The sequence below is a fragment of the Balaenoptera borealis genome, assembly GCF_965194805.1.
Source record: "Balaenoptera borealis genome assembly, contig: HAP1_SCAFFOLD_1414, whole genome shotgun sequence".
Classification (NCBI taxonomy): domain Eukaryota; kingdom Metazoa; phylum Chordata; class Mammalia; order Artiodactyla; family Balaenopteridae; genus Balaenoptera; species Balaenoptera borealis.
In genome coordinates this window covers 74,840-143,230 of record NW_028122809.1, presented here as the reverse complement: position 1 = coordinate 143,230, position 68,391 = coordinate 74,840, and the positions used below count along the sequence as shown (strand labels likewise).

General features: G+C 43.3%; 1 protein-coding gene across 2 annotated transcripts; it reads left to right on the top strand.

Moving 5' to 3' along the window:
- Positions 1-31,379: 31,379 nt before the first annotated feature.
- On the top strand, positions 31,380-55,337 carry LOC309622019 (17-beta-hydroxysteroid dehydrogenase type 2-like). 2 transcript variants are annotated; one of them, XR_014240432.1, is made up of 5 exons: positions 31,380-31,962; positions 35,104-35,289; positions 49,882-50,019; positions 50,896-50,981; positions 54,893-55,026. XR_014240432.1 is itself a non-coding variant. In XM_082409236.1 (4 exons), the coding sequence occupies exons 1-4, from the start codon at positions 31,932-31,934 to the stop codon at positions 55,231-55,233; spliced, it is 696 nt and encodes a 231-aa protein (XP_082265362.1). In that variant the 5' UTR covers positions 31,407-31,931; the 3' UTR covers positions 55,234-55,337. The 2 variants fall into 2 exon arrangements, 1 of the variants encoding a protein (XP_082265362.1); XM_082409236.1 differs by lacking the exon at positions 50,896-50,981 and having other exon boundaries at positions 31,407-31,962; positions 54,893-55,337.
- Positions 55,338-68,391: the final 13,054 nt, after the last annotated feature.

Here is a 68,391-nt window from a genome sequence, read left to right as displayed (position 1 = left end):
CCTATGTGAGGGGACAGTTTGCAGCCCCTCAGATGTGTCTATCTCTCTTCTCTAAGGGCTTTCTCAGTACTGGGAACTTGCTGGGTAGCAAGCAGGTGATTCCTGGAAATGTGGGAATTTAACTCCCTGGCGTCACTCTCAACAGATGGGAGAGATAAATGCCCCAGCCGCCCCAGCCTCCTGTGAGACAATTTGGGCCTCATTTGCCCACAGGAGGAACCTGATCATTAACATGAGCTTTATTCATGTATCTCCCTTCTCTGTCTCATTTTTTTCCACATCCTTACTTGTTCTTCTTGCAGTAAATTCCCAAATGTATTACCTGTACCAAAATCCTTGTCTCTGGCTCTGATTTTGGGAGAATCCAAACTAAGACAATGAAATATTATACCCATTTCAAGGAAGATCATGAGCTATCTATGTAGGGACCATGTATTATGTTCTTCATCTACATAAAATCTGTCCTACCTACTGAATGTTTTTATAGTGCAAACAGGCTCATAGGCAATTGATTAAATATGGGAATATCAATACAGCATTAAAATTACTTTGGTTCATATGCAATATTCCCTAGAACACTGGTATTTTGCACCACTAGGAAGTAGCAGCTGAAGGAAAGTATGTAGCTGAATGCAGCAAACACAAGGGGAATACACAATAGTCTATGTGCAGTTCACCCCAAGTTTCTCCTTTCGACTCACTTGGCCAAACCCTCGCTCTTAGAAGTGCCTGTGGAGTAATTTCCTTCATCTTGCTGCATTGTGCCTCTGTTTTTTTAATTCATCAGCCTTGGCCTTTCCTCACAACCCTTGCATCAAGCTGCATTCACTTTTTAAAAGGGAAAGTCCTTTATTCATTGTACTTTTCTTTTAATTATTAAGAATTTATCATGTCTTTTCAAATGTGCCAGCTTAAAAAAATTACAATTAGTATTATTTGCGTTGATCATGTGGTTACAAATTTGCAAAGACCTGGAGTAGTGGTCTGCCCTAACCCCATCTTTTCCAAAAACGCTGTGATTTTATTGCAGAATTCTCCCAAACATCAGGTTTTTCTGGAGCACAAATCTTGTTCAGGGAACCTATTTCAAGGCTGTTCCAAGCATAGGAGCATCCGTGTTAGTTAGGTATAAGTACACACCTCATCGTTGGTACTTACTAAGCAGGTGAAGGCAAGGAGGGCAGCACAACCTTGGTAATGACACAAATTTAGATATGATGGGGTTGGCGGTTACCTCTGGTCCTTGGCCCAGCCAGCTCTCCAGAGGGGGAGGGTTGCATTCTTATCTTCAGCTGGGAGGTGGGAAGGGACATTGGGTTTAGGAGATGGCCACACCATGATCATTTGGTGTACTGTCAGTTACATCCAGCAGAAGATTCACCATTGTTTCTTTTATGATTTTGTAACAATATGGACTAAGTGAAAAAATTTATTTTTTATTAATATTACAGTGTCATTAAACCCTTATTTGATGATTCCTGCTTGGAATCCTATTTACAAAAATATGCCAGGTTTCACAGTATTTATTATTTCTACTGCATGCTAAGAACCATACTAAAGGGGAACATACATTATTTCCATGTGACTCTCATAGCAACCCTATGGGATAAACACTCTTATTTTCATTTCTCAGGTAAGGACATTGAGGCACAGAGAGCTCTTGGGGCCTGGCCAAAGTCTGGTGTTCAGAACCAGCACTCTCTGAACTCAGTTTCCGTATTTCTTCCACCTAGGTGTCTGCTCCTTGATAAATTGTTTGGGGTCAGTCACTTTTATCACTGCATTATGAATATGCTGGGTAAGCTCAAACGTAACAGCAAACTAGGAGTTAGTAGGATTTAGGCACGATTAAATGCCATGCAAACTTTCAAAACATATTTTATTCATCACTGCTTCATATCTCAACAACTTCCATTTGTTAGTTAGTGTTTTCCAAGTTGCATTGTCATGAGCAGAATGTGACATATTTTTGAGGGGGAAAAATGAGAACGGTTCAAAGCTGTGAAATTTGGAGTGATGCTTATAAGTATTTTTCCCCTAACTTATCTGATTTTATATATATATAAATCCTAGCAGGAAAAAAATCAGAATACAATAATTTTCGATAACAAGAAAAATGGCTTCTGTTTACACTGAGTTCTCACAGGTGAGATATGCATTAAGGGCACAAAAGCTAAAAGACAAAGAGAAATGACAATTTGAGCACTTGAAAAGCTCGCTGAATTTTTTACAGGGTGTGTCAAGGGGAGTTGCAAAGTGAAACCACAAATCATTGGCAGGAAGGCTGGCAGCTGGCAATAGAACATGTCATGGACTGGTGTTTCCCTTCTATCCCCCTAGTGACCTGCACCTCAGACTTCACCCATGCCCTCTGTCTTTCCTCCAAGACAAAATGAGGGAATTGAATGCAATGATCACTAAGCTTCTCTTCCGGCTCTAAAGATATTCCGAGTCTCAAGATTTCTAAGAGTTCTGTGCCATTAGAATTGATTACCTTTAAATTGTTATCTACTATTCATAAAAAGAAAATTATTCAAGCTTGTACTTTTTGGCACAAACTTTACCCACGACTTTTCTAAAATATTTTCTCTTAATGAGCACAGTTCTCAAGCACTGCAACTAACTGGAACTACCACAGAGTATTAATAGAAAACATATGTGAGAGGATGTTATTTAGTAAACCCGTAAGTCCGTAATTCTAATGATTCAAATCTACTTTAACTTTCCACTAATTAGAAGTGAAACTCTCAGCTTTGCTTCTTTTATCTGCAGCTCCCCTTGTCTCAGGCTGCTCAGTGATGGCCGTGCTCCTGGCTGGATCACTTCTTCCATGTCTACTGATTAAAGTCCTCTGGCCAAACAGTAGGCAGGCTGAACTTGAGGGAGGGTTTCCCTGGAAAGCCGTGAACAAAGAGTTGGGGACTAAAAGCGAAGACTGGCTATGTTGGAAAAAGAAGGGAGCTCTGGTCTCTTTGGGTCTGTTTGTAAATATCTTTCTAATGAGCAGGCTCTCACTTCTGGGGCTGCCCTGAGTGGCTTGGGTGGGCATTCTCTTCATTATCCACCCATTGTCATGGAGTGATTAAAGCGGCTTAGTGACTTTTTGAGGAAAAATGATTATTTCCAGAGCTCTCTTGGAGGTACAGGAACTGCTCTAAAATTGCAAGAACAAGGCAGGACATTCTTGGTACAACTGTGTAAAAAATAACCAGCAGCACCTTGACATTTGTAGATTTCATTTAAGCAGATGAGTATGGGATTCCAGCTGTACCAGCCTCCTCACTAGTCCTAGAACACACCTCAGGGCCTTTGCATGTGCTAGTCTTGCTGCTTGGAATGTACTCCCCCCCCCCCCACTGTATCCTCATGGCTTGTTACTACTTTTAATTAGTTTTTGCTTGAATGTTACTTTTTCACAGAGGTCATCCCTTCCGTCTTTAGTCACTCTTTGGCCCCTGACCATGCTTTATCTTTACAGAATGTATCCTCTCATGAGGTAGTAAATATTTAAAAGTTGTTTATTTTTCATCTCCTCTGCTAGAGTGCAGGCTGCATGAGTGCAGGCTCTTTGCCTGTTTTGGACCCCATTTCATCTCCAGCCCTAGGAGAGCAATAATGAGCACTCAGTAACTATTTGCCGAATGAATGAAAGTATGAAAATATACACATGGAGATCTGAGTGTCTTTCCAACAATTTAAGTCAAAAGACAATCTTTACCTTAAAAATGCAGTGTCTGTACATGTTTGGCATTTGATAAATATTTATTGAAAAAAATGAACACATGAATGGAATGGATATATAAATTTAATAGATATATTTTTCTATAGATATATAAATGTGCCCCTGAGTTTTAAAAGGAAAATGAGAGTGGCAAGACTATGGTCTTGGGAACCAAGTAGTTGACAGAAAAGTTCAGTTTCTAGATACCCCATGACAATGCAAAAAATGCAATTGCACATAGCCTATTTCTTCATCTTTAAATGAGGGATAACTATTCAAACAACAACAGTAATATAAATAATACATACTTTGCAGCTTCAAGTGAGGATTAGATGAGATAATGCATGAAATGCAATAATCTGGGTCTGGGGTCTGGGTAATAGTAAAGTTTCCATGTATTGCACATATTAAAAAACGAAAAGCAATCAAGTATTTGGAATGAAGGAATGCAACCACCCACCTCTATCTCTGACCTGCTGGAGGAGGTTCTGATTCTGTCCATCCAGGTTTTTCACCTTCCCCACCCTCCATGACAAGACTGGGAGGAAACGTGGAAGGGGAGAGCTCAAATCTACATCTGGAAATGGGACTGTAGAATGTGAGGGTGCTGGGCAAGCAGATGTGAGAGCAGAGAGGGCACTTTGAGATCCAATTTGCCTTCTTTATGGGGTTAAAAACTATAAGCTGCGATTTGCATCCATTTATTTCTCGGATGTATCCGAGGCCATAGCATGGGGCCTAGCACGTAGTAGTTGCTCAATAAATAGGTGTTGGATAGTGAATGAAGAACATGAATCATTTTGGAGTTAACTTTGGTTGTGGATTTGCATCCCTTTATCCTGTGAGGTTGAACTAAACTCACAGTCTCTTCATTCATTCTTAATTCATTCATTTCTTCATGGAATCCCCTCACCTCCACATAGTTTGTGAATGCCTCAGGCAAATTGAATATCATTTTTCCTTTCACTTTTTAAAGAGACTAGTATTTGGGTGTTTTGAGCTGCAGAATTTCAGAATTCTTTCTGCTAAACACCTCTTGAGACCCCAATTACTGAGACTATAAACCCCTCTAGAACCATAAGGGTTTCCTTGCAAAGATACTGCCATTATGCATCTTGTGAAAAGCCCCCCACATCTTTAGCCCAATTCAACAAGTTTCCATTGAGTGCCCAGCACTAAAAGTCTTAATGAAATTGATTCCCTACTCCTTCTATTTTAACTGTCAAAATCATAGACTACATTGTTTCCAACTGAAAACCCACTAACAGCTCCCTGCCGGTCATCCCATTGCTCCTTCCCAGAGCTGGCACTGCCTGGAACCAGTATCAATGGGGAATCTATATTGTGAATGGTATTTATTACAAGAAAATCATGTGGCATAAAAAGATTAATTGGCTTCATAAGCATGTAATTTTTTATACTATGAGCTTCTCAATGGAAAGGCATTCTAAGGGAGGCATAATTGCTAATTCCAGTGTTAAACATGACTCTGAGGAGTATTTTACGGTCCGACTCTCTGAGTGTCATGTCTTCCTATGGACCAGAGAAGAGAGTGGAAAGGAAATAAACTTTCATTGAGGCTTCTACTCAGGGCCAGGCCCTGTGAGTTCCCAGACATGGGTTTCTCCTTGTAATGACTTGAGAAGTACATGGAATTATCCTCATTATAAAAAAGAACCAATTCTCACAGGGCTTAAATAACTTCTCATAAAAATCACCTCCTTATAGTTATGTGAAATCAGGATGCAAGACCAAGCTTCCTAGGGAATACTCAATGACTCTGTATCCTATACCAATGTTTCTTCTGCCAAATTTAAGATATGCAGTGTCCCCAAGAGCCGCCTACCCCCAAGTATTTTTCCTCACCACTTCACTTCACTGTCTGAAAGTCCACCATTAAAATCAATCTTGTGTTACGAGGCTGGAGTCTTCTTAGGCTTCTGCTAAAATGGGGAGTGTCTAGTGCAACCTCTCTTTTGAGTCAAGGAAAATATGTAGAATTTAGGTCAAGATGCCCCGAGAATAATTTACAAAACTCATAAATACAAAGCTGATATATTTAACACCAGGTTCAGACCGTTTTTGAAGAATTGAAACTCCCTCCTTAGCTCTGGAGAGAAACAAGATCCGATCTGAGACTAGGGAAGCACCTCCCTGCCAAGGATAGGTGAAGTGCTGTGACAAAGACTGAAGGTGCTCCGTAGACTCTGGATTGGATAGACCCGAGTTCACATCCTGGCCCTGCCAGTTGCCATCCATGTCCCCAGTATACACTTGCCTAAGCTTAGGTTCGAACCTCAGCTCCACAACCTTCTGCCTCATTAGCTTTGGTTAAGTCAGTTAATCTACAGAAGCTTAGTTTCCTCTTCAGAAAATGGGGTTATTTCTACCTCTCTCTTAGGGTTTTTGTAGGATTGAATGAGATGGTCCTTAAAAGCACTTAGCCTAACGCTGGACACAGAAAGAGTGGTCATAATGTGGCAATAATAGTAGTAGCCATGGTTGTTGCTGTCTTTACTATCTATTATTATCATCTAATATATATTATCCATTATTCAATAAATTCCAGTAAGTCTGGCTAAATCCCCACCACCACAAATTGCTTTCTTTCAGCATTCCTCAGTGAAAAATGTGAGATGTCCTTTGAGGGTAAAATAGAATTTTAACCTTATCTTCAAGGCCCATTTGTGCCCAACATACAATTTAAAAAAAATTTTTTTTTATTATAAAAATCTTCAGAACTACGGAAGAGTTGAATTTTGCAGTGGGCGCATGTGCACTCACCACCTAGATTCTACCTTTAACATTTTACCCCTTGCTTTTCCACTCTCTCTCCCTCTATGCATCCCTCTATCCATCCATTAATCCATCCTATGTTTTTGATTTGCTGCACTTCAAAATAAATTGTAGACATTGATATACTTTCTTCGTAAATACTTTAGCATGCATATTGTTAATAGAGTTCAATATTTGTGTATGCCGTTTTCTCTTTTGATGTAAAATTTACGCGTGGTGAAATGTATAAATTTTAATGTATGTTCTCTGAGTTTAACATACGCATGCATCTTTGTAACCTAAACCCTTGTCAAGATGTTGAATAGTCCCATTATCCCAGAAAGTTCCCTCAAGCCTCTTCCTAACCACTTCTGACACCCACCCTCCAACAACCCCAAAGCAACCGCTGCTCTGGTTATTGGGTACCATGGATTCGTTTTTTCTTTTCTAGAACTTGGTATAAATGGAATTATGCAGCATGTATTCTTATGCAAGGCTTCCTTCAATGACTGTGTTTTTAAGATTAACCCATGTTGCACCAGTGCACCCACTGAAAGAGTACAAACAACATTTTTTTGAATTGCTGCAAGCAAAAGTCTTTCTCGTTTCATCTTGCTCCGTGTCAGACTTGACTTTCTTGTGCCGGTCGCACTTGCGTCCCATAGTCCCCGGCCCTTTGCCTTCCCAGCTCAATGCCTTTGCTCCAAGTCTTCCTCTCTACGAGGCCCTGGCCTCTGCCTGCTCGTTCCCTGCACTCCCTGCAGGGCTCTGCTCCGGTCCCAGCGCCTCCCTGACTCCTCTGAGGACTACCACGGGTTTCTGCCTGAACTCTCTCTCCTTTGGGCAGAATTGCTAGCCCACTGATGGGTAGTGTTGCTGCTGGTGATCAGTTCCTGGTCATGGACTGGGGGAGAATAAGGGATGGAGACTGGCGCTGAGGGTTCCAGGGAGGGGTACTCTTCACTTACAAGAGCCAAAATAAGCGAGACCAGGGTGATAACTGCAAGACCCCAAAGACAAAAGGAGTGAGGAGAGAAGGAGAAGAGCCAAGGGGATCAGCTCGATGTGAGTAATGAGTGTGAGGTGGGTTGCGGCTGACGGCGCAGGAGGGAGATGAGCGAAGCTGTGAGGAGTAACTGCTCTCACGTGTAAGCTGTCTAAGTACGAAATAACTGGATTGATTTTCCTCGTGGCTGGTGGGAATGCTTCTCCTTGCTGCGTAGTCATGCAACATATGTCTTCTTTTCTCAACTAAATTGCAAGGGAGTCTCTTACTATTGACTGGGACAGTTTCATAAGGTGTTTGCTTATTTTGTTCCCTGTGGTAACCTGCACGTGGGAAGGCTGCAGTAGAGACCCACTGATTGCAAGTGACGCCTCTCACCTGGTTATTCATTCTAGCAATTAGTTTTATTGATATTTTGGGGCCTGGACTTAACGTGCATTTGACTGAATTGACCATTTCAGCCACTATAGACTTTGCAGCAGTTTAATCTGTCAACTGTGCCAGGGAAATGGGAACTGGGCAATGGAGACTTCTTCCACTTTATTGCCATTTGACTACCATACCGTGGTAGCATCCAACCATTAATGTTCATGGTATAAGGTGAATTTTTGTCTTAAAAATATGGTATAGTATCAGTCTCTATTCTTGTTGCTCTAAAATTAAAACAGAAAACTTTGTCCCCAAAGTTTTGTCCATCAGACTTCCAGCCTAGTGCTTACATCTGTTTATAGCCCAGCAATATCTCCGATGGAGGAGGAAAATGGTCCAACAGCCGCTGGACATCTGTCTCTTCTTGTTTCTTACTTCCCTAACCCAGCAGACTTCCTCAATTGAGACTGATCCTTATTCAGTCTAACAAAGAAGATCAGAAGCAATTCAGTGTCAGTAGACTCCCTTTTACACCTTTAATATTTTGTATTTTGCCAATATTTCAAGGTAGTCTGAAGGTCTCCTGCTTTCTCATGAGGGCTGGGCATGAACGTTCAAGAGCGATCATTGTAATGACATCTCTCTGATTAAAAAGACAGCTAGTGAAATCAAGATAGAACATCAAATTCAGAAACATCATTAGCAGGATTCTATTTTGGCTAGGTCTAATCTTCTGTGGGGTCACCATGTTGCCTTCAATGAGCCTGACCATTTTATATCATTTAGATTGAAACAGACCCATCATGTCACAGGCAAATGCCTTTATCATATTTAATTAACCCAATACCATGTAATAATCTCCCTGGTAATTATCCCTAGCCAGCACTTGAAAGCATGCAGCAACAAATAAATCATCAAAGTTGCAGGTATACTTAAACTGTTATTTGGTGCCATGGCAGAAGAGTATTGACAAGTTACTGTACAGTACTAATTATACTAAGAAAATGTAAATGGTTTCGTTAAGAAAAGAAAGAACCAGATGGCAGGTTTTTTATACTGTATCCTCATATGTTAGGAAATGGGGTATTAAAAAGGTATCATGCCCTCTGCATCAGGGAAGAAGGAGGAATAAAGATACCTGTGTTTTTATGGATGCCAGACTGAACCTCCACTTGGGGAAGCTGTTTGGTAAGAGGTAACATTCAGAAGGACGTCAGTGGCTGTTGATATTTATGTCTCATGATGCTGCCCAGGATATAGGTGAAGAAATAGTACTTAGGTGAATGCTACCTTTTTCTTATGATAGTAGCTGCTGGCAGTGGTGGGGTGGGGGGGGCGGGGGGTGGGAAATGACCTGTTCCATGGTGTCCTGGCTTTTCCTTCATGCTCGCAAATGATAAATTATTCACGAAAATGGATGTACCCACCATGTGGTAAATCAGTGGGCATCCACTGAGCTGGTTTTTCTGATGCATCAGGGAGAACATACTTACCTGATTGCACTGCAGTTGAAAAACAAAATTCAGTTGGAAACGATGGTTTCCTACAGATTGCAACAGCACGTGGCAGAAAGGAAATTTGATTTCAAAGGTGAGATTTGGCAAGAGATTTGGCAAGCCGTGAATGCACGGTGCATACTACACAAGGCAAGGAAGACTGAATTGGATTTTTAATAAGCATAGAGTTCTGAATTCTCTTGTTCTTGAATTGCACACCATCTCATCCAGCTGCTGTTCCCAGCTAATGTCGCCAGAGCTGAAGTGACAGCCAAAGAGTAACTGTGGCTTGGGAAGTACTCATTTGAGTCTGATTATCTGCTGGTTAGGTTGGGCTGCTACCTGCCATAAAACATGGCTGTGATTTAGCCTTGTTAGAAAACAAATTTGGAAACCATTAAAAGAGAAGGGTGTTTGATTAGTAATGTGCTCCCTTGCTTTCCACTCATTATTTCGTCTGTGTGTATGTGTGTTTGTGTGCACGTTGCGTTGTTGTTACTCAACCAATCAATCAAAATGCTGTTTATTATAAAAGTAATTCTCCTTAATTAGAGAAAATTTGGGACATAAAAAAGGAAGAAAAAGAAAACCACTCAAGGGTTGCCATCCAAATATGATCATTCTTAACAATTTAGTGTAGTTACTTAGAGTCTTTTTCCTTTATGCACATATTTTTAGTTGGTTTACTTTTTATATAGTTGGACTCATCATGAATCATATATTAAATATCCTTCTTAAAAATCATCTTAAGTTTAGTCTATATAGTTAAATTAGCAATAATTATGCTTTGAGCTGTATTACCATTCCATAAATAGATATCATTTTATAATTTTTACACAGTCAGTTCTCAATGGTTGCATAATATTCCTCTGTTTATATATATCATATTTTGGTTAAGCATTTCCTTATTGTAACATTTTTGTTCTCAATATTTCCACGTTTTTTCTTTGTATATTAAAGAAACTAAGTTGTGACTTTAGTATAAATTAAAACTTGTTTTATTTCATAAATCTTTTCACATTGTTTTACAATTTTTTATAAATATAATTTTTAATGGCCACATATTTTTTAAAATCAGAAGGCAGCCTCATAACATTTAGCTATTCCTTTGTGTTTAACTATTGAGATCAAGGTGCTTTCTAATTTTTTACAATAATAAATGATAGGCCGGCTCATTAGCTAATCAAAATGTATTATGCACCAATTATATACAAAGCACCAGGCTAAACTGGTTATATTTGTGCATAAAGCTTTTTCAAGTTTAGGATGCTTTACTTAGAAAGGATGTCTAAAATTGGTGCTGTTGGATCCAATGGGATGTATGTTTTTAAGGGTGTGGGTAGAGGTTGCCTGATGGTTTTGGTGAGGGTCTGTTACTAATCTGTTCTGCCACCAGCACTTCATGAGTGCTCGTTTCACCACTGCTAGGGATCAACTGCTATTTTCTGCCATGAGAAGGTGGAGATAGTGGGGCAAGGAATTTTACTGGATCAGGAACAAAGGGTTGGCCCCATCCCTTCGAGGGATCCTAGTTACTTGTTGCCCTCCATTGAGCCCTGTCTGGCTGCCCTGATTTTTGGGGGAGGGTGGAGCTCAGGAACAAGGCATGCTTGGATTTCAAGATCACAGAGCTGGTCAAGTGGGACCAGAGCTTTTCCAGAAGACCCATTCCCTCTGCAGAGGGAAAGACGGATGGAGGTCTGTTCCAGGAAAGGACGGCCCAGGAGCCTAAACTCTGATTCCAAAGGGCAGTGCGAGCTCAGGTGGACAATCGTGAGCCAGACTCTATGCTCATCCTGTTAGATGATTTATCTTTTTTCATTCTCCCAACAACCCTACTGGTAGGGACTTATTAGACCCATTTTATAGATGAAGAAATACAAACTCAGAGAGGTTAAATAACTTTCCCAAGTCAACAGCTTGTATCAGAATCAGGACTTGAACTCAGAGCTTTAGAATGCATGCTGTTAAAACGGTCACTTTGGTTCCTCAGAAGCAGACTCTGGATGAGAAGTTGTGTGAGTGTGACTTGTAAGAAAGGTTCCCAGACAGCACTGATAGGGAGGTGGGGAAGTAAGACTGGGAAGGGGGGGAGTGAGCAAGGAGTCAAGCAAAGTCCCACAGAGGGAAGTTTGGCCTAATCCCCCAGAGAAACAGGAGAGGTGTGGGTCACACTTCAGTGCTGGCCCATCAGAGGTGAGGGATCTTGAATATTTATACCTCTGAGCCCACCAATCCTTGGTTAGGGGCTTCTGGGATGAGGGACAAACAGGGGCATAAATGCCCAGACACTTCCTGTCCTCCCTGGCAAAACAGATCCTGGCATCCAGGATGCAGCCTTTGTAAAAGAGAAACACAGAGGCCCATGGTGTGCAGGCACTGGCTTGTAACTGTTCGTGAGTGTTGGATGTTAAATTGTTAGGAATTTTGCAAGTTAGTTAACCTCACATTGATAGCTTGAAATCGGCCATGGTGGGAGTAGTTACCCTACGGATGGCTTACATTACAAATCAGGGCTCTCCTATCCCCAGAGGTGGCTGTTAAACATTTACCAGCCTGCCACTGCAGGTGCTGGCTGTTAGGAGCACACTGGGAGCTGGTGTGCAGTAAAATGGTAAAGGGATCTGAGGGGATGTGGAAGGAGCAGTGATAGTATCTGCTGCGGCGCTAATCTATACCAAGCGCTAAATGCAGCAGGAAGCCCACCCCTGCCTGTACACACACACGGGCGAGGCAGGGGGCCCTGAGAGGAAGGGCACTGGTGAGAAGGAGGGGGACCAGCTGGATTTCAGGGCAGAGTCTCTGAACCTGGAGGTGGCCTGGGAAGGAGAAGTGCTAAACAGACAAAACCTAGGACGAACCGAGATAATAGCTAACTAAACTATTGAGCATTTACAGTGCCAGGCACCAAGTTAGATGCCTTACTTTGGTTACTCTTCATAGGAGCCCTAGAAGGTAGATATCACCATCATCTTTACCATCCCTTTTTTACAGATGATGAAACTGAGATTTAGAGAAGTAACTTGTCCAGTGTCATAGGGGAAGAGCTGAGCTTTGAACACATTAAGTCAGATTTCAAAGACAGATCTTTTAATAATGAAGCCAGAATACCTCCCTGGTCGACTTCCTACAGACTCAGCCAACATGATGGGGGCATAAGATGGTAAAGGGGTCATCAGGATGCCCCAGGAATACCCTAATCTTACATGTCTGGTTGTCAGAAAAGGAAATGTAGAGGGAGCACCAAAGCTCAGAATTAGTGGTTGGGTCTTGGTGTGGAAAGGATGGTACCCACGTCCCATCAAGTGATGGAGCTCTAGGTATACTGCCTTCCTCTCTCAGAATCAGCTCAAGGCTGGGGCCCAAGGCAAAGGACGCAGAGGCTGAGAAAGGCAGAGAAAACCTGGGAGATGGGCTGAGCCAGCAGAAACATTTTCAGTCAGGCTTGTCTGAATTCTCTTGTGGCAACAAAGATAAATGTCCCTCCTATTGTTTGTGGTTTTCTTTGCCGTGAGAGCCGCCACTTTGTGAAAGTCCCTCGTTTCCTTTCTCTGGCTTGCCCATTCCTGGATTGATACAGTGGTCAGCAGTGAGGATGTGTGGAAGGGTCTTGAAAGTTGCCACTCTAGCTTCATTACTGCCATGCTTTGCCCTTCAAGGCCCCCAGGAATCCCTTGACATAAACAGTTTTGGAGGGGGAGGTAATAGAGGGACTTGTCTCTATGACATAGTGGAGATATATCTGAAAGTTTCCTTTGAATATTAGCTCATTACAGCTTTCTGTTTGGGGTATTTTATCTTGTGTTTTATCCCATAACAGTCTAGAGCTGCCTTTCAAATCTCACTGGTCTCCAATACATTTTGTGTTTTCTTCCATGTATACCTACTTGTATGTATGTATATTCATTTACAAATATAAAGTAACTTCACTGAAGCAAATTGAAAATAAAACCTTTCTTATGTTGCCAACATTACATTTTTTTCTTTTTCTTAATTCATCCAGGAATATTGTTTTTCCTTTACACCTAATTATTCGATGGAGTTTCCTTTAAAAAAAAGTGGAATTGACATATATACAGTAATATGTATACAATAGATAACTAATGAGAACCTGCTGTATAGCACAGGGAACTCTACTTCACTGTACAGTAGAAACTAACACAACATTGTAAAACAACTATACCGCAATAAAAAATTTAAAAAGAAGGAAAAAAAATCTGCCTGTCTACCACTAGGTCAAGAATGTAGGTCTGGGGCCGTACTGCCTGGGTTTGAGACTCTGATCTTCCATTTTCTGCATATGACTTTGGTTCTGTTCCTTAATTTCTATATGCCTTGGTTTGCCCACCTGAAAATTGTGGATACTTATAGTACTTTTCTCACAGGTTATTGTGAGAGATAAGTGAGTCTGTACACACAGAGCCCTGAGAAATATGTCTGGCCCCGAGTAAGCACTGCATGTTGTCAGCTATCACTATGTATTCTTCAAGTTTTAATCTTGACCTTCAGAGAAAGAACTCTTTTATTCGACAAGCATTTATTCAGCATTTACCATGTGCTTTGCTTTGTGCTATGCCTTTCCTTATCTGTAATATTTTATCTGATATAACTTAATTCTCACCACCACCCTGTGTTAAAGTTATTATTCTTGTTGTCTAGGGTTTGAACCCTGGAAATGCCACGTGCCAGCTGTGTCAGCCAGGATAGGTGAGGCTGTGCTGCAATCACAGACCAGCACGGGTCTCAGAGCCTGTTCACGACACAGGTTTAGTTCTCCCTCTTGAAAACCGAGTCAGGGAGCACTCCTCTGTGAGGGGGCGGAGCAAGCGAGGCTGCCCTGTCTCATTGCCCCTCCATGACTAAATGTGCTCCTACAGTTGTTACCACTGGGAGAAGAGCATCGGGGAAAGTCTCCTTGGAGATGCTTTGACTTGGAAAGGAAATGGGTCACTTCTGCCTACAGCCCATGAGCAAGAACGCCTCAAGGGCTCTGCCCAATGCTCTTAGGAATCGTAATCCTCCCATGTTCCTGGAAGGAGAACAGGGCAGGGTACGGTGGGCATTAGACGTCTCTACCACCCATATGTGGCTTTGAGCACATTGCTTAACCTTTCTAAGCCTCAGTTTCCTCATTTGTGAAATGGGAATGGAAACTACACCTACTACATATAGTTGTGATGCAGAGTGAATGAGATAAGTGCATGTGAAGCTCTCAGGACAGTACCTGGCACACAGGAAATAGCCATTTTGCGGTCATTATTATCATCGCCTACAGGAGACTCAGCAGAGCTTCATAATTCAGTAGTTACAGTAGCCACAGCTTTGGATTCAATCATGAATGAGTTTGAATTCCAGTTCTGTCCCTTACCATCTGTATGAGCCTGGAGAAGTATTTTGCCTTCTCTTACCTTCCCTTTTCTCATCTACAAAACAGAGTGGAATCATACCCATCTCACAGGCTATGTCAAGGGTAAGATCACTAACATTTATTGATTCCTCAGTAAGGTGGGCCGAGTGTTTAAGATCTGTTGCATCAGCTGAGGAAGCTGAGCCACAGAGAGGTTAAGTAAGATGCTTGATATTCTCTAGTAAGTTAGTAAACAGTAGAGCTAGGATTAAAAACCAGGCAGCTTGGCTTCTCAGCCAGTGACCTTAACTCGTACACCTCACAGCCTCCCTGAGACCCACTAAAAAAGCGCTTGGCCCAGGGCCAGATACACACTTGATCCTTTCAACATTAGTGCCTTCGTTCTTTGCTTGGGTGCATGCTGAAGGAAATATGCTTTGGCTTGTTCCTAGACTAGATTCTGTTTGGGACACATATTGATGGCTTTTTTTTCCATGAATGGATGGAGGTGTGAAGAGAGCAATAGGAAAAGGCAGGATTTATTCCACGTGCCTTTGCGAGGATATCAAAACCTGTACGCAAAAATGCCCAGCACAAAGTTGGTGCTCACTTAGCAGGAGCCCTTTATTATTTTTAATAAGCGGCCATGCTTATTGGGAGTCTCTGAATCTGTATACATTAGTAAATGGGGACACACAAAGGGACCAGATGGACATAGTGGCAAATTTAATAATACACAACCTGCAAATATGAACCTTCTTTCACATAAGAATCTATTTGGTTTTAACTGAATGAGGAAGTTAAATCCATGTTCTGTTTTCTATTTTCATTGTACCTACATGGGTTGACTATGGAGTTGGTTTTCTTTCCAGAGTAAACACCTGGTATTTAAAGATATAATCAAACACCAAGGACGAACTGCCTTGGGAAAGCAGAACTGGTGAGGCGACTTCATTCTGCTTTTCCTCTGCCAGGGGAGAGGTGGAACGTTCCATTTCCAGCTGGAATAAAGATAGAGAACTAAGTGTCCTAGCACTTTGCACAGAACTAAAGCCCTGGAAATTTTGATTAAAGCCAGAGACTCAGTTACTGAGCTGAAAGTCAGTTTCTGCTATGTGCCAAATACTGTGCATTTTACAGACATCTGGTTTACCTTTCTCAGAAAACTGATGAAGCCAAGATTCTTACACCTACTCTACAGATGAGGAAACTGAGGATCTACAAAGTGAGACCTGACACAGGTCAGATAGCTAACATGTTACAGACCTGACAATCAAAAAGATGTAACAATGCAAAGATGTAGTGTAAAGATGGTTCCAGGGTTTTAATGTACCATAACTCCACATTATGTTCTTTGTGAATAGTGCCCCTAGAGTTGGGTAATTTGGGGAGCCCTGTGTGGGCATGAGCTGAAACATTAAGTAGATGCAACAGGCCTTGTCTTTCTTTACAGTTTTATACCCTAGTCCATAATATATCTATGTTAGTTGTCTAATGCTACATAACAAATTACTCTAAGACTTCGTGGCTTAAAATTACAACATTTATTATCTCAGAGTTTCTGTAGGTCAGGAATCTGGGTGCAGCTTAGGTTGGTGCTCTAGCTACATAAAGGCTGCAGTCATGTCAAGGTGCTACTGCGCATGGGTTCGCTTCCAAGCTTACTTATGAGGTTGTTGGCAGAATTCTGTCCTTGCAGGCTGTTAGGGCCTTACTTCCTTGCTGGCTGTTGGCTGGGGAGAGCCTTCAGTTCCTTGCCATACAGACTTCTCCATAGGACAGTGCACAACATGGCAGCGTGCTTCTCCAGAGCAAACAAGTGAGAAGAAACAGAGATCCAAAATGCCAACAAGACAGAAGTCACAGTCTTTAGTAACTTAATCATGGAAGAGATAGCCCACCACTTTTGCCATATTCTATTAATTAGAAGCAAGTCACTAAGTCCATCCCACACTCAACAGGAAGAATTACCCAAGGGCATGCATATGGGGAGGCAGGGATCATTGAGAGCTAAGCTCTGCCTACCACAATATCTGTGATTACTTTAATGCAAAACAATGCTTCAAATCACTTACACTGAGTAGAATTGTCTCTCCAGAAAATCTTGCTTGCCTTGAGAAATTATGCAGCCCCTTGTACCTGTCTACATACTCTTCATAGCATAAAGACATCCCAGTCTGCGAAACCCAGGATAGCTGTCAAGCTTTACGTGTCTAGACATAGTAAGTCTCTTCCAATAATTTTGTACCCACCTGCTTTGATCCATGATGCTAAAGCCGGGATTACTGCTAAGTTTTGGGTGATGGGGGCATTTCCATGTTGCTGCCATGTCCCTTCTACAAAATAAGTGTTGGCCATTGAAGTAGTCTCCCTGGAATGGAAGACTTTATGTTCACTCATGATGCAAACTTTGCCTAAGACCTCGTTGCAGCTCCTCTTTGGGAATGGCCTTTGGAATCACACCAGAACAAGACAAAAATCTGCCTCCTTTCTTTAAGATGTGATCACCAGGAAGTATTTATTACATATGGTTGGCAGGGAGGCATCCCCTTCCTTATTTATTATTTATGATTCCATACATTTCCTTCCTAGAACTAGTAGATTTGAATTCAGATCTAACCAGAGCCCTAGTTATTTACAACAGCTTTGTGCTTTGGGCACACAGGCAATAGAAACCCATATTTAATCATTTCCAAACATAAGACACGGCAAAGACTACCACCTCCCTTCCTTTTTTCAATAGTGATTTAAAATGCTTAGATTGGCTGTCTCAGGGACTGAACTATCCTTCTTCTTGAATCCTGGAATAGTTTTAAATACAAGTGTAGGTCTGAGAAAAGAGAATGATCAGGAGTCAGCCCTGGGGATAGCTGGGTACATTAATCAATCTTAGATGGAAATGTTGAGATCCCAGAGAGTGAAGAAAGGTGCTGGGCTTTGTAGCAGAGATGAAAGGGAACCTTGAAGTGTAAAGACTGGGGAGGGGGAAGGGTGAGGCTTGAGTAATCAGCTTATTAGAAGTTATTTTTTAGTGTAATAAATATGTAAAAACACTGTGTGCTAAGTTCCATTCTATGCACTTGAAAAATTTAACCCCTAGGAGGTAGGTATAATTTCATCCATTTTACAGATGAGGAAACTGAGGTACAGAGAAGTTGAGGACTGGCGCAATGTCACGCAGCTGGTAGGAAGCAGTCCAGCTTAAGAACCTATATCTCTACCATTGCATTTTGCTGCTTCCCAGGGCTATCCACCCAGAACAGAGCAGAGGCTGCTCCAGGAATTCCGGTACAGAGTCCAAGGGTCACTGTCAAATCAGGCTGCTGGCACAGCAGGGCTTATTCCCTGGTGTTCAGGAGGAATGATTGTTTACTTGGGGCAAAAGGAATTTAAAGTAGATTGTGCAGAAGAGAGAGTTTGGGAGTGGATGTAGAAGGATGATCAGTAGCTCCAGAGGGTGAGGCTGTAGGAGGGAGGAAAGAAAGCCAGAAAGAATGGGAAATAAGGATTTAAACTAACCTAGAAATTTACCCGTAACCGACCAGCTCTACTTTGGGAGTTTACCCCGGTACTCTCTCCCACCAGAACCAAATTGTTGGAGTTGTTTAGACTGGGGGATGCAGTGCCCCAGTGTGTCTGTGTGTGAGTGTGTGTTTACCTTCATGTTTCTTTTGTGTGGCAGATGGTGGCAGAAGGATATTGGGGGAGGTTAAGTGCAGAAAAGAGGCAGGGGGAGGGTCATGGGTCTCATCCTGTCTTGTCACACAGGTACCTCTGACAGCCCTGGCAAATCGATCAGTCCCCCGAAGAGCCAAACACATCTGTATATGTGTATCATGTTAGCTGCGCCTTTCCCTGACAGGTACACCTTAGGGGCTGCACTCTCTGCCCTTCTGTGCCAAGAGCAAATTCCTTTTGCGCATGATTTCAGGTACATCGGTGATTTACCCAAACAAAAGAAGCACAGCTGAAAGCTTGATTTAAAATCAAGCAACGTTTCTTGCAATATATCTAATTACACAATCTCCTGCTCCCTTTTCATTTGCAGGAACTGGGGGGAGGGGAAGGCCAGTACTATATATTTAAGAGGAAAACCACAGATATAGACTCCAAGTGGTTACAACAGAATTGGTTTATTTGAAAGCTCTGTCTCCACATCCCCTGCAAAAATTCAGGGGAGGACCTGGGGATTCAAGGAGGTGGGGTTCTCTCTCCTTGCCAATCCTTCCCTTGTCGTCTGATAAAGGGTGTAGCAAGCAGGCTAGAAACAACTGCAGGGGAGCAAGGGATATAAATATTCAGTCGTGACAGTCCCCAAAGGATAAATGACAGCAGCCCATGCAACGTGTCTTCTGCTCATTTTAAACTGATTCTTCTCCACACCCGAGGAGACATAGTAGTAAATTGATTCCAGGTGATGCTGACATTTTGTAATTATCACTATCTATAATTTTCATCTTATTCCATTGAATATTTGATCATTTAAAATAGAAGAGCATACCTAATAGTGGTCATTAGTTTGGCTCAAGGGAAAATTCATGGTTTAATAAACTCACATTAGAAATAACTTACTAAAATTACAATTGGCATGATTAGCGTCCTATTTTTTTAATAAAAAAATAAAACAGACTAATTTTATCCAAGCTGACAGCTTTTGTCTTTCAAACTGGTTCATTGTTCTCTTGTTTCCTTGGAGGAAGGAGAGACATCTATAACACAGTAGTAGTAATAAAAAAACGTAATAAACCAACGCACAAAAGCAAGGGTTATGTTTCATCTTACATTTGGCAGTCTCTGAATACTATATATTCTCTCATTTTCTGACTAACCATGGACTGGAGCGAGGAAAGCCGTGTGGCTTTGAAACAAGGTCACGTTTGGGGGAGTAAGAATCAGAACTCTTGTCCTGCTTGTCTGAAGGGACTGCTTTGTGAGGATTGCCTCGGAAGGCAGGCGGTTCTGGGCTTGACTCCCTTTTTTCCCTCGGTGTCAGTTTTTGTTGTATGGGTATCTTCTGCAGTTTGCCTCTAGGTTCATTTTAGGTATCATTTCTGAAGGAAAAAAGGGGCAGTTTTAATATTCAGGAAATTATTTTATAAAAGGTAATGGAACAGATTTGACTATTGCCAGAGCAATGCTGTTGGGTTGCCACAGGGAAACATTTCACCAGTTGGCGAATAGGCAGAAATTAGAGCATTCTCCATATTCCTTCAACTCTGGGGAATACCGGCCACAAGGGGCCTGCTTATTGTTTTACTTGCTGGCAGTTTAGGGTTTGTGAGTTTACTTAAGGGATTAATGGTTGGAGATTATCTTACTGGAAGTAAGCGATGTTGTTGATTGTACATGTTGGCTCCCTAATGGTTGAGGTCATTCTTCATTTATTCATCTAGCCACCCACCCACCCACTCACCCTCACTCGTCAAGCATCCAGTCATCCTGTATTCATCCACCCATCCATTAATCTGTCATCCAGCCGTTTATCCATCCATCCATCCACCCATTTACCCACCTATTTACCTATAAATCCATTTATCCATTCATCCTCTCATGCATCCACCCACTCACCTACCCTCTCATCCATCAGTATATACTCTTATCCATCCATACAACCACCCATCCTTAAAAAGTAATTTAACAAACATTTATCAAACCTTTAGGCATTGGTAGTAAAGAGACACATAAGTCACAGTTCTGTCCTTAAGGAGCTTATAATATCATACAAGAGTCCTAAACCAAAAATTACATAGTAAAAGGCTGAGTACAACTATAGAGAACTATGCTATATTGCTGTGGGAATTCTCAAGAAGGACTGGCCTACTTTGAATGATTCAAAAAAGGACGTGCATATGTGAACTATAATGTTGTACACGGTAAACATGGGAGTGACTACTGGGGTGGGGAAAATGACAACAGGGAATTGAGCAGTGGATGAATGCCCAGGCCCTAAGTTCTCTCTAAGAGTATCAGTTTGCTGTTCAGTAGAACTATTCATATTTATGTGGGGACCCTACCAGGGAGTGGAAATTATGGAGGTTTTATTAAGGCACCAGGCAGGGGAAGGAAACTGAAGTAGGGCCTCAGGGAGTCAATCAAAAGAACTACGATTCGGGATGGGCCTGTGGTTCTGAATGAAAGAAAGAAGAATAAACAAATGGATGCATGAAGTGATAAACAAATGAACTATAAGTGGATAAATACATCTTAGGTTACAGACCAAAATGTAAATTTATATTCAATCAACGTAGATGCTTAACATAACTTTGCCTGATGACATCTTTGACCAAAACCAAACCGATACAACAAAATCAGCTCCATCACAAATCACATGCCGGCAGCTGACCTTCTCTCTGCTTTGCTCCTGCTGCTGATGAGTCTGCAGGAATCCTAACAGGTACAAGCTGCCATCAACTCCAAATGCCTGGCACTCAGCTCTGCAAAGGGGTCTGTGTGAGGCCTTTATGCCTTTCCCAGTGGCCTCCGGTCTCTGTTGAAACATAGCAGCTGTTACCAGGGGTAACTCCACCTCCCAAACAAGAGCATAGACTTTGTGGAGCTTTCCCAGATGCTGCGGGCCTAGCATTGCCAAAAATGCCCGAGATTCACACAGTCTCCTTTCCCCATGAGCTTAAATAGACTGGAGGCAAATGCTTGTTGACAACAGGTGTGGCTCCATGTGAGAAAATGTTCCGTTCCGTTATTGCAGGGTTGGCACCAAGGGACACTTCCTGTGGAAGAAATGGGCTTCCAGGAGCATGGGAGATCCATACCCAGAGGCAAAAAGGGCTCAGTTCCTCCCTTTTAGGGCCAAAGGCCCCACAACTCTATGAGCAGGTGCTCCTAATACGTACAGAGGTTTCCATAGCCAAAGGAAGGCTAGGCAGGGAGGGGTGGGCTTCCTGGCGAGGAAGCTCCAACCAGCTGACTGATTAGGCTTTTTGTGCTGGTGGTTAAGTGGCTGCATTGTCATTAACTCAGCTAGGCTAACTTGCTCAGCAGAGGCTTGCAAAGCTGTGTGAACCTGCCCTTCTCTCAGCTTGAGTCAGAGGTTGGGCTGTGAGGGCACAGAGAGGCAGCCTCCAGGAGGTGGGGGCCCAGCCCTGAGATTACGGGACAGAAACCCCAAGGACATAGAGAACTTCTTATTCGTTTGCGAAATCTGTCTAGTGATTCTTTCTGTCCCTGAACTGTCTTAGGGGCAAAGCTAAATAGAATTGGTTGCTAGATGACGTTCTAATTTCAGTGAGAAAACTGTTTAATTTTTTACTGCTTTGGGAGATCCTCCCCTTCTCACTGTAAGGGTTCCTCCATACCCAGGGCTTTATATGGAATTACTAGGGCAACAAGTAAGGATAAGGAGAAATGTAAGAGGCAGTGGCAGCTCTCTTATAAAGAAACACTAGTAATCAGACTATTCTTAGTTATTAAAGACTGAGGCAGAGGAGGGAAGGAGTTAAATGGAGATAGAAAACATTTTTAAATACTGATTTTTTTCATAATACTATACTTTGTCATAATTCAGTTTGCTTTTTTCTTCTCCCTCCATGGGATCCACATATATGTTTATGGAGGTGTGAGCACGTATGTGTGTATGTAAGGGGGGGGTGTAACAATTTTTCACTCATTTTCAGGGCCTGAAATCCTATGTATTAGTATCCTAATGTATTAATTTGGGGGGCAAAGTTGCAGTATCAGATTGAGCCTGAAAGTTCAGTGCTTTAACAGCACACACTTTATTTCCTGCTCACACCACAGTTCTGGGCCAGCAGTTTAGGTCTGAGAGTTTCTTCCACAAAGTCATTCAGGAACCCAGGCCAATGGGTGGCTCTGCCATTTTCAATATATCAATATCCCAGTCCACCAGAAAGTAGGAATATCACAGAGCTGCTCCCAGGGAGGTTTTTGTGGTCTGCCCTAGAAGTGGCACCTATCCTCCCCACACAGTCACATGACCACCTACCTGCAAGGGAGGTTGGGAAATGTAGTCCAACTATGAGCTCAGGAAGAAAGGGGCCCTGATTTGGCTGGGCAGCTAGTGGTCCCCCGACACACGGCTTTCATCATTGTTGCTTGATCCCCTCACCTATTGGGGGCCCTCTGTGGACACTGCATTGTGCTAGGAACTGAGGATACAGGGAAGGAGAAAAAAATTGTAAAATGGTAATGACAATTTTGATAAGGGCTACATGGGAAAACTACAGGGCAGCATGAGAGCTGGTAACTATCTCTAGGGAGAGGTGAAGGGGCAAGAGGAAGATTTCTGGGAAGAAGTGACCTTTGAGCTACAGACAGGCAGGCAGAAAGACAGCCAGGCTGGGTCATGGCGGAAGGGCATTTTCAGAAGAGGGACCAGCAAGTGAAAAGTCCTGAGGCAGAAAAGAAGCTTAAACATTTTAGACCCCTCCAACACGTCAGTGGGGCTGATGCACATTGAAAAAGCCAGAGAGAAATTTGAAATGAAGCAGGAGAGGTGGGTGGGGATGAGATTGAAGAGGTCTTCATGGGCTGAGTCAGAGACTAAGGGCTTCTTTCTAAGAGCAGTGGGGAGCCACTGATGGGTTTAAGAAAAAATGTGGTATGATCAACTACGGTTTTCAAAGATCTGTTCTACTTAATGGAGGCAGTGTGAGGAGGCTATTGCAGTCTTTCAGGAGAGAGACGGGGTGCTTGGTTTAGGGGGCTGGCAGGTGAAATGGACAGAATTGGGATGGCTTGGAAAAGTGTGTGGGAAGTGAAGAGATGGGACTCTTATCTATACATGAGTCAGGAAGACAGGCCCGGGATCCCAGGTAGGCAGCCTCAGGTTGGCACTTGGCTCATTTGAGAGTGAGACAGCTTAGCTATAACTGGTTTATCCTTTTCCTCTGTAGTTTTATGGGCTTCTTGACTTCAGGCCTATTTAATAAAAGTCAGCTCTTTTAAATGGATATTTGGTGGAGTTCAAACTCACCCTCAGTCTGCACTTCTGTGGACTTTGATTAGCATTCATAATAGAGTGGTACACCTGACATCCACAGCAGGCAATTCCAGCACCAGTGGAGAGAGGTACAAGATAAATCACTCCAAGTAAGTGACTAATTAATCATGCTCTTGATTTTAATAACATATACCGTCTGGCTCAAGATTCAGCTGTCTATAATCTTGCATTCTATTCTAAAATTTTGGTAATCAGTAAAAGCCACACATGGATTCCTAATTGACAATGACTTCTTCTTTTAGAAAAGTTAGGAATCGAGGCATAGTCTCACGACTGTATGAAGGGGGATGAAGGGAGGAGGTGTGTGTGTGTGTGTGTGTGTGTGTGTGTGTGTGTTTCATCCCAAAAACCATCCTAGATATTTCAGGATAATCTGTGGGACAAAACTGATACTCTCTCATTGAAAATGTGTAAACTCATTTCTGGAAATATCTATTCCAGAGGGCTTGCTTGCAATGTATCTGTGCTCCTTCAAATCAGAAAACTGTTATTTTCAAGGGTAGTTGGACAAGTATTGTGGATACTTAGCAGTAAAACATGCCTCACTTGTGCATGGCCACAAACACTTGTAAATCCACAGCGGCAGGCACCATGTGAGGATTCATAATGTCCAGTGAGTCATAGCTCCACTTATTTGGAAGAGATAGCTCCATAAAATAAAATACAATTCACTTGTAAAGAGCTTCTTTATCTCACTGGACAAAACGAACCCACCGTCTTATTACTAAAGACTGTTCCCCACTGAACTGGTCTCAGGCTGGGCAAGGTAAATATCTGTAGATGGAATTCTTCTGGAAACAGAGTCTCCAAAGTTTTTAAATAATGAATCTGACTTCTTCGGCTTACTCATTTGTATAGCTGGATATGGCCAATCTACTGGTATATACACTGTGGAAAACAAAACTAAAAAAGACCGCAGAACATATATCCTGAGGAGTAAACAGAAAATGTGTCCCATTTGACTCATTACATTATTTGGAAGAAATTGCCATTGAAAAGGTGTGATGGGGCGGGGGTTGATACCTGATGATGACAGAAAAATTCTAAGTACATACTGACTATGTGCAAAGACTTTGATCATATAAATCTGTGCTGTGGGCTTTAATCATGTAGACCAACCAAAAATGGCTTAGGTGCTACTTATTGAGCATTTATTACATGTTAAACATATGCATCACCTCACTCAATCCTCAGGATTAACCTAAGAAGTAGGAATTATTATCCTAAATTGATTAGAGAGATCTGTAGCCCAGAGAGGTTAAGGAGTTTCTACAGGATCTCACAGCCAGTTGCGGAAGCAGAGCCAAATCCTAAGTCAGCCTCCAAGAAAATGACTAATTAATCATGCTCTTGATTTTAAGAACATATACTGTCTGGCTTGAGATTTGTCTGTCTCCAGTGTTACATTCTATTCTAGAAATGGGATAACTGATAAAGCCACCAATGGATTCTCAATTGATGACAATTTCTTATCTTTCTTTTAGAAAAGTTAGGAATCAAAGTCTATTCCAGTGACTGTATGGAGGGTACCAGAGGGAGGACATGTGTATGTGTGTGTGTGTGTGTGTGTGTGTGTGTGTGTGTGTTTTAATCTCAAAACTGTCATAGATACTTCAGGATAACCTGTAAAGTTAAATCTGAAAATCCAAAGCCTGACACATAATCCCTGTGCTACAGCTAGGACACAATAAATAGGAGGATGGAGTAATCTTTTCCCCTGAAGCATTCTATTGCTACATACCATTCACAAGATGTAAAATTATCTCCAAGAAGTACCCTGTTTGAATAAAAGTCAGTGCCCTCTGGACACTATGACCAAATATCATTTGGCATATAAAAATGGAAAAATGTGTGTCCAGGAAACTAGGAGAGATGCATCTAGGAACCAAGTGTCTGTTTTAGAAGGGGAAGAGGAGTGAGGCATGTCCTTTGTACACATGTCTTCCAGATTTTGTTCCCAAACCCTGCAGCCTTGGCTTGGCCTGGAACAATCCTCTCCAAGCAGCAGTGTAAGCTTATTACTGCCCATCACATCTGCCCACACTTCCAGCAGGTACGTGAGAGATAGCCAAGCCCTGAGAGTTACGTGAACCTCTGTACGCCACCCCAGTGTGATTCAGAGTGACCCTCATAAGGAGGCTCTGTTTCCCTCACCAGGTACCCCAGCCTTTGCACACACTTGGCCCACTTCAGCATCACCTTAAGGAGACCCTTCCTCCACAAGTTCACAATCACGCTCTTTAACTCCCAGCTTAGGGAATCACACTGAATTAGTTCTTTGTGTTATTAACCAGAGGAGCACTTACATTTTCTGACATCTCTAATCTTGGAGCTCAGCGAATAGCACAGAGAATTTGCATGAAATTATCCCTCATTATATCTATAGGCTTAGCTGCCAGCGTTTGTGAATTTGGCAGAAGCCAGCAGATCTCACAGTTAATGTCTTCCTCTCCTGCCAGGCTCTTCAGAACGGGGTGCATTAGAGTGCCGCGTGACAAAGAGCAGGACGGATCCTGGGATGTGGAGCCCAGGTGATGCTATTTGCATCCAATTAAAGAAGCAAGAATCTGTGACATTATTTACATGCACGGTTCTTAATGCCTTTTGGCTCATTAAGCCTTTGGATCAACTTTTGTGGGAGAGTGTTCGTGAAAACATGGGCAGTCTGGGTTCCAAAGGAGGTTTCTTTTGCTGCTTTCACTATTTCTTGTAACCTCCAAGAGCTAAGGAGCTTAGGTTAGATTCAGGTTGTTAATGCTCATTGTGAGGAGCTCCACATCCAGCCTGCTCCCATTTGTCCTGGGGATTTCACACTCCACCCCACCCGTAGGGTGTCTTGGAGGGGTTGGGAGGCAAGCATTTGTCCTTCAGTTTCTATGTTCAGTTGCTCACAGAAATTCGAGATGTCACAAAATGTAAGTGCTCCTCTGGTTTAATTACACAAAGAGCTAATTCAATCTGATTCCTCAAGGTGGGAGTTAATGACAGCAATTGTGAACTCATGAGGGAGGGTCTTCTTAAAGTAATGCTGGAGGGTGGAGAGGCCATTGTACCCTGGGAGGAGACAGAACTCACCTTTAAGGATCACTCTGCGTTAGAGCAAGGAGGCATCCTGAGAATGCATGGTCTAGACTTGGTGGTGTGGCTTTGACAGGACACTTCACCTCCTGGGTGCTCAGTTTTTTTTCACAATTTATAATGAGGAAGCTAAGCAAGAGAAATAGTTCTGAAGGGCATTCCAGTTTGCACAAAGATGGGGGCAACTGGAAGTTCCAGTGGGCAGGACACCCCTGTTCTACCATAGCCGTCCACTCTTTGTTTTAATAAAGAGGGTGTCAAGTAATATTTTATTTGAAAAATAGAGTTTTGTTGAGCAAAGCCTACAGGTCTAAATGATTTCTTCCCATTCTGAGACTTAGGCCATCACTAGGCCAGTCTTCAGATTCTGAGAGCCACCGTATCTCAGGTCCCAATCACAGGTTCCATTTCTGACCAGTCTGCACAGAGAGTGTCTCCTCTCTGTGGACAGGCATTGGGGGCACAGTCCCGGGGAGAGTCAGGGTGATGAGGCAATAAATAGGTGTTTCCCGGTCTCGGCAACCACTGTCTCAGAACAGCATCCACTTCTGCTTAAGGGGAATATTCCTTCCTTAGCTACTGCTCACTGCGACATGAAGGGTTGCTTCTTCATCGAGACATTCCTGAAGTTCTAGGTGGGTGCTGACTAACTGACCAGTGGAGTTTAGAATTATATTTCTCACACACACACACACCCCTTATAAAATACATTGGGAGAATATAATGTGTCTAATTATACTGAATACTTTAACATTTCTCAAACAGGGCTTCTTGGCATATCAGTAGCCTCACAAAAGGATTCTTTGGTCAAGTAAGTGAGAGCAAAGCACAGACTGTACCTGTGGCAGACAGGGTGGTCCCCGTGATTTCTGGCCCTGATGTTCACACCCAGCATAGTTCCATCCTTTTGAGTGTGGGAGGGATCTGTGACTTGCTTCCAGCCAACAGAATATGGAAAGGAGATGGGATGTCACTTCTGTAATAACATTTTGTTATCTTAGACTCAGCAGGCTGGAGAGACTCTCCATGCTGGCTTTAAAGAAGTAAGCTGCCATGTTGGGAGAGAGACTGTGAAGAGGGAAAGGGCCTGTGGGCAGCCTCTAGGTGTGAAGAACAGCTCCCGGCCAGTGGCCAGCAAGAACACAGAGACTTGGTTCTACCACCTGAGGAGATAAATTCTGCCCACACCCTGAGGGAGTCTGAAAGTGGATCCCTCGCTAGGTGAGCATCTGATAAGCCCACAGCCCCAGTTGACACCTGTATGGCAGCCTGGTGAGACCCCGAAGCAGAGAACCCCTCTAAGCTGTGACCGGACGCCTGAGCCACAGAAACTACACGATAATAAATGTGTGTGGCTTCACCTGAATTGGTAAAGAATGTAACTGGGGACAATGCGAGGACGGTTGCATGTGGGTGGAATTGCCAAGGTGCAGAGAACCCATGTGATAGAGGCTGAATGTACAAGGCTGGGGGGCTGCAGAGAGGACGGTAGCGAAGGAGAGGGAGAGCAGTCAAATGGAGAGTTGAGAGCATTCTTCTCCCTCATCAGATGTCCTAATAATTCCCTATCAGGGAAGTAATCATCTTCTCAAAGGGAAATGGAGAAATTTCACATGAGGAGGCTTTGATTTATACAAGGAAAGAGTCAAGTTAGTTTAATAATAGGCAGTACCTTGCAAGAGCCACATATGAGGAGTGAGAATGGAGAGGAGAAAGAGAAATGAATGTGAACAGATTTTTGGAACACTTAAGTGGCATCAAACCATGGTAGCAAGTGTACACTAATTGCAGCCCTTTAAGGGGATCCAACCCATCCCTAGAATTCAATCAGAGCCCTATTCTGAACAGTAGCTGTGTGCTTTGTGTGAGTTCTCTCATTTATCCCTCTCAATAATCCTTCGAGGAGTTAGTGCTGTAGTTCCAGTTTGCAGCTGGAGAAACTAAGCAAAGAGAAGCTAACAAAAAGTAGAGGCAGGATTTGAACTTAAGGCTGATTCCAGCCCAAGCTCTTAAAATCTCCTTCAGACCCCTGCCTAAGTCTTCATTATCCACCATCCTCCTACACTGCCCTCCTACCTGTGTGGTTTGACCTATTGCTCTTGATCCTTTATCTCTATTTCCTTTGACCACTTGGCACCTGCTCTGGCTTGGAGTACCTATGCAGCCTCTCCTTGCTTTGAGGTCTTATTGTGACCTTCTTCTCAGTTTTATTTTTCTTTATACAAGCCATTCAACTCTGAACGTTCCTCAATGCCTTGACTTCTTATACTCACAACCTTAGATAAGAGATGATTCCACCACCTCTCTGTCCTGCAACCACAGGACCCTTGACAGCCAGGCTGGCCCGTGTGCCCTTTCCAACATGGAAGTCATCACTTACTAATTCAACCACCATTCATTTATTCAACACCCATTCTCACATGCTTGGGGAATACAAAGTAAAAAGATACTAGATCAGTAGATGGTAGTTTTAGAATCTGATAAAATCATGGATCTATTACCCAGAAAAATGTGCACACGTGTGCATATGCTTATTTGTACAGATTCTGTTTATAAACAATTCTAGACGTTTCTGCCCTCCCTGAGGACCATTATAAGGTCTCTCAAGTTCCTGACTCCAGGGTTAAGATCCTTGCTCCCTCCAGTAGACTATAATACCATTGAGACCAACACTGTCCTTATATGCCACTGTACCAAGCACCAAGCATAAGGCACCAAGCATCAAGGCTGTTACCTGTAGACCTTCAATCAGGGTGAGTTGAATTGAATTGGCTGCGTGGCCCCATTCTAAGGAGCCCTTTATTCATTTCTTGTATTCCTCCTATCTTTTCACACTCCAGGAAAGAAATGTATACCTCTCCTAGTCCAATAACCATTAATTTTGAAATCATCACCCAATGCCTGACTACACACAGGCCGTGTGACCTCATTCCAGACTATAAAGTGCCAAGTGTTAATTGATTTGTAAGAAAGTCCACATTTAATGCATGGCACACTCCCAAGGGCTCCCAAGGGCTCCTAAGGGAGGGACGACAGCACTGGACTCTTGTGTCAGGAAATCACTCTTGCTTGCCTGTGTGGGACAGGATGACATTCTGGCCAGGAAGCTGTCTTGACTTTGGATCTGAATCTGCCCCTGATGGAGTTATTCACAGATGGCTAAGTTAAATGCAGCCTTCATAGCACTAAGGCATTTCAGCAGCAGCTAAGCAAGTGGCCCATGAAATGGAGGCACCAGAAGCCTGTGGAAGCATCACCAATGCATCACCCAGTGAAGCCATTGTACCTCTCCTTGGTAATGACCATTTCCAAGGGCAACGTGGGGGATTTCCATCAGCCTGTGAGAAAGCAGGGTGTGTGGGCATTGTGGATCGCGATGGGGAGTAAATACAGGCAATAAAAAGCAGGGGGAAGAAAATGGGGCCAGAAGCCAAGAAGACACACTCTGTGGAAAAGAGAGGGGAAAAAAATAGCCCCACCCCTCCTGTCCAAATGAAAAAGCATTTAATTGAATGTTCTTTATAGAGGTGAAAAAGTACCCTGTGGAGTTCCCAGTGTTTCATTATCCAATTGAATTTGGTACCTCAAGTTTCAAAGACCATTCTCCTGAATGATTATTCTTATTTCCGTGTCAGTCTGCCCTGTGCTCAGTGAACCCCTACTGGGCCACATCATTTAAAAGTCAAAACCCTGAAAGTATTTTTATGCCCATTATAGTAGCAGAGCAAACTCTGGTATCACTCATTTTATTCTCCACAGCCTCCTTCCTCTTGTCTGTTATGTAGATTTCTGTGCTACTGAGGATGCTTGGACTCAACAGGGCTGCTCCCCAAACCGTTCCTTAATTCTGTGAACGGCCTCAGAGGGAAAGAGATTAGAAGGCCTAGAGATGGCAGCATTACAGGGCAACCGTTTAAGCAGAAGATGGGCCTCTCAGCGTGGTTCCTCTTGACGTTAGAAAAAATAAGGGACAGCCTGGGGCAGTGGTGAGTGGCTTTAAGTTAGTCAGTCTATCAGGAGACATCAGGCCTTCACTGGGTTGAAATACTCCAGATAAAACTGTCTGCAAAACTCCTTTAGTGAGGGCAGCCTTTAACTGGGAGAATCTGGGAAGGGAACGCTAGGGCATAGACCCTCCAAGCAACTCACCAGTTCATAGACCCTCCAAGCAACTCACCAGTTCATAATCCTCGTCGTTGTTCTTGAGAACACTGTTGATCAGCTTCAAATCACTTAAACATCAAAGAGGTTATTTTTTTTCTCCTTTGAGATGGAAATCTAGGGGTGGGGTGGAGAATCATTTCAGATATTTCCCTTCAGTGACAAGCTGCTACGGTTGGCGGATACACAACATAAAATAATTGTTTGAAAGTTTCACATCTGACCCGTGTAGCACCCAGCACATTTTCTTAATTTAGAAAATATTTGATGATACTGAATCCAAACCCATTTTCTCAAATGCAGGCTTAATTTCTCTTTGACCGAAATGAATAGTTATGTTGTCATACCTTAGCCGAACACCCTGTAAATATAATACCCCTTCAGTTTTAATATTTCAAAAACTGCTTACATCCTCTTTACAGCTGATCTTCCCAGCAAAAAGAGAGCAATATTATCTGCTTCATTTGGTGGTTGAAGGAGTAGTTATTATATACAGAGCACTTACAAGAGTCCCTGACATGAGGCAAGCAGTCAGTAAGAACTCCTATTTTCCAGTCATTCAACATTAAGCACAGCCCCTGGCATATAGTAAGTGCTCAATATACATCTGAGAAATGAGAGGAGGAGAGAAAAATAGATGGTTGGTAATTAGAAATTAATTTTCAGCAAGTTTAGCAGTGTGTGGTTATTTTCTAGAAAGGTAGTTTTCCTGGCTTTGCCTTTTACTATCCCTCTTATTATTGACTTGATGGTATCTTTAGGAGATATTCAATACAGACCCATCTGGTGAGGCCCAGAGGGACAGTATTGACCATAATGAATGATAGTGGTTCTTTTTTTTCTTTTAGGCCACGCTGTGCAGCATGCAGGATCTTAGTTCCCCAACCAGGGGTTGAACCCGTGCCCCTGGCATGGGGAGTGTGGAGTCTTAACCATTGGACCCCCATGGAAGTCCCAAAGTAGTGGTTCTTGATACGCTAATACTATCCCAGTGTCCTGGGATGAAGGGGTCCAGCGAGTACATTTTCCAAGGTATGAGCCCATGCTATTTTGGGGCCAGCCTTCTGGAGAGCAATCCTCCTCTGAGGCAGAATTACCAATACACCAATACGATACCAATACAGAATTGCCTGCTCCCCTCGAGGTCTCTCTCGACTTCAGCCTCTCAAGTCAAAAAGAAAGTGCAGCAGTAAAATAGGCTCATTAAAAATCACTAAGAAGGATGTTTGCTAAAGAACCCTCTGGGCCACGTGGATAAACCAGAAAACCTCAGCTCCTGCAAGAGGGCCAGCAACTGTGCTGTGTTCCTACACGCATATTTTAAAATTATTATGAACATATTGTTAATTATTAATTAATATTATTTAAAAACTATTATTAAGTCCTACAGGTATAATGGGCTTATTGGCCAGCTTAGAGTTCTATGGCAGGAGTTGGCAAGCTGTGGCCCTGCCTGTTTTTTTTTTTTTTAACGTTTTATTTTGAAATAATAGTAGACGCAAGCCTCCCCCAGTATTAACATCTTGCCTAACTATAGTACAATATCAAAACCAGGAAATTGGCATTGGTATAATCCCCAGAGTTTATTCAGATTTCACCAGCTATATATGCAAGTGCGTATGTGTGTGTGCAATTCTGTAACGTGTAGCTTTGTGCAAAAATCACCTCACTCAAGATACAGAACTGTTCCATCACCACCAGGCTTTCTCATGCTACCTTTTTAGAGCCCTATTCTCATCTTTAACCTGTTCTCTATCTCTTTGTCATTTAAAGACTATTCTATAGATCTGCCACCTGTTTTTGTGTAGCCTGTGAGCTCAGGGTGGTTTTTACATTTCTAAATGGTTAAAAGAAATCAGAAGATTTTTTTGACACATGAAAATTATATGGAATACGAATGTCAATGTCCATAATGTTTTATTGGAACACAGCCACTCCCATTCATTTACAGATTGTCTGTAATGGCAGAGTTGAGTGAGTAGGATGTGCAGTGCTAAAATATTTACTATCCACCCTTTTATAGAAAATGTTTGCTGGCCCCTGTTCTAGGGCATTCTCAAGCTGCCACCTGCATGTGGACTGGTCAAAGGTGTGCATCAGGCTGAGTGAATTAAAACCATCATTTGGAGGTGGGAGTGGAGGCATCCTCTCCTCCTATCACCATCCTCGTAATAGCTGTTGAGCTCTTACTATGTGCCAGGCATCATCTCACTTAACGCTCCCAATCACTATTGCATGTAAATGTCAGACCACCAACTCAGGTGTGCAAGAAATGTAATTTTATTTTCTATAAGTCAATGCAATTTCTATTTTGAGCCGTCTTTCTGCCACGTGGCGAAAACTGTTTCAGTCATTTTGAGCTTTATCCCATTTCCCCAGGGTAGCATCTTAAATTCCTGGGGATGGGACATTTCATCTCCGATGGTCAGTGCCTCATGCTGGACTCTGCTGAGATGTCCAGTGCTCTGTCCAGCCCTCATGCAGGTTGGCAGCTACCTACCTCTTGGAAGCCATCAGAAAGGCACTGTTAGGGCTGGTGCCTCCTGCCATTTCTGTGCTTTTGCTGGCACTGGGGCTCATTCTGCTCCTCTACATCCCACTGGTTCTCACACTGGGGTGTGCATCAGGACCACCTCGAGGGCACGTTATATCACAATGCTGAGCTTCAACAACAATTTCTGATCACCAGTTTCTGATCCAGCAGGTCTGAGGTGGGGCTCCAGAATGTGCATTTCTAACAAGTTCCCAATTGATGCTGATGCTGATGGTTCTGGACCACACCTTGAGAAACAGCTGGCCTAAACCATGCCGAGGCTCAGGGAACTCAGAGAATCTGCTTCAGGTCTATCTAGCTGAACACACCCCGATGTTTCTCCTCTGTAAAGAGGACCCAGGGACTTCCCTGGTGGCGCAGTGGTTAAAAATCCGCCTGCCAATGCAGGGGACGTGAGTTCAAGCCCCAGTCCGGGAAGGTCCCACATGCTGCGGAGCAACTAAGCCCGTGCGCCACAACTACTGAAACCTGCGCACCCAGAGCCCGTGCTGTGCAACAAGAGAAGCCACCGCAATGAGAAGCCCGCGCACTGCAACGAAGAGTAGCCCCCGCTCGCCGCAACTAGAGAAAGCCCGTGCGCAGCAACGAAGACCCAACGCAGCCAAAAATAAATAAATAAAAATTTTTTGAAAAGCCCAGAAATTAGAAAAAAAAGAGGACCCAGGTCACTCACTTCTGCTCCAGATCCCCCTCCCCCAAAACATCTGGAGTTTTTGTATTACCTCTCTGCTACCGTTTAGGGCAATGACTCCAAAGCTTGGTTGTACATTGGAATCACCTAGGTAGGGAATTTTAAAAACTACTAATGCCAAGGTCCCCTTTCTTCACCACCCCACAGTTTCTGATCTAATTGGCTGGGGTGTGGCCTGGGCATTGGGGTTTTAAAAAGCTCCCCAGGTGATTTTAATGTGCAAAGATGAAAAGTCACTAGTTGTGGACAGCGGTTCTCCAAGTGTGGTCCAGGCCTGCAGCATCAGCATCACCTGGGAACTTGTTAGAGATGCAGATTCTCAGGCCCTACCCCAGACACCCCCAATCAGATTCTCTGGAGGTGGGGCCTGGCGACCTGTGTGTGAACAAGCCCTCTTGGTGATCCTGGTCAGTCGAGGGGATCAGGCTGGCTGGGGAAGGGACTAGAGCTCAGGGACTCTGCAATCTTTTTAGCTCTTGGCACTTCTAGTTTTCCTGGACTAAGGAATCTTTTCTAGTCGAAGGAAAAGGGAAGACAGGATCTTATATCATTGCACTGCATGTAAGATATATTGTCTTATATCTGCATGTCCTAAAGATATCATTCTGTCTCCACACACTCCTTTGAGGGAGAAACATGAGGTAGACTTTGATTAAACCTCCTCCTTGCTGTGTCATCCCTCCATAGGTATAACAAATATCTAGCTGCCCGGATGTAGGAAAGGGCTTTGGGGCAAAAGAATATACCTCCAAAAAACCGTTGCTTAATATTTCACAAGTAATCAAGGAGACTAAGGTTTGAGAGTTGAAGTCATCTGCCTAGATCCTAAATCTCAAAGGGGTCCTTTTGACTTCAGAGCTTGAAGGGTTAAAAATCTTCCCACTCTCCCATCTTGCCTGACCTCAGAGTTGTTCCCTTCTGTCCTCAGGACTGTGGGCTGTGGTCAACAATGCTGGGGTCCTTGGCCTCCCAACTGACGGGGAGCTCATTCCCATGACCGAATACAAACGATGCATGGCCGTGAACTTCTTCGGGGCCGTGGAAGTCACGAAGGCATTTTTGCCTCTTCTTAGGAAATCCAAGGGGAGGCTGGTGAACATCAGCAGCATGGCAGGTGAGTTGGCCTTTCCCCACAAGGTCGTGGGTGCCAGTCATGCAAGATGTGACTCGCAGTGCTCCCTGTGGGCTGAACAAGAAAGCAGGGCACTCTCATGCAGGGCTGGGTGAAGAATAGTCAAATCGTGTGTTTACTGTTGATCTGAGTACAATAAAACCTTCCTTTCCTTTCAAATCCTTTCATGTACTGACTCTTACCTACCTTCTAACTCATCTATTCATTACTGGGGATTTAGGGCTCTCACATATCTTCACAGTGTGACCGCTAATGCACAAGCTTCCTAGATTTGGAAAGGAAACCCTGCATACAGTTAACGTCATCGTGACAGGGAACCTGTTCTCAACCCTCCCTGAATTCTGCACACTCTGTTGTTCCCTGTGAGATGAATAGCAAATGTCTTCACTCTGTTGGCACTGTCAGAGCCCTGTGTCTCAGTTGGCTGCCTGCTAGTATTTTCCATAAGACAATTCCCATCGTTCTGCAATCTCAAGGCAGTTGGGGCAGGGTGTGACATTTGATAACTCATCTCTCTCCATTTCAAAGAACAGATAGTCAACAAGTCAAGGGTTTACCAATCTCCCTTCCATAAAAAATGCCCATGTATGTGATGTCTCATTCTTTCTTCTAGAACAGATATTTCCAAACTGGGGTTCCTCAGAGCCTTACTCAGCTTTGAGTGGTGTCCATGGGGTTGTCTTTTGGGCCACTGCACAGGTGAGAGGGAAGCCAAGAGGGTGGGCTCTGGACTCCAGGATCCTGCCTTCACATTGAGGAATACCACTCTTCACTGTTGGATCAGTTGGTTCTGAGTGAGATTTTTTTTTTAAAATAAAGGATCCAACTATTTGGTTGGTTGGTTTTGGTTTCTTTGTTGTTGTTTTTTTAAGGGAGACATTTTTGTGTATTTTCTAGACAATTGTTTTCCCTCATATTTTCTCACCTGGTTCTAACTTAGCAACTTCTAACTTACTAGCTATGTGAGTGTGTCACTAGCGTTGCTTGTTGGCCTGAGGAAGGAAGGAAGGAAAGAAGGAAGGAAGGAAGGAAGGAAGGGAGGAAGGGAGGGAGGGAGGAAGGAAGGAAAGGGAAGGGAAGGGAAGGGAAGAAAAGAGGGAGGGAGGAGGAGAAAGGATGGAGAGAGAGACGTCTAAGGTGGTTAAGAGCAATGAGTACTGTGTTTCAAATTTTATGAGAACCCCAAAATATTTCCAATTTTTTTTCTACCTTGCTAAAGCAAACAAATCCTGAGAAAATACATTTGCAATATTTCACCCTTAACTTTCTTCTGAACTTAGCCTTTACATTTTTGACCTCTGTGGAAACCTCACTTTTCTCAGTTCCCTGGTACAATCTGGTACATCTGGAAAAGTCTCACATGCTCCTTTGCCTCACTCATTCAACAAATATTTACTGAAATGACTTATCATTGCCTTCTCCTTGACACAGTGACAAGGAAGATTTTTCTCTTCCTCTCTTGGTTCTCAACTTTGAGCAGCTCATTCGTTCATAAGATTTTACTTACGTATCACTGATATGCACACTACCTGCTATAGGCCCAGTGTCTGGCATGAAGTAGAAGCTCAATTAATAAATTAAAAAATGCAAGTGTGCAGATGAATGAATGGGCGAGTGACGAATTTATCCTACAGAGGATGCCCATTCATAAACCTTCAACTTGACCTCTAAAACTTTTTCTACGCCAAGACGTTGAATGGACTTGTCACATATTTCCACTGGAGGAAAATGTTTGAGGGTTAAAATAAATCACACACCTCACTCCTATTCTCACCACTGGACATACAAAATCTTTTATACCCAGCCTTACTAGTTCCATTCCAGTATCTTACCATCGTCACCAAGTCAACATGTCTGAAGCTAAACTTTCTATCAGCCATTCAGCGCTTCCTCTCTTGACTTCCTTCTGTTCACTCCTAGTCTTTTAGGTTTCAGAGCTTTGAGCCTTCTTGGATTTGTTTCTCCCTGTGCCTTTCTCTCCTTTTCTCCCACCCAGTCAGTCACCAAGATGTATGGAGTCTTCCTTCATCACATCCAGCTTTGAATCCTTATGTTTCAAGGAAACTCTAGAAATAGGTTCATTTGCAGGACTCAGAAACCACCCAGGGAATTTTATAAAGTTGTTAAAACAATAGCATGAAAGCAGAACAGAAAGGAAACGTATGTACTTGACAGGGCAGGTGTTTGTAAGAGGACAGGAGCCAAAGATCTTAAATCATGCTTATAGTTTCCCGCATTGATGAGGGGCAGAGGAGTTCAGCAGAATCCCTAGCACTTTGCTGATGAGTGTTTTGCGAAACAATGGAAAAGATTTTTGAGCAAGGGGATAAGAAGCTAGACTGTAGCACAAGAATCAGAAAAGTCATGGCATGTGTAAAAGAGACTATATAACCAACCACCAACCCACAAAATTAACATCCAATGTGATGCCAATTTGATGATGTGTCTCTTGGCAAAGCTAATGTAACAGTAATTTTGGAAAACGTACTTATTTGGGAGTTCACCCTGGTCTTTTTCTCATTTTGAAGATGGAGGTATGGAGAGAGAGAGAGACAGCCAGTAAGTGTTCTCCAAAAGGAGTTCATGGTTGCCCTGACCCATCAGGTTGTCTTGAGTCTGGCACCTCGGCCACCCTCTGCATGACAAGAATTTCAATGATGTAGATTTATCATGGAAGTTTGCATCAGCCAGGAGGAGCTGAGCTGGAACTGCTGACTCTATTCAAGTTATCCACTGCTGCGTAGTAAATAACCCCAAAGAAAGTGTCTCAGGATACTGTGAGTAGGCAACCGGTTTGGTAGAATAGTGGTCTCTCAAATACATGCATGTCCTAAAACCTGGAACCTGGAATATGTGACCTTACCTGGCAAAAGGGACTTTGCAGGTATGATTGAGTTAAGGATCTGAAGGCAGAGATGATCCTAGATTATCTAGGTGGGTCTGATGCGGTTACAAGAATCCTTATAAGAGGGAGGCAGGAAGGTCAGACTCAAAGAGAGGTTGGAAGATGGAGGAAGGAGCCGTGAGCCAAAGAATGCAGGTAACTTTCAGAAGCTGGAAAATTCAGTGGGGATAAACTGCCTAGGTTTTGATCCTGTCTTTACCACTGACAATGGAGTGACCTAGGACCAAGTGCTGAACTTCTGAGTTGCAGCTTCTGCGTTTTACGATGGGGATAATAATGATCGTTTCTTCTTAGGCCCATGTTGAGATGAGATGAAATGACACGGTTTTAAGCATCAGCCTTGCACCTGGCACATGGTAGAGTTAGAGACCCAAAAGCCATCTGCCATGAAGAGGCTGGCTCTGTGTGCACCTGTGGCTTTTTATCCTGCCAACCGCTGGCATTGCCACCTGTGACTGTTCCATCCTGTTGCTCCCTGTCACGCACTGGCCCCTGGGCAAATAAGCCCAACAGGTCATTACTTCCACATTTGACCACATCTTCTCTGGGAGGATTTTCCACCCCCATGATGATAATCATGTTTATCATCCCTCCCACAGAAATAGAATAGCTCTTTAACCTAAATCCTGGCAAGGAAGTTTGATAAATATTTAACCAAGGATTGAAGGAAGTGGGAGATGACTCTTTGATTGATTGTACAAAGGGCACTTGAAGAATCTTTATGTTTGAGAGGTCTAAAAGTCTTTTCTGGCCAGTTTTCCTCTTAAGAAATTGCAGAGTAAATACCCATGTTATGTCGTAAGCTGTGCTTGAATGAGAACAGCTGAAAGCAAACCTTATAAAACGACTAAGGCCTCAGGGATTTTGAGCCGGTTGTGCTTTGAATCGTGCTCTTGGATTACTAGCTGGGTGATCTGGGGCAAGTAGCCCCACTTGTCTGTGTCCATTTCATCTTCTGTCGTGATAGGGTGACACAGCTCCTGAGTCTAAGGCAGCATTTCTCAACCTGAACATTATCGATATCTGGGGGAGGCTAATTCTTTCTGTGGGGGGCTGTCCGATGCATTGTAGGATGTTTAGCAACGTCTGTGTTCTTGACCCATTAGATGCAAGTAGCACCCAGTGCTGACCTTCAGATATTACCACGTGTCCACTGGGGTGGGGGTGGGGTGCAAAATCAGCCCCAGTTGAGAACTTCTGGTCTCAACTGTAGATCTAAATGCATTGTGGATTCTGAGTGTTTAGCACAGTTACTGGTACACAGAAAGTACCCTAGTAACAGGGACCTCTCTACTGAGAGACAGTAATGGTTGCCCATCACATCGAGCTATTTAAAATGCATGAAAATTACTTTACACCAAAGTAAGTGGCCTCAGAGAGTCTTACAAGTCTACAGATTTTAGGTATCTGGCAGATTTCACAGTTCCAAACTTGAGCCTGGTCTTACTTAGTCCGGAGAAGTTGACAATGGGATCATTCCTGGATTTTTTTTCTTGCCGAGGTAGCTGCCTTAAGGGAATCATCTGGCAAATCATTCAGCCAGTCTCAGCTGCTCAGTGACGTGAGAGGAAGCCAAAGCTGAGATTCGTTTCCTTAAAACTCTCACACTAGCCAGGGCTTAGCGTAGAGTAAGGGGGAGAGGGGAGAGCAAGATGGAGTGAACGTCTTCATGCTGAGTTGAATTAGATGCTTACACCCCTGAAGTCATTCAGTGCTAACATGTGCAGGATGCAGATACTGATTCCTTTTTAGATCAAGCACACTCTAGCCCAGGATCATCCAGCTGGTAAGCAATGATCAGTGCTGGTAACTGGGTCTATTTAACTCCAAATTCTGTGTTCCTCTCACTTTTCCAGATTACCAAGCAAGAACACACCAGGGAAACGGGGGGCGGGGGGGAGGGCAAGAAAAACACAGACCCTAACGCTAGTACGTTTAAGCAATGATTAGGAAGTGTTAGCGATTTAGGGCTGTCTCCTACCCCAGCGCTTCAAACATTATGTGTATAGTGATCAGCTGGGGGTCTTGTTAAAATGCAGAATTTGACTGAGTTGGTCTGAGGGGGGCCTAAGATTCTGTATTTCTATAACTAGTTCGTAAGTGACTGCTACTGGTCCCTGGACAATTTTTTCAAACTTCAGATGCATTTGATTCACCAGGAGGGCTACTTAATAACGACTGCAGGAAATCAAAACTTCAATGAGATAATATTTCACACCCACTAGGATGGCTATAATCAAAAAACCAGAAAACAGCACTTGATGGCAAGGGTCTGGAGAAACTGGAACTCTCCTGAGTTGCTGGTGGGAACGTAAAATGGTGCAACCTCTGTGGAAAACACTTGGCAGTTCCTCAATAAATTAAACACAGAGTTACAACTCAGCAATTCTACTCCTAAGTGTATGCTCAAGAGAACAGAAAACAGGTGTTCCAACAAACACTTGTACATAGGTATTCATAGCATTATTTATAATAGCCAGAGATGGAAACAACCCAAATGTCCATCAACTGATGAATTAATAAACAAAATGTGGTCTATCCATACAATGGAATATTATTAATCCATAAAAAGGAGTGAGGCACTGATACTCTGAAGGGTGAATCTTGAAAAGATTGTGCTAAGTGACAGAAGCCAGACACAAAAGGCCATATCTTGGGACAATCCTATTTATGTGAAATGTCCAAAACAGGCAAACCCATAGCGACAGAAAGCATATTAGTGGTTGTCAGGGGCTGGGGTATGGGGGTTCCTTTTGGGGCATTGAAAATACAGAACTAGATAGTGCTATTGGTTGTACAACATTGTAAACGTACTAAAAGCCACTGAATTGTACACCTTAAAAGGGTTAAATGGTGAATTTTATGTTTTATGTATTTTACCACAATAAGAAAAAACTTCTGCCCGATCCCCAGAATTTCTGATTCAGTGGGTCTGGAGTGAGACCTGAGGGCTTGCACTTCTAACAGATTCCCAGCTACTGCTGCTTCTCAATCACACTTTGAACAAGGTCTCAGACATTGATTTTGATGCCAAACAGTTGTCGAATCCCCAGAGATTGTCAAATTACAAGGGAACAATCAGATGCTATTAATTTCTGCTAACCATGCCTAAAGTTTTTTTTTTTTTTTTTTTTTTTTTTGGCCGCACCACGCGGCATGTGGAACTTCCCCAACCAGGGATCAAACCCACGCCCCCTGCAGTGGAAGCGCGGAATCTTAACCACCTGACCACCAGGTGGTGGTTACTTTTTTTTCCTTTTTTTTTTTTTTGGCCACGCTGCATGGCTTGTGGGATCTTAGTTCCCCGACCAGGGATTGAACCCGGACCCTCGGCAGGGAAAGCTCAGAGTCCTAACCACTGGACCGCCAGGGAATTCCCTGGACTTGGTTACTTGAGTTGAGCCCAGTTGACCTTGGAGGAGGCAGAAACCAGCTGGGAGCCCTCATTACTTTCTCCTGAGACAAGGTCATGGGTGTTCTGGCTTGGGAAGATATTAGAGAATGAGAAAGCTGCTGTGGGCATGGGACCCTGGTACCCCTATAAAAGTGTCCTGCACCTGGTTCCATATTGGAGAGAGGAGTTTCCCCAACACCAACAAGCAATGCTCAGATACCAGCAGGGTGTCCTACAATTCAACTCAATTCTGAAGTTCTCTACCTGGAGAGAGCATCAGATCCCACAGGTTAGGGCTCAGTCCTACAAGGCTGCCCCCCATCCCCACTTTGGATGCCAGTGGCAAGCCCAGGTTATCACCTGTGCTTCTGACTGATTCGCTATAGATCAGAGGTACCAACTACCCCCTCCTTGGGTTCGATTAATTTGCTAGAGCAGCTCACAGAACTCAGGAAACCTGCTTACTCACTGGATTACCGGTTTATTACAAAGGATATTAAAGGATACAAATCAACAGCCAGATGAAGAGATACACAGGGCAAGGCACAGGGAAAAGGTGTGATGCTACCACGCTCTCTGAACTCGCTACTCTCCCCGAATCTCCCTGCTCACCAACCTGGAAGCTCTCCCAACCCCCTCCTTTGGGGTTTTTATGGAGGCTTCATTATAGCATGTGATTGACTAAATCATTAGCCATTGGTGATTGATCTCAATCTTTCTCCCCTCCCCGGGGTCGGGGTAGGACTGAAAGTTCCAACCCTCTAATCACAAGATTGGATCCACTTGCAGCCAGCCCTCCACCCATTCTTAGGAGAGGTTCTCGTTGCCTCATTAACATAACAAAAGTCCTCATTAACCTTTGCCACTCTCATCACTTAGGAAATTCCCAGGGTTTTAGAAGCCCTGTGCCAGAAACAGCGACCATGACCAAATACGTATTTATTATAAATCAAAAAATCACACCTTACCTATACAGCCTCAGGCTGAAAAGCTGCAATATTTCTGCCCTGTGTTAATAGAGCACTCGCTTGGAAAGCCCTTTCTTTTCCATAATTCCTATATGGTCATATGTTAGCTTTAGGTCAGGAACAAGAGGATCTCCTGGTAGGTGTTGATCATTATGGCTAGGATGAGTGTTGTGAGGCCCTGTGTTACCTCAGGGGACATCAAAAACATCTGAATGCTAGAACCTTGGGAAATGTTACTAACTTGTTGCTTATGCCACACCAAAGGAGTCAGGCAAAGACTAGGACCGAGCCCCCCGAGGGGGGTGTGGGGAAAGGGCCTCACAATTCTGTAAGCTCCAGGATAGTAACTTCAAGTTTCCCTCCGTGTTAGCCACGGCCAACAGTATGCCATAAGGTCAAAACAAGGACCACCAGAAAGACAAGGACCACCAGAGTGATCAGAAACATGAGTGCTGAGTTTATTCTTGCCAGGGGGCAGATTCACTGAGTAGTTCCCCGAGGCAGAAAAGCTGGGTGGGGGGGACTGGTATGTTCTAGAAGAGGGGGAGGATGCTGCCTTCATGGTAGCTGCACCGAGTAGGGCTAGATGACTTGCAGTTGTGAAGGATGGAAAGAGTCCACAGGTCTGTACGTGGTTGGTTAAAACACGTCCCATTGTTGACTGGGTGTTCCATTAAGTCGCTGAATAACAAGGTCACCCCATATTCTGAGCCAGTTACCATCACTGGCTACTTAGAGTCGATTGGAGGGAACCCCAGCATTCAGTTTTGGTACCTCCTAAGTGAGTACTGCTCTAAGGGCAAAGTTTTGCCTTTGCATTAGCCACGTCCATCAGTGATGGGGGTGAGCGTGGAATGGAGTGAGGAAGAAGTATATTGTCACTTTAAATTCAGTTGCAGCCTTGGCAGAAAATGTTTCAAAAGCTCTAGCTTGCTTAGGGGGCGCTTCTCTTATGTTTTAATATTTCAAATTAGCCAGGCCTTGATTTTTGGGCCTCCCATGCCAAACTTCAATAAACTTAATTTTTTAGTTTTATTTACCAAAATGTTAGGAGACCTTATGACCTTGGTATGGCCAAAGACCTACATGGGAGCTAGGCAGTTCTCCTGACCTAAGCGTGTTTCTGTTTAAATTTAAATTTTAATTTTTTAAAAAATTTTTGGCTGCGTTGGGTCTTTGTTGCTGTGCACGGGCTTTCTCTAGTTGCGTCGAGCGGGGGCAACTCTTCGTGGCAGTGCGTAGGCTTCTCATTGCGGTGGCTTCTCTTGTTGCAGAGCACGGGCTCTAGGTGCGTGGGCTCAGTAGTTGTGGCTCACGGGCTCAGTAGTTGTGGCTCACAGGCTCTACAGTGCAGGCTCAGTTGTTGTGGCGCGTGGGCTTAGTTGCTCCGCGGCACGTGGGATCTTCCCGGACCAGGGCTCGAACCCATGTCCCCTGCGTTGGCAGGCGGATTCTTAACCACTGCACCACCAGGGAAGCCACCTAAGCGTGTCTTAAAGGGAGTATGCATTTTTAAACTTTTTATTTGGAAATAATTATAGACTCACAGGAAGCTGCAAGGAAATGTACAGGGAAGTCCTGTTCGCCCTTCATCCAGACTCCCCTAATGACAACATTTTACATAACTACAGTACGATATCAAAGCCATTGGTACCATGCACAGAACTTATTCAGATTTCACCAGTTATATCTGCACCCATTTATGTGTGTGTGTTTATAGGTCTGTGCAGTTTTGTCACATGTATAGCTTCCTGTAACTATGAACACAATCAAATACAGAATGTTTCCAGCACCATAATGATCCTGAGATACCCCTTTTATAGCCACATCCACATGCTCACCCCATCCCCAACTCCTGGCAACCACGAATCTGTTTTCCATCTCTGTAATTTTCTTTCAAGAATATTATATAAATGGAATCATACAGTAATGCAACCTTTTGAAACCGGCTTTCGCTCAACATAATTTAAAGGAAATATATTTTGACCAAGGCATATGGAGCTCAAAAACAAACAAGCAAAACCGAACATATAAACAAAAACCGTTTCTTCCAGCATAGCACTAGAAAGTCTCTTTTAATTTCAGTCTCTTGAAACACAACATACCTTAGGCCCCACATCTGTGAGACTTGGATCAAGGATCAAACAGCACTGCCAGGTCACTATCCAACTTCTGAGATCACAACTTCTACAACCAAAACAGAGATCTCAGTTTTTCCAGAGCCCAAGCTGTATTAATATTTACATGTCCAGAGGACAGAAATAAATCGAAAAAAATCATAGATGTTCTCTAGAAGTGTTTAACAACCCTATCTGCCCATTGGAATCACCTGGGGGAGCTTTTAAAAATCCCAGTGCCTTGGCAAATAATAGGAAGGTCTAATAGGGAGCTTACTTTGTGCCAAACACTGTTCTAATATATTAATTCACTTAACTTTCATAACAACCCTGTGATACATGTATTATCATTATTCTTAATTTACAGATTAAAGGACAGGCACATAAACATAAACTGGTTTTCCTAACTTTAACTGCTTTTACTAATCAATGGCAGAGCTGGGATTTGAACACAGGCAGTGTTGGCTCCAGAACCTGGCTCTTAACTGCTGCCCTCTGCTAACCTCCCTTCCAGCTGGCCAAGCTCACCTCACCTTAAAAACCGTGGAGAAATGAGAATAGTCTAACCGCACAGATTGGGTTGAAACTTTGAACAAGTTGCTTTAACTTCTTTGGCCCTTCTCCCCAGTCAAAGGAAGGAATTGGATTTTGAACTCTTAAGATTTGGTGAAACTAAAAATCACTTAAATAAGAATCAGCTGGTCATACGTGACAAGATGGGAACCACAGTTGAATGTTTGATGCCAGATACTATACTGAAATTTCACCAGTTAAGCCTCAGGACTCTTCCTTTTAAGTGACAGGGCCAAACCTCAGACAGACTTAAGGGAGAAGGAGGTGATTAGCTCACCGACTGTTTGGAACCAAGTTCCGAGTCACCTTAACTCTCCCCCACCTCCACTCCCCGTTTCCGTCCTCAACCCCTACCTCCAGCTTTCTGAGCTCCCTTCTCGCTCCTCTGTTTCCCTTTGTTTCCCTTCTCCTGTGTGGGGGCAGAAATGGCCCCTGGGAGTGCCGGTGTTGCACCATTATCACACTTAAGTAGCCAGGAATAAACCATAAAAGCATCTCCCTTCCACGATCTAGGTCAGGACTCTGGCTCAGCTGAGGTCACGTGCCCAGCCCCAAGCCAATCTCCGGGTCCAGGGGATAGGATATTATGATCAGTCAGTCTGCCTCTCTGAATGAGGACAAACCGTTGACTGACAGCCTTCCTACAAAGACAGGGAGGTAAGGATGAGTGTTTCCCAAAAGGAAGTTATGTGAGCCAGACCAAAGCTTTTTTTTTTTTTTCCATTTTGGCCACACCGCGCGTGGCATGTGAGATCTTAGTTCCCCCACCAGGAACGAAACCCGCGTCCACTGCATTGGACGGCCAGGGAAGTCCCAGACCAAAGCTTTAATAATCATGTAAGAATCATGATGATAATTGACATTAGCTATTCTAGGTATCTCTACTTCAATGCCTACATTCCCTGCCCCCAGTTTGATTGGGCTATAATTGGCATATAACATTGTCTTAGTTTCAGGTGTACCACATGATTTGCTACATGTATATGTTGCGAAATGATTACCACAATAAGCTTAGTTAACATCCATCACCTCACAGTTACAATTTTTTTTCTTGGGATAAGAGCTTTTAAGATTTAGTCTCTTGGACTTCCCTGGTGGTGCAATGGTTAAGAATCCGCCTGCCAATGCAGGGGACACGGGGTTCGAGCCCTGGCCCGGGAAGATCCCACATGCTGCGGAGCAACTAAGCCTGTGCGCTACAACTACTGAGCCTGCGCTCTAGAGCCCACGAGCCACAACTACTGAAGCCCATGCGCCTAGAGCCCGTGCTCTGCAACAAGAGAAGGCACCGCAATGAGAAGCCCATGCACCACAATAAAGAGCAGCCCCTGCTCGCCGCAACTAGAGAAAGCCCACGCGCAGCAACGAAGACCCAACACAGTCAAAAATAAAAAATATAAATTTATGAAAAAAAAATTTACTGTTAACAGCTTTCAAATATACAACACAGTATTGTTAGCTATAGTCAGTATGTTGCACGTTACATCCCCAGAATGTATTTATGTTATAACTGGAAGTTTGTACCTTTTGACCACCTTCATGCATTTCCCCAGCACCCCACCCCTCACCTCTGGTAATCACCAATCTGTTCTCTGTATCCATGAGTTAGCGTTTTTTGTGTGTTTTTTTTTTTTTTTAAGATTCCACATATAAGGGAGATCCCACGGTATTTGTCTTTCTCTGTCTGACTTATTTTACTTAGCATAATGCCCTCAAGGTCCATAGATATGTACCTAGGAAACCATCACCACAATCAAGATAGTGAACATGACCTTCATTCCCCAGACTCCCTTGTCCCCCATTCTAACCCATATACCCTGGCCCCCCAGCAGGTAACCACTGATCCATTCTATCACTATAGATTTGTTGGAATTTTCTAGAATTATAAATAAATGGAATTATACAATACATACTGTTTTTTTGTCTGGCTCTTTCTTTCACCATAATTATTTTGAGACTCATCCACGCTGTTGTGTGTATCAAGTTCATTCCTTCTAACAGCTGAGTTGTATTCCATTGTACGGCTGTATCACAGTTTATCAATTCAGCCAGTGGATGCTTCTTTGACCAAAGAAGGGGGAAATCTTTGCCAAACCTGGGACCCTTAATGTCATGGGCTCAGTCATCCTGGGTTCCCCATGAGGTCTCCTGGGTGCTCTGAACCCCTTCATAATCTCGTGTTTTCCAGTGAAAGGACACCAGGAACACACCCGTATTCATTTCTTAGGGCCGCCGTAACAAATTAGAGTGGCTTAAAACAACAGGAATCTATACTGTCACAGTTCTGGCGGCCAGAAGTTCTGAAATCAAAGTGCTGGCAGGGCCACCTCCCTCTGAAGGCTGTAAGGGAGAATGCCTCCTTGCCTGTCCCAGCTTCTGTAGCCCCAGGCATTCCTAGGCTTGTGGCAGCATCACTCAAATCTCTGTCTCCATCTTGACATGGTCTGCTCCCTTGTTTCTCTGTGTCTTCTCTTTCTCTGTCTCTTACAAGGACAGCCATCATTGGATTTAGGACCCATCCTAATCCAGGATGGTCTCATCTTGAGATTTGTACCTTAATTACAGCTGCAGAGAACCTTATTCCAAATAAGGTCACACCACTTTTCTGGCTTCCTTTGCTTCTGCCTTCCGTAGCTCATCCCCCACAGCTGGTCCAATGAGACGCAGTTTAAGGCTCAATCTCTCTCAGCTTCTAAAAGAAATGTGATTCAAGTGGAATAAAGAGCATCTGCCCCCAGCACTAGCTAGCCCTCCTAGAATAAGTCCTTTCTCACACCCTCTTTTTTTTAACCCCCAATTTATTATTTTACAGTTCTACAGGCCAGAAGTCTGAAATGAGTCTCACTGGGCTAAAACCAATGTTTTGGCAGGCCTGAATTCCTTCTGGAGGCTCTACGAGCAAATCCATTTCCTTGTCTTTTCTAGGTTCTAGAGGCTGCCTGCATTCTTGGTTCATGGTCCCATTTCTCTGTCTTTAAAGCAGCAACATCAGGCCATCTCTCTCATTCCAATGCCCTTCTCTCCTCTCTTTCACTTATAAGGACCCTTGTGATTACATTGGACCCACCTGGATAATCCAGGCTAAGCTCATGATCTCAAGGTTGATTAGCAACCTCAGTTCCCCTTTTTCCATATAATCTAACATATTCATAGGTTCCAGAGACATCTCTGGACATCTTTGAGGGACCATTATTCTGCCTACCATACCTCTCTTTCCTATTTTCCACTTTCTCTGTATCCCTAGTGATTTCCTCAGATCTAGCTTTTAGGTAACAAATTCTCAACTGTGTTTGAACTACCATCTAATTTGTCTACTGAATTTTTTCTTTTAAGTTTAGTTGATTTACAATATTGTGTTAGTTTCAGGTGTACAGCAAAGTAGTTCATATATATATTTCAGATTTTTCACTATAGGTTATTACAAGATATTGAATATAGTTCTCTGTGCTATACACTAAATCCTTGTTGCTTATCTAGTTTATGTATAGTAGCTTGTAACTGTTAATCCCATACTTCTAATTTATTCTCCCCCCGCTTTCCCCTTTGATAACCATAAGTTTGTTTTCTATGTCTGTGAGTCTGTTTCTGTTTTGTATAACGATTCATTTGTAGTATTTTTTAGATCCAACATATAAGTGATATCATATAATTTTGTCTTTGACTTACTTCACTAATAGTCTCAGGTCCATCCATACTGCTGCAAATGGCAATATTTCATTATTTTTTATGGCTGAGTACTATTCCATTTCATATATATGGTGTATATATATATATATATACCACAGCTTCTTAAGCCAACTGTCTGTTGATGGGCACTTGGGTTGTTTCCATGTCTTGGCTATTGTAAATAGTGCTACTATGAACATTGGGGTGTATGATGTATCTTTTCAAATTAGAGTTTTCATCTTTTCTGGATACATATGCAGGAGTGGGATACCTGGATCATATGGTAGCTCTTTTTTTAGTTTTTAAAGTAATCTCCATACTGTTTTCTATAGCGGCTGCACCAATTTATATTCCCATCAACAGTGTAATAGGGTTCCCTTTTTGCCACACTCTCTCCAGCATTTATTATTTATAGACTTTTTGATGACAGCCATTCTGACTGCTCATACCCTCTTACAGAGATGCCCCATGGTTCCCTATGGCGTGTGTTACTCCTTGTTGCAACAAGTATTAAACCCAATTTGTTCAACTACAAGCTCTGTAATGGAGAGAACAGTGCCCACTCTGCCCCCACTTCCCCAAAGATATGTCCATCCAGAACCTCAGAATGTAGGTTGGCCAAACTGGAAGGTCAGAGGCTGGAGCAGATGCTCTTTACCCCACCTAAATCACATTTAGCTTAGAAGCTGGGAGAGATTGAGCCTTATACTTGGTTTGCCATTGGACCAGCTATGATGAAGCAGGCATGGAAAGCAAAAGCAAAGGAAGCCAGACAATGATGTGACCAAGAATATGCGTTCACCTGCATACAGAGGGCCTTTGTCTTCCTTTCTCTGCCTTAGTCACCACTGATACCAGTTCCTGGCATGAAGTAGGTGCCATTTAAATACTTAGTGGATGAACAAATGAAAACATCAGACCTGATTTTTTTTTCTCCCATTATTCCCATAGGAGGGGTTCCAATGGAGAAGATGGCAGCCTATAGCTCATCCAAGGCAGCTCTGACCATGTTTTCAGCAGTCATGAGACAAGAGCTATCCAAATGGGGAGTTAAAGTCTCTGTTATCCAGCCCGGAGGCTTCCGAACAAGTAGGTGTCTGAGCCCAAGAGCCCTGCAATATTCATTCTGGAAGGGATGCTGAAGGTTCTTTGTTTTGACAGAGTTCAAGCCAAACCCCTCAGTGGTGGACCAAAGGGGGTTGGGATGGGTGGGCTTCTTCTAAGCATAGAGGGGCAGGTGCCAGGTTTTGCAATGTACGGTTGCTCCCCTGCCTCTTTTCACCAAGGAATTAAGTTTTGATGTTATGTATTTTTCAAACACAACCTCCTCCCCTCTGAAGGACATGACCCACATCCTTCTACCCCGGGAGGAGATGGCCATCCTCTCCTCTCCGCTCCCTGAATTTCTGGACTCTGAGCAGATGTAGACGACCCCCATGGCTCAGCCCTTAGTTCTGGGTCATCAACCATGTAATTGGTGATCGAAATGAAGATGTAAAAGAGCATATCTAATAAAAGACCACGCACTGGGAGGGATGCCTAACACACTAAAGAACAAACCCTAGAGGTTTGAATATTAACCCAAATGCACCAGATAAAAATCTAAAAGAAAAGCAGAACTTTGTCTTGAAGCATTTAGCAGCCAGGATCTCCCAGAGTTGTCCAGGAAGAGCACGAAGACTCGGAGAAAGGGCTCATCTGGGAAGGAAACCGAGGGAAAGAGACCTGGGCCGCTCAGGTTGAGAGGCGGGACCAGGGCAGTAGGAATGGAGGGAAGGTGAAGTCTTGAGAGGGGTTTCCAACCTGGGGACTCCCTGGGCAGGTAGGAGAGTTGAGGGGAGTTGACGGAGAAGGAGGGGGGGTCAAAGATGATGCCGAATATGGCAGCCTGAGAGACAGATCACAAAAAGCTGCCTGACAGCTAGTGGAAGGGGAGAATGATGAATTTGATTTTGAACCTGGCAGGAGGATTGAGAGTTTGGTGACACAGCCAATGAAAACTTCCAACACACAGATGCAAGATTCCCTTTGGACCAGAGAGCAACCCTGCAGTTAAGTTACAGGTTCAAGGACTCACTGAAATTGTCATAGCTAGCATTTTGGGCAGCTGTTCTTATCAGGCACTAGCCATTTTCCGTACATTCTTTCCTGATATTGTTGATCTTATTTTTTTAATTGAGAAATATATCATATACACACATAGTTTAATAAATTATCAATATTATAAAAATTCATGTACTTAACATCCAGATAAAAAAATAAAACATTGCCACCTCTCAGAAGCCCTCACATGGTCCTCTCCAGTTTTAGCCCTCTCCTCCCTGCAACATGTAACCTGTCATACTTTTTGTAACATTTGTTTATTTGCTGTTCTTGACAGTGTTCCATGCATACATGCATCCCCAAACAATAGTTTGGCTTTACTGGTTTTTGACCTTTAAATGGAATCAATGTGTATGTATTTTTTTGCGTCTGGCTTCTTTCACCAAACATTATGTTTTCACAGTTCATTTATATTGTGTGTAGCTGTAGTTCATTCATTTTCATTGCTAGTATTCTGTGAATATGCCACAATTTTTCTACTATCGATGGGATATTTGGGTCACTTTTGGACGACTGTGAACAATTCAGCTGTGGACCTTCTGGCACACCTACTGTGGCATATGTGTGTGTGATTTTTCCTATGACATATATACCCAGGAATGGGATGACTGGATCATAGATTTTAATTATCTCCAACTTTATTGGATATTTCCAAATTGTTTCCTTAATTATCATTCCAGTTTTACTCCCATCCTTTCCATATATGTCTTAATCTGCATCACAGCCCTGAGGAGTAGGTTTAATTGACATCATTCACCAGGTGAGGACACTGAACTAGGGTGGGTAATATATAGCTCAGCATGGACATCTGTGACACCACGATGGTGGGGAATTTGAAACCAGATCCCTAGGTGCAGAACCTGGTTCTTTCTTTTATATCAGGATATCCTCAGTTTAAAGCTGACATTTGATGGGCTCTCTAAAGGCAAGAGGCCAGACGGTGGAGAGCTGAGGACTTAAGTTTGGAGAATGACATTTGAAGTGGGGGATGAGACAAGGAATCTTTAGGGACACAGAGAGCTCCTGAAGACATTCAGGGAGACATATCAGATTTTTTGGGTACCCTGCAATAAAAAATAGCTCAAGCATATTGTACGCTTCGCGGATTTTAAGACTTTATGTGTACAATCTCACTTAATCCTCACCTATGAGGTATCACCAGTTAGGCATCATAATATTCCCATCTTATGGGTAGAAAACCGAGGCTCAGAGAAGTTAAGGAATTTCTCAAGCCACAGTGCTGATATGAGGCAGAGATGGGATTTGGATCCACGTCATCTTACCAGTTTTATTGTGTGTAGCCCCAAAGTGGCAGGGGATGGGCAAGTGTGTGTCAAAAGTGGCAGATGAAGACTGACAAAAGGGTGGTGGCTTTGTCACCAATAAAGAGAGTTTTGGGGATTTTGGACAGGGTAGGCACAAGAGTGATTAGAAAGTCCATGAGGTGTTTAAAGAGGGAGGAAGTGGAGAGGAAAAGGAATCCCCCTGTGAGAGTAGAGACTGGGGCAGAAGTAGCTGGAGGAACAATAGTTCATGCAAACATGTTTCTTAAGATGCAGAAGTCTCTGGAGTAGTAACTGTCAGGGTAATCGTTTCCTTAAGTACGGTCGTGCCTTCATGAAAAGAAATGAGCAGTTGAAACTCCGTTTGCATTTCCATGAGTATAATTGGATTTCACTGGCTTACATTTCATAGCGAGGCTCCTCTGCAGTCCTGGTATCCAGGAGTCACCCAAGCTAGCAAAGACTCCTCCCCAAAGCAATCCCTGAGCAATCACACACTTTGTAGGAGGGAGTGTGGGTTGCTGCAACCTTTCTGGAAAGTAATCTGGTACTAGCTATTAAAATTCAAAATGGGGGCTTCCCTGGTGGCGCAGTGGTTGAGAATCTGCCTGCCAACGCAGGGGACACGGGTTCGAGCCCTGGTCTGGGAAGATCCCACATGCCGCGGAGCAGCTAGGCCCGTGAGCCACAATTGCTGAGCCTGCGCATCTGGAGCCTGTGCTCCGCAACGGGAGAGGCCGCGATAGTGAGAGGCCCGCGCACCGCGATGAGGAGTGGCCCCCACTTGCCGCAACTAGAGAAAGCCCTCGCACAGAAACGAAGACCCAACACAGCCATAAATAAATAAATAGATAAAGGAAAAAAAAAATGCCATAGAATAATTAATTTAAAAAAAAAAATTCAAAATGAATGTGTTTTTTGACCAGACAGCCACCCTTTGGGGACCGTAGCCTAAAGAAGTGAATGCCGAAAAACAAAAGGATACATTGTGCAAAGCTGGTGATGGCAGCTTTCCCTGAAATGGTGAAACCTAGGAACGACTGGCAAGTCCTTTGATAGAGAAATGGTGACTAAAAGCTGCTCAATGGAAAATTCTGCTGCTCTGGTTTAAAACTATAGCCATTGACCAGGAGGCAGGTCTGTGATTCATTACTAAGCAAACAAACAAAAATCAAAACCCACAGACAAACAAAAAAGCAAATTCCTGGAAAATACGTCTAGTATGATCCTTTTTGTGTTTTGTTTGTTCCTGGTAAAATAAAATTAAGCCAAAGCCAAACATATCTATATGTTTGTATGAGCAAGGAGGGAGTGTAGAATGACACACAATACTGTAAGTTTCCTCAGAGGAGATTAATTTTAAAAACATATGCATCTCCTTATTATTCATTATTTATATAATGAGCAGCCATTGCTACTATATTTTAAAGTAAATATATAGATACTATTAGATTTTATATAATAAGCAAGAATTTACTTCTATATTAAATATATGGTTATATATTTAATCACATATAATTTATACATTAAAATTTAATGTATTATTTAAAATGAAATTAAAATTATATTTATTAAATAGATAACATGAGGGACTTCCCTGGTGGTCCAGTGGTTAAGACTTCGCCTCCAGTGCCGGGGCGGGGTTGTGGGGATGGGAGGGGTGGGGTATGGGTTTGATCCCTGGTCAGGGAGTTAGGATCCCACATGCCTTGGGGCCAAAAAACAAAAAACATAAAATAGAAGCAACACTGTAACAAATTCAAGAAAGACTTAAAAAAAAAATAGATAGCATGATGCTCAACATTACATATTTTTTTAACCTTTTCTTTTTTTTTTTTTTTTTGGCTGCGTGGCTTGCGGGAACTTCCCTGACCAGGGATTGAACCCAGGCCACGGCAGCGGAAGCCCGGAATCCCAACCACTAGGCCACCAGGGAACTCCCAACATTATATATTTAATTTTATACACAGAAGCAGGCGTTACTGCTATATTTTAAAAAATTATGTGTATGTATATATGTAGGTATATACATATCGTATAGATAATATATATTATATACATTATATTTTATATTGTATATAATAGTCATGAAAAGATATGCACTAGAATGTTTGTGGCAGCACTATTCGTAAGAGCCTCAAACTGAAAACAACCCAAACACCCATCATAGTATAATAGATAAATAATTTATGGCATATTTACAGAATGGAAAGCTACTGACTACACAATACATGCATCCATGTGTGCATATGTCTAAAGTCAGGCAAAGCTACTCTACTCTGTTCATCTGACAGTGGCTCCTGGGAAGGTGGCCAAGGCTGGTTTGTCCTTTTCTTGGTCTGGTTGCTGGTTACATGAGCTATTCGGTTTGTGCAAACCTATTCATCTGTGCACTGTTCTGTATGTATGTTTAAAAGAATAGAATTGCCATTATAAAGCACATACTTTAAAAGGCATTTGGGAATGTCCTTCCCAACAGAAGCCAATTCACAAGGGCCTTCTTCCCAATTAGGGGTAGGACATGCCTGTTTTAGCCTTCCCAGCATCTGAGCCTCTCTTTTTTTCTTGCATCTCAGACATCACAGGCACGAGTGACATGTGGGACAAGCTGGAGAAGAACATCCTGGACCACCTCACCCCTGACGTGCAAGAGGACTACGGCCAGGACTATATCCTTAGGGAACGCAATTTTCTCATGCTAATGCAAACCTACTCTGTAATGGACGTCTCCCCAGTGCTCCTGGACATCCAGCATGCCATCTCTGCTAAGAGCCCCTTTGCATTTTATGCACCGGGGAAGATGTCTTATCTGTGGCTCTGCTTTGTTTCCTTTAGCCCTACTGGCATATTTGATTATTTTAGCAAAAAAAATGCACAGCCATGGAAGGAGCACGCCCAGAGTGTTAAGCAAGCCTGACTGGAAGAATGAGGCCGTGCAGGCAAATCAGTGGGAGCTGTTAGAGCCTTGGAATGAGAGGGAGTCTCGAGCTTCCCATTAAAGTTGTGGTTTCCTACCTTGCAGCCCCTGTGAGCTCTGTTGGTTGAATAGTGAGACAGCAGGGAAGAGGGCAGGGCACAACCTTGAAAAGAATGACATAGACATTGAGCATATGACATGAAACTGGTTAGAACCGACTAGGCCCAAGATGGCAGAAGATTCAACTTCCAGGGGACCTTCTGCCTCATTATACGCTCACTGTAATATATTACCTAAATGACACACCCACTGGCGCCGTAATAGTTCTGAGGCGACCATAAAAAGCCAAAAAGTGGGCGGTGGCCCAATTCCTGGAAATCCCCACCCCTTCCCCGAAATAGTTGGAATAATCCTCCCACTCGTGAGCCTATGAAATCACCCAGCCCATAAAAAACTAACCACCCCATATTTTGGGGTGCTCTCAAGCCTTTTGAGATGGACCAAATTCTGTCTATGGGGAGTGTATCTCTCTCAGTAAATCTACTTCTTACCTATCACTTTGTCTCTCACTGAATTCCTTCTGTGATGAGACATAAAGAACTGAGCTTCATTAAGTCGTGGAGACCAGGTGTGCGATTTCAGTTAAAAGACGGTGGGTTTGAGTCTCAGTCTGGGTTGTGAGGTTTCAGTAGGACTTACTGCAGGGTGGAAATGATCACCATGGAGAGCATTAATTGGGTGTTTACACTGAATACATTTCAGATATTCTCTCATCTAGTTCTCATTTGAGAATGGAGGTAGGAAACTTCACCCCTACTTCATAGGTAAGGGAATTAAGGATCAGAGAAGTTAAGTTCCTAGTTCATTGTCACACAGCTAACAAAAGGTAGAGCTAGAATTGAAATCCAGGTTGGACTACACTGCCTGCCAGGAGAGACAGAAGAGAAAGAGAGATGAAGAGGGAAAAGAGAGAGGAAAGGGAGAAAAGGAGGAGGAAATGGTAAGGACCACAGTCAAATCGAGTCTTTCTCACTGTGCATTGATAGCCTACTGTAACTACTGCTTCCAAGGTATTGGATTCATTGTATGTAATCAGCGCTCCATGCCCCTCTTCTCCCTTCCTCTACCAGGAGCCCTGGGGATAATAAGATGAGGTCTCCCGTCTCAAGCAGCGCCCCTGAGGTCTTTTGGCAGACATGGGGCATGTGACTGGCTGGGTTTGGTGTCCATAGTAACCATCCCTGTGGCCTCCATCTGAGCATCCAGGATGGAAAAGGCAGCATTATCGCTTGGAGAAGGCCAGCTGAAAGGAGCAACGTCAGATACTAAGGGAGGTGTAGCCAAGTTCACCTGGTAGAGGCAAAAGGGGAGGAGCTGGTGAACAGAGGGGGCATGAAAGTAACCAGAAAAAACCCAGCTTGACATGAGGGAAGCAGAGGTCCAGATATCTTGCTCATTGCAAACCTCCCTTTGTCCCATTTCCTTTCTAGAATGTGCAGGTTTTCTATTTTCCAACCCCATGGAGGTTTGGGGAGAGTAGATAAACTGACAATGCTCTGTGATTTCACCCCAAAGAAAATAATAAAAAAAGATATAGTGAGATAAATAGTTATAAAATACTAATATGATACATTTTTAATGGCTGGTCATGCTAACTGTCCAGTGGTTCTACAGCATTGTTTTAGGGTAGAACAGAAAAAAAAAAAGAAGAAAAAAAATCAAGTGTTAAGTACTGATTTCCAAAATAGGCACTTTTTGGGGATAAGAGTTATGAAGCCCAAGGCTTCCATTTGCATGATTTGGATGTTGAGAGAACAAAGTTTTTATACAACCTGCTGTCCAAGGTTTGGAGGACTGAGGATTGTGTGTTTCACTCTAAGCCAGTGGTTCTCAGACTGTGGTCCCTGGACCTGCAGCATCAGCATCACCTGAGAACAGTTGACCTAAAATAATAAAACAGTTATTATTTTACCAGCAAAATGAGTTTATTCGAAACAGCAAAGAATTGCAACTTGGGACAGGCAATCTATGGCAAACCACAGGCAAGTCTAGAGAACAGAGAGGTCTTTTCTTTTATAGAGGAGAAGGGGGAGTTGGGAGGAGCTGTTATAAACAAAGAGTCCATTGGAGGAAACTGGGCGTTCCAAGTGTAGTGGCTTTTCATTGGCTGAGCTGTGACAGTCTCTCATTGGCTCGTACGTTGCCCAGCAAGGAGTTCTTCCTCCTGCTGGGTAGTAAAGTAGTAACCTTCTTCCTATTGGAGATGCAAAGTACCTCTCTTTCTGATGGGTCTGCAATTCCTCTAGTGGTCGGGCATGAGAGCACCCCCTTCTGGCCTCCTGACTCCATTTAAAATGAGGTTTCTCTTTATTAATTTCCAGAGAACCTATTAGAAATGCAGGTTCTCAGGAGCCAACCCAATGGTACTTTAGGTTCCTATGGCTGCTGTAACAAATCACAAAAAAACTTAGCAGCTTAAGACAACAGACATTTATTATTTTACACTTCTGGAGGTCAGAATTCTGAAACGGGTCATACAAGGGTAAAGTTGTCAGCAGAGCTGTGTTCCTTCTGGAGGCTCTAGGGGAGAATTCATTTCCTGCCTTTTCCAGCTTCCAAAAGTCTTCTGTATTTCTTTGCTTGTGGCTGCATCACTCTGACCTCTGCCTCCTTCATCTCATCTCCTTTGACTCTTACCCTCCTGACTCACTCTTTTAAGGAACTTCTGATGACATTGGACCCACACAGATAATCCAGGATCATCTCCCATCTCAAGGTCCTTCACTTAATCATGTCTGCAAAGTCCCTTTTGCCATGTGAGGGTCACATATTCACAGGCCCCAAGAATTCTTGTGCCATTATCATTAGCCATACATCAGACCATTATTCTACCAACCATACCTACTAAGTCAGAAATTCTGGGGGTGGGCCCAGCAACTTGTGTTGTAATGAGCCCTCCAGGAGATGCACACCCGAGTTTGAGAATCACTGCTCTAAGCCACATAGTAAGCAGGCTGCGGGATTTGTGGTCAGGTCACAGAAGGAGAGGGAATCTCTTTGAGGACAGTGGGAGAGAGCTGGAGACATCAAACAGGGTCTACTTTCTGTTCCGTAGCCTCCCAGGGGTTGAAATCACTGTGAGGCATGGGGAGAAGGTGCTGAATACAGACCCAGGTGGGTCTGAGAATCCTGGATCAGAGAAGCTTCTAGCTGGTTTCCCATAGGAGTGCTTCCACACTACCTTGGGGTTACCTCAGAGGGCAAGAAACCACAGTGTGGCCTATCTGGTTGGAGAAAGACTGACCACCTCTCACCAGCACTCCGGCCATGACTCCCCTGGGTTTGGGTGGGAGTGGGGGGTCTGGAATAGTTGCTGAGTCTCCTGGAGAGAGTAGTGAGGGGCTCCAGAATGAAGACCCAGCACACCTGTGGGGTGGTTCAGGGGAATACTGTATGAGAGGCCACTTGAGCTAGGGGCTAAAGCGAGGATAAGAACTCCAACCAGAGGCCAGTGAAGATGAAACAACGCTGCTTCCCTGGTGCCAGGAAAATACACCTGCTCCTACGAACCCAGATTCTTAGGATTAGGGCAAGGAAAAGAAGAAGAGATGGCAGGGGAGGGGATCTTGAATTCCACTGCATATTCACCTGGAAGCCCCTGTTTTAAGCCAGAAGAGACTAAGTTACCTGAAAGTATTAATAAGCATTAAAATATATTTCAGTTTTAGCACAATACCTATAGGTTCTCAGAAAACAAGAGACAAGTATTACATATGAAATCCAGGCCCTGACCATGTCTGCACAGTAAATGATGTCCCTGGTTTACTGTAAGAAACCAGTAAGAGCTAATGGCAGAGGGAAGCCCCCAATATATCCACAATTCTTCGTATTCTTGGCGGAAGGCATGATGAACAGGTAATTCAACAACAGGACTCCTGGCAAAAAGTATTTTATCTTCCCCAGTCCTGCTTTCTGCTCAAGGGCAGGATACAAGGTACATTTAATACCTGGCCACACAGCATCACATGCAAATTCCATGCAAACCCTCACCCACTCCCCTTTATCTCTTCCCTTTCTGTATTTTCCCAATGCTGGCAGAGGCAAGTGGGCCATCCTCACAACCCAGGATAAGAGGAAGGAATTAGAAAAAAGCATCCAGGGAAAATATGACTTCTTTTATTGCATAGGGAGCTGATAAAGGCCTACAAATAAACTTTACTATACTATTGAATGGAACATTAAATTTCATCAGTTTCATTATACTGGTGATAAAGACCATGTTTTGCAATGCCATTCTGGATGGTGTAATTCTGAGGAAGAGTAATTCCATGCAAACAGCTCTGACGAGGTGCTGGTATCTCCTGCCCAGTAAAATTTCCCAGGCCAACTCACACATAGTCGTCCACTCAGGGACTTAGGACCCCTGAACACCTGCTCTGGAGTGGCTCCAAATAACGTTTCTCTACTGATTTATCTTCTAAGCCAATATTTCCCTCTGGGATCTCAGGTGTAGTGGTGTCCATGGCAGGACCAGGTGGGTGTTTCAGAGTCTCAGCTTAATACCCAACTCAGAATTCCACAGCAAGAAATAAGAAGCAAAAGGAAGGGAGAGAGTTTGGGAACTAATGTAAAGGTTGAAGATATGTTTGTAGTCTGAAGTTGCTTACTCTTGCCTGCCCAGCATTCCTTTGGGGGAGGATTTTAGTGAGACTGTCATTCAATGGACTCTTCATCCCCATCATAGGGGTGGGCATGTGACTCAGGCTGGCCAATCAACTCATACCCTTGGCTCCAGTGACTTGTTCGGGGCAAGGGGGCACATGACCCAGGAAGAACCAGTCACGGCTCCCGATGGTGGGAGGATTGCTAATGGGCTCTGGGAGAAAAAGGGTATCCTTTTCCACTGTAAGGTCCATGTTAAACTGAAGCCTCTAGAGCTCACAAAGAGGAGAGCCTGGTAGAGAATGAAGCCAGGATAGAGGAAAGTGGGCCAGAATGATGAGGAAAAACCAAAGTTTGATGACATAGTTTGAGTCCCTTGATCTAGCTATACCTGCTGATCTACTGTTTGGACTGATTTCCAAATCATGTGAGCAGATACATTTCCTTTCAACTATTTTGAGTTGGGTTTCTATCTTTTGCAACAGAATTAATTTCTGACAAATATACACTCTAGGGAAGGATTCAGTGAAGAATGAGAAGTAAAATAATGCTTGATGGAGAAAATAGGCAATGCCACAATATCCTAGGAGAGGAAGAAAGACGAGATTAAAGAAAAAAATAAAGGAGGTTAGGGTGGGTGATATTACTGTTTAGTGGCCCTCTTCCATAGAAAAGCAATTTTTCTGTTAAAATTTCCTTTGGGGTTTTATCCCCAAAGTCTGCGAGCATGGTCCCTCTGGAAAAAGGTGACACAAAATCCTTGCTGAGGCCCATGGTGGAAATCAAAGATTTCAGCTGATCACTGGCAATTCTAGACTATTGAAATCACACTTGGCAAGAAGAACAGTGGTAGGTACAGTGCGTCTAGTGTGGTAAGACACACTGTCCTGGATCATCACAAAACTTATTTACCATATTGCAAAACATGAAGATGACGAAAGTGAGAATCCCAGCTTACCATGGGAAGCAGGAAGATCAACAAAGAAACTCAAAACTTTTGTTCTAAATTATTGGTTCTTCTCAGGTTATTCCATCCACGTGAGAGTGTTCTGGCCACCAGGTAATTGCCCTGGGAATTTTACCAGAGAGATAATTTTGTTTAGCTCTACTTTCTGTTCTTCCTCCTATTTTGATAATAGGTAATGATTCACCACTGGATATCATGTAACCTCTTTCTTTGACTTTGTCCTGTGCTCTCTCTCCTAACTATCCAAGATGAACTAATTCCATATAGAGAAGGTCTTAACTGGAAACATGCTATTTTTTAGACTGGGTATGATTTTTAGGTAAGACAAATGTTTGTGCAAGACATTTTCATTGATGAACACAAGAGTTACATTTTCATCTTGAATATTCATGGTATTCAAGCAAACTGGGACTGGAAAAAATCCTAAAAGGGCTACTGATATTAATACATGTCATTGCTATTGCAATGACTGGAATTTTCTGGCAGGAGTGGGGGTAAGGGGGACGTTGTGTGGTTCAGCATCCACTTACCTTCCTATTTGGAAGTCATTCCCCAGGTGTGAGATCTTGGTGGAAAGCAATGCTTTTCCTCCAACTATGGAAGCCAGAGATCTAAAGCCTGCCTCTCCCAGAATCTTAACCTTTAGGACTTGGGCATCGTGAACAAATGTATGACCTTCCTAGGATACGGAATGTCGATTGAGGGATGTGAAGAGTGATGATGGCAGTCTCCCACAAATGACAGTCGTTGCGTTTCCTGTTTCTTGACCCTTTGGAGGCACTTGGTCCCATCAATTCTATTTTTCAAACCTAGTCTTCCAGACTTGCCTTGATTAAGTGAATCTCATATATATATATATATAAACAACTCCCATTTTGTTCAAAGAGTCAGAACTCAGTTTCCATTGCTTACAGCCACAAGTATTTTAATTATCTCCTCCTCTTCCTCCTCCTCATCGCCACAGTGTTTTCAAAGGCCCACTCCCAAAACACAGTCCCATATTTTCATGGGTCCTCAGGGTGAATGGCTCCAAGAAGGATGCACCCTCTCCAAAGAGGGACAGAGTGTGCATTTCTCCTTGTGTACCATCCCAAAAGCCCGCTCCTCCTCTCGCTCTGTCTAGGACTCTGCCTCACCTGCAGGGACGCAGTCGCATGGGGACCCAGGCAGGCCCTGGATTCCCATCTCTTCTTGTTTGGTTTCTACTGAGAAACAACTTCATAATCCCAAGTCATTAGGTGGCCTCCCCTCGACGGAAGGCTTCAGGCTATAATGTAAGGGGTGAGACTAAGATTTGACCTGGGCATGTTGGGAGAGGAAAGGGAGACTGGTGTTTGAGAGAACACTTTTCCAGGGAAGCTTATAAGAAGAACTGGGGAGACTCTACTAGTCTCTCCCATTTTAAGGTCAAAGGAGAACTCTCTCCTCCTCCTACACAGTGATTCATCTTGTTTTGTGTTTTGAATTCTGGTTAATATTGCTCCAAACATGTCACACTCTTGGTAGCAAAGCAGCATGGTGGTATAATATGGGTATTTTGGAATTATTTTTAGAGAGTGTCATGAACTGAATGCATGCCCTCCAAATTCATATGTTGAAAACCTACCCCACAATGTGATGGTATTAGGAGTGGAACTTTTGGGAGGTAATTAGTTCATGAGGGTAGAGCCCTCATGATGGGATTAGTGCCCTTAGAAGAAGAGAAAGGAGAGAGCTTGCTTTTCTCTCTCTCTGCCACAAGAAGATGGCCATCTGAAAACCAGGAAGTGGGTCTTCTCCAGACACCATATCTGCTGGCACATTGATCTTGGACTTGCCACACTCCAGAACTGTGAGAAATAAATGTTTGTTGTTGAAGCCATTTCATGCATGGTGATTTGTTATTATAACAGTCACAACTGACTAAGATGCGTAGACTTGGTTTCAAATCTTGGGTCTGTTGTTCAGCAGCTGGGTGACCTTAAGCAAGCTGTTTAACTTCTCTGCATCTTAGGGATTTTCTTCTTTTTCCTCTAATGCAGGTGATAATGCTGATTTCATACAGTTACCATGATAATAGGATGATAATGCAAAGGGTTTAGCTGGTGCCTAGCAGTTAATAAGGGCCCCCAAACATAGGATAATAGTAGTTGGTTTTTTCTTCTTTGTATCTGAGCACATTTGCTGTGGAGATGAGGTTACCTTGGTGTGTCCTTTCTAGGTTGAGGCTGGATGGTGGGACGGCTGATGATTGGCTAATGCTTCTTCCTCCCACAAGAGTACAAGGTAGTCTTTCATGGACAAACAATGAAGTTCACACCTCCTGTTCTTCCTGATAAGAATCTTTACTGCCTTTATTTATTTATTTATTTGTTACGCTAACAATCATTTCTGTCCTCCTACGTGCCAGGAACTCTGCTGAGCAATTTACTTGAATTAACCAATTCGATCCTTACAGCAACCCCACAACGCACGTACTGTTATCATCTCCCTTTTTAGATAAGAAATCAGGCTTAGAAGGTTAATTTGCCCAAAGTCACACAGCTAGTATGTAGTAGAACTGAGTTCTTTAAAAATTGTGGTAAAATATACATACCATGCGAATTTATCATTTTAACCACTTTTAAGTATGTAATGCAGTGGCGTAAAAAGTACATTCACAATGCTATGCAACTATAACCACTATCCATCTCTGGAACTTTTTCATCATCCCAAGAGTTGAGCTTTTTAAGTTGAATTTGTGCAACTTCTAATTTGTGAAAGGAGCCTATTGTGAAGTGGTTATAGCATAAATTCTTCCAGGGTTCAAATCTCAGTTCTGCCACTGATGAGCTATGAGATCTTGGGGGGAAGTTACTTGATTTTTCTAGTGCTCCAGTACCTTCATCTGTAAATGGAGAGGATGATAATTAATGGTGCCTAACTTATAGAGTGGTTATAATATTAAATGACTTAAGTTATATTAAGTACTTAGAATTTACCTGGTAAATATTATGCATACAATAAGCATTAGTTATTATTACTCCATATTGCTAATTATAGGGGGCTGTGGTACTGATGGGAGGGAAGCTGGAACATGAGAGCATTAGGAAAGATGTTGTGATGTGGAGAAGGCTTTGGACCAAATGAAGTTTTATTCAAGCTCACTTCTTTGAGCTGGGCTTGAGGTGACACATCATTTCCTTGCATAAGGTTGATGGGGTCTCATTAGGTCTCCAAAATCTCCCCTAATGTTGAAAGGCAACATGATCTCTCTCATCACTAGATAACTGGGTGACCCAAACAGGCAACTGAATACACATATGTGTGTCTCTACCTACAGAGCTGGGTCCCTGGCAGATGGAGAGCCTGGGATGAACTGCAGAACAGAAGCCTGTGTAGGCAACATCCTCAAAGCCCTCTCTTCCTCTGGACTCCAGGCCACAAACAAAAAGCTCACAACTTCCATGCCACCTCCCTCCTCCTTCCATACTGTCAAGGAATAAGTTTCAGAAAATATTAAAATCTCAAACAAATGCAGAGTGAGCATGCACCAAAGTTTTATTTAACTCATAATGAGAGAACCAGTGGGATGGCAGAGCTGGCTTCAGAGAGGATATGAGAACTGATATATAAAATATAGCGCTCTTAAAATAATAGAAGGATGCTAGAATTAGATTGCTAAATGCAATACAAAACTGCAAGACTGGTTAAGGTTCTACAAACAATATGTTCATACTGTTTGGGTCTATATTCTCTGCTGATCAGAAATCATCTGCATCTCTACTGCATAAAAATATTGTAATTTGCACCCTCCAAGTTTTTTCCAAGTTACTATCTACCCCTGCAGAGCTGGGTCCCTGGTCAATACGTAAGTTCACATTTCCTTGGAGGGTCAGGTGGTTCTTAGAGGGCTTTTAGACAATGCTCTGGCCTGATACTAGAAAGATCACAGATGTCGTTGTGCCTTATTTCCAAGTTTTGGGTGACTTTTTCATAATAATAACCAAGGTAGGATTGATGAGCAATCAGAAATTCTCTTCCACCAAGCCTTAGATAAGGCCTCAGTTGGCTTCTCCAGAACTGTGCTCCATGTGGCCACTACCAGTTGATGGGAACTAGTGCAAAGGATGAAATTGATTTGCCATCCACCTTGATGATGACAGTGGCTTGGTTTAGAAGTTCCAGATAGCTTCTCCCACAGCTGGCTGAGGCTATTCCAATGACTCAGTCAAAGCTCTGGCTTAGCCACGAGGAAAGACCTAAACAAGCATCATCTCTCATTGAAAGAAGGCGAGAGGCCAAAGGAAGTGGGAGGTCAAAGAAAACTATTTTTTTTCATCCTAGATGAATGTTCACTGGTTCTTCCTAAAGTCAGGATTTCATAGATAAGCTACATGGCTTCAGAGCCATTTATGTCAGGCTGATGGGATGTTTTGAATGTTCCTAGTGTAGAGAGTTGTGTGTTAATGGGTGAGGAGCTTGGAAGGGGATGGGAGATTTGCTCTTCCTTACATTGGGTGCCGCTAATGACCTTACAGAGTGTATGGTCCATCCATCCAGTCAACGGACCTGTTGTAATCAAGAGAAATGGGAAGATTAGGCCCCTGAGGAGAAGCAATCATCCTTCATTCATTCCAAGGCATCCCCTGGCACCTACTATGTGCCAAGCTTTATTGAAGTCCATTGGAAGATGTCAATGAGTCTCTCCCCTAGAAAGACCATGAGATGCTACCATATAACAAGTTTCCTTTGTGAGCTACACCAAGGCCCACGTGCTTCTGGTCTATTTGCAGCTAGAGGGAAGACTTAAGTACTGTGTCAGTGTCCTTCGTTGAAGTGTTCTTTCTTATAATTACACAGTGTTTAAATTGTCAACAACAACTCCTGCTTGAAAATTACACTTGACATTTATATTTCTATGCAAAATTGGGAAGAAGGTGGTTCATCAATGTTTCAAATAAGGTAAGAGAACACTAATTCAGTGTCATCATAGGTCTTTCATTTCTGTCCTGAGTGAAATGATAAAAAGGGACAGGAAATTTCCCCTCTCAGGACAGCTGTGAATGGTAGGTGAAGAAAAGCACAAGGAGGCAGAGGCTGGAAGCTGAGCAGGTGATACCTGGCATTGTGATTTTTATGCAGTAAAGGAAAAGTGGAAGATGTGACCCATCTCTGTGTCTTGGTGTCCTGTGACTTCTGCTTCACTGTTCATTAAGAGTGAAATTCTTACCTTGTTGAGAGATGGGAGACAACCCCACTTTGGTAGACTATGAAGCAACTGCACTGGGTGAGAAGCTATGGGAGGGTGGGGTGGGTCCAAAGCAAAGAAGACAGCCCCTGCCCTCCCAGAACTCACTGACCCTCAGAAGGCTGATAGTCAACGTCCACAAGGATGTTGAAACTAGAGGGTGTCAACAAGAGAAACATCCTAAGATTGTAGGTAAGAAGATTAATTATACCATGCAAATACTAATCAAAAAAAAGTTGGCATAGCTATACCAATGCCAGACAAAGTAGACTCTAAGGGAAAGAGTGTTTCATACATTTTATATCCTGCACACCCCAACTGGAGCCGAAATGTTTCTGCTCTGTGACTCCTGGCCACTCTGCCTTCTCTGATCTGCCCTGGGGTGTGAATGTCAAGCCAGATCGTGGCTGTCCGCTTTGCCCATCCGTCCTACACCGTTAAAAGGAGGGAGTTCTGCCTCAACCCTAAACCTTAGGTTTTCGCTTTCATCTCTCACCCACGGCATTACCAACTCCTTCTCCTGCTCAACAAGTTTTTCTTGAGTTCCCACGCTGTTCCAGGTACATCTGGGAACAAGATAGATGGATCCCTGCTCTCCTGGGAATTGACAGTATAATGAAGAAGACAAACATGCAGCGACTAAAGAGTCTGAGTTAAACGTGTGGTCATTGCTATTACTTTTGAGTGCACAGGGAGCTCTACTGACCTATGACAAGGGGTTCCTGATTTTAGCTGTTTCCCACCAGGGCTCCAACCACCAAGCCAATTACCACTGGCTCTCCTGAAAAGATGCCAGTAGAGGATGAAACCCTTGACAATCAGCCCCAGGAGGTGTAAGAAGGATAACAGCCCTCTCCTGAATAACTCCTTGATGTTTCAGGCTGCTCAACTCCAACTCAGATGTCTGCTGCTCCTAGACTCTTGAGAAGTGACCACCATCCCCATCTGACACCTGTGGGGGACACTTGGCTCTGCCCAGGGCTGATTGTAAAGTCAGCCAATGTGGGGCCTCAGCACCCAGGTCTGCAGGCCCTGGGCCACAAGGAGGAAACTGTGTTCTGGCTCGAGGTGACAAATTGCAGAATCAGTTTGGTCTGGTAATTGATTTTGAAACACCTGGGTACAGGCCAGGTGGCAGAGGCCCATGAGGGAGTAAGGGCCTCTCTAGCTGAGTGGATGGATGGAAATTGTCGGGCAGGGGTTGTGGCTGATTTTACATCATGTAACTTGCTGAACATCAGATAACAGGCCTCATTGAAAACTGGCTCATGCCTTTAGGCGGCTTCTTTCATACCTTCTCAGAAAAGCCTGTAAATCAGGGCCCTGAATGGCTGCAGGGCTTCTGAATTCAGCCAAAGTCAGTTCCCTTCCTGTCTCCCCAGGCTAGGTTTCAGGGTGGATGCTAGACTCTTTAGTACCTTTTGCAAATTAGTACACAATTTTACTAATTGTCCACTAGACAGACACAGTCCCAGGGACGTATGGTTTGTTAAGGGGAGTGAAGGCTGGGTTTCAGGTCCCTCTTACCGCCTTAGCAGGATGTGTTGTGAAATGCACAACCTGTGCAACTGTGCATGTCAGCCTTGCTGAGCTTTATGATCTCCAAGGACAGTTTCTATCATCCCTCCTTAAAATATGTACCTTGCAAGGACAGAGTTAGCATCAGACCCAAGGGGATGAGCAAGCAGCAATTAGAGAACAAAAGGTAGTAATCCAGCTTCAATTCTACTTCCCTGGCGAAGCCTTCGGTTCTAGGGGCACCAGAAATGATTCTGGATCCTGAACAGGTACCGAATAACCACAGAGACTCTGATAGGACACCCAGAAGGCAGGGCAAGTTTGGGGTTTCAAAGTCCAAACGAACAACCAGGTGTGTTGTTATTATCTCTTACTTTGTGATCCTCAACATCTTGGAGGAGGCAGCCTGGAAAGCATTTCTAGGGGAAGAAGATGAGGAGACTGGGATGGGAAAGCAAGGAGATGATGGGTGGAGCAAAGGCTGGAGGTGGTGGGAGGGAATGGGGCAAACATATAGCGGAAGGGGAGCAACAAAAAAAAGAAGAGAGGGTAAGTGGGGGGGGTGGGGGATGGAGGTCGGTTGTAGAGCAGGGGGATGAGGAATCTTGGCTGGATAACATTCTATCTTTTTCAGGTTGAAGTCAGTACAATGCTGAAGGGACTGAAGGTCTAGAGTGGTAATGGAGGACCTCTCTGAGGAGGTAACATTTAGGCTAAGAGCAAAGGTTGAGAGGAATTAGTGGACATAATCATTTCAAACAGAGATTTTTTAAATTGAGTATTATTTCATGTATGAGAAACA

Coding starts and splice junctions, on each gene's coding strand:
- LOC309622019 (XM_082409236.1), top strand. CDS start 31,932: ATGAAGGGGTCCAGCGAGTACATTTTCCAAG. Junction 35,290..49,881: donor GAACATCAGCAGCATGGCAG/GTGAGTTGGCCT, acceptor TTATTCCCATAG/GAGGGGTTCCAATGGAGAAG. Junction 50,020..54,892: donor GCCCGGAGGCTTCCGAACAA/GTAGGTGTCTGA, acceptor CTTGCATCTCAG/ACATCACAGGCACGAGTGAC.